The 71,496-nt window shown below is 45.5% G+C and overlaps 2 protein-coding genes and 1 non-coding gene across 6 annotated transcripts in view; 1 reads left to right on the top strand and 2 right to left on the bottom strand.

Moving 5' to 3' along the window:
- Positions 1-5,401: 5,401 nt before the first annotated feature.
- On the bottom strand, positions 5,402-58,123 carry TULP3 (tubby like protein 3). The gene is made up of 11 exons (XM_025401157.1): positions 58,008-58,123; positions 37,710-37,761; positions 24,554-24,713; positions 22,740-22,877; positions 16,814-16,911; positions 15,910-16,113; positions 12,979-13,091; positions 11,639-11,753; positions 8,726-8,824; positions 8,173-8,344; positions 5,402-7,110 (listed from the first exon to the last, which is right to left on the bottom strand). The coding sequence occupies exons 1-11, from the start codon at positions 58,046-58,048 to the stop codon at positions 6,977-6,979; spliced, it is 1,326 nt and encodes a 441-aa protein (XP_025256942.1). The 5' UTR covers positions 58,049-58,123; the 3' UTR covers positions 5,402-6,976.
- On the top strand, positions 32,280-32,387 carry LOC112635638. Its single transcript, XR_003121982.1, has one exon. It is a non-coding gene; the product is annotated as a U6 spliceosomal RNA (small nuclear RNA).
- A 1,402-nt stretch (positions 58,124-59,525) lies between the features above and the next one.
- RHNO1 (RAD9-HUS1-RAD1 interacting nuclear orphan 1) overlaps positions 59,526-71,496 on the bottom strand; it is a 14,319-nt gene continuing 2,348 nt past the window's right edge. The window contains exons 2-3 of one of the 4 annotated variants that reach the window (XM_025401162.1): positions 63,528-63,737; positions 59,526-61,126 (exon numbers count right to left, since the gene is read on the bottom strand). In XM_025401162.1, the coding sequence (XP_025256947.1) occupies positions 60,572-61,126; positions 63,528-63,653 (681 nt within the window). In that variant the 5' untranslated portion in view covers positions 63,654-63,737 and the 3' untranslated portion in view covers positions 59,526-60,571. Of the gene's footprint in view, positions 61,127-63,485; positions 63,859-71,496 lie in introns of all 4 variants that reach the window. The other 3 variants (XM_025401159.1, XM_025401161.1, XM_025401160.1) reach the window with 3 other exon arrangements.

Below are 71,496 nucleotides of genomic sequence, written 5' to 3' on the forward strand. Positions count from 1 at the left end.
CAAACTACAGAAGAAAGAGAACTGCTGGATAATTCTTCTTGAAACATTTGAGATTCACGACAAGGGGCAGAATCTAGGTAGAAAGTGCTTAACTAGATGTTAAGCCCTGTGGCTTGAGCCCCAATATTAAACCAAAGAGGTATAGTAAAAGCTGGTGATAGACCAGGAGAAAGCCTGCCCCCTCCTGTGCCCCCAGCTTTACCCCCGTGTGGCTTAGGTCATGGCCAAAGCCATGTAGGGGCAGTGTCGAAGGAGCTCAGGACTGATGGACCAAAAGACAAGGCACATCCAGAAAGAATTTTGGAGGCCCATTTCGTATTTGAAATACTTCAAAAATTTCCATCAACATCAGGGCTAATATTTGCATAGGCTGTTACTTCAAGTAAAAACACAGATGGGTACAAGGTGAGGAAAGGGAGGTAGGATCAGTGCTGGGCTAGCACTGGTGTGTGAAGTAACCTGGTTAAACCATGCTGTGCTTCTGTTCTGTCCTATTGTCTCTGGAAAACCATCTAAATTTGCTTTATAAACATGTATAAGCCATTCTGTATAAGTGCATGGCTAAGAAGATCATTGTTCTGTTAAGTTTTTTCTTTTTACTTTTTTTTTTTTTGAGACGGAGTCTTGCTCTGTCGCCCAAGCTGGAGTGCAGTGGCGCGATCTCAGCTCACTGCAAGCTCCATCTCCCCGGTTCACGCCATTCTCCTGCCTCAATCTCCCCAGTAGCTGGGACTACAGGCACCCGCCACCACACCCGGCTAATTTTTTTTTTTTTTGTATTTTTAGTAGAGACGGGGTTTCACCGTGTTAGCCAGGATGGTCTCGATCTCCTGACCTCGTGATCCACCCACCTCGGCCTCCCAAAGTGCTGGGATTACAGGCGTGAGCCACTACACCCGGCCCTGTTTGTTTTTTCTTAGAGACAGGGTTTCACGCCAGGCTAGAGTGCAGTGGTACAATCTCGGCTCACTGTGGCCTCCTAGGCTCAAGCCATCCTCCCACCTCAGCCTCCGGAGTAGCTGAGACTACAGGCTCATGCCACAGTGCTTGACTGATTTATTTTTGCAGAGATGGGGTCTCCCTATGTTGCCCAGGCTGGTCTGGGAACTCCTGGGCTCAAGCGATCCTCCCACCTTAGCCTTCCAAAATGCTGAGATTACTGTTGAGAGCCACCATTCCCAGCTCATTGTTTTATTTTGAAAGAACATTAATAAAAATGATGGCCGGGCACGATGGCTCACATCTGTAATCCCAGCACTTTGGGAAGCTGAGGTGGGAGGATTGCTTGAGCTCAGGAGTTCAACACCAGCCTGGGCAACATGATGAAACCCCATCTCTACAGAATACAGAAAAAAAAAAAAAATTAGCTGGGCGTGGTAGCTCACGCCCGTATCCCAGCAGCTCGGGAGACTGAAATGGGAGGATCACTTGAGCCTGAGAAGGTCAAGGCTGCAGTAAGATCATGCCACTGCCATCCAGCCTAGGTAACAGAGTGAGACCCTGCCTCAAATTAAAAAAAAAAAGATTGTATAGATATCTGCCACTAAGTGTTTATTCTGTGCCAGCCAGATCCTGGGCATTTTACCTGGAATACCTTAACTAGTTGCTTGCTTTCTTTCTTTCTTTCTTTTTTTTTTTTGAGACGGAGTTTCACTCTGTCACCCAGGCTGGAGTGCAGTGGCGCGATCTTGGTTCACTGCAAGTTCCGCCTCCCAGGTTCATGTCATTCTCCTGCCTCAGTCTCCTGAGTAGCTGGGACTACAGGTGTCTGCCACTACGCCTGGCTAATTTTTTGTATTTTTAGTAGAGCTGGGGTTTCACCATGTTAGCCAGGATGGTCTTGATCTCCTGACCTCGTGATCCGCCCGTCTCGGCCTCCCAAAGTGCTAGGATTACAGGCGTGAGCCACCAAGCCCGGCACCTTAACTAGTTTCTAAACTCCAGAAATATTAGTGTTCTCAGGCTTTCAGAAGAGAGCCATGGTATAACACGAGGTGCTTGGTAAATGCATGGTAATGTGGTCGGCTTGCTGTTTTCACTCAGGCCTGGTGACTTCCTCACCTGTGCGGGGTCTGCCCATTTTAACGCACTTGCAACATGCATTTCTGGACAGTAGGTGGCGCCATGGAACCACCTACAGTTCCCGTTTTGTGGCAGCCCGTTTTTAGTGGATGAGGGGAGTCTATCGGTTGATAAAAAAGACGGTGAGACTTTTAAAGCATATCCATTGCCAGTGATAACGAGGAGACGTAAGCAGGAAAGGAGGCAAAATGATCCAATATGCCAGTGGTCAGGAAACATGTCTCAGGAGGTGGCACAGAAACTGGCAAGTCCTTGGCATGCCTCTGCGTGGGCCAGGCTAAGAGAGCTGTGGACTGAAGAGAAGCAGGTGTTAGACGTGCAGACAATTCCCGGGCAGGAGCTGGAGGCTGAGGAAAAAGGCAGCTTGCGACATGCTGGAGTTTTCTCTAGGAGCAAGCTGTGTGTGTCTTGAGAGAATTGCTTCGTTACTATAACCACATTGACAAATGTCAAGTTGGCTAATAAATCGTACTTGGTAGAATAAAGAGGACATTTCTCAGTGCACGATCCTGTTTCTTCCACAATTCCAGTCTCCTCTCCATGGTGCCTTCTCTGAGGCCATCTGTGCTTTCCCGGAGCTCTGTGTCACCTCTCCTGCTAGTCATCCTTAGCCATCAACAGCATGAAGCTGTCCAGGGGTAACCAGTGAGTTCAGCTCAAAACAGGGGAATGCCAGAGTGTTGTCAGCATGAGTGGGGAGAAACATGTAATTCAAGAATGTAAAAAGGCACGTAGTTCAAAGCCTCTCAATCTATAAAGGAGGCAAATCATCGGCAGAAATAGGGTCAGAACCCGGGAAGATTTTGCCTTAGTCGAACCATCACTTTATTTCTGCACTTACAATGCTGGTCTCAAGGAATTGAATTGATGCTAGTTCATTTCTTCTATGATCTATTAAACTGATCAAAAAGAGCCTTTTGCAGGCCTGTTTTTAGACTTGTAATTGACACTTGCTGAAATCTTTCATCTCAGTGCCCACCAGTATGTCCCTGATCACTAGTGTACAAAACTGTGTCACAAAGAATCTATTTGGGCCAGGCATGGTAGCTCATACCTGTAATCCCAACACTCTGGGATGCCAAGGGGAGAGGATCGCTTGAGCCCAGGAGTTCAAGACCAATCTGGGCAACATGGTGAAACCCTGTCTCTACCAAAAACTTAAAAATTAGTTGTTGGTGGTGGACGTCTGTAGTCCCAGCTACTCAGGAGACTGAGGTGGGAAGATGGTTTGAGCCCAGGAGGCGGAGGTTGCAGTGAGCCAAGATCACACCACTGCACTCCAGCCTGGGAAACAGAGCCAGACCCTGTCTCAAAAAAACAGAAAAACTGGCCAGCCATGCATGCACCTTAGCCAAAGAGAATCATATGAAAAAGAAAACAATTCACATTGTGCATGTTGAAGACTTAAAAAAAAAAAAAAAAAAAAAAAAAAGGAAAAATCAAGCTGTAAGAATTGATTCCAGCTCTTGTCCTGATTTTTAGGCTCTTCTTGCTTCTTTACATGTGTTTATCACTGTGACACTGATAAGGGCCAGAAAGCCTAGGAAAGCTTTGTGGACACTTTTTTTTTTTTTTTGAGACGCAGTCACATACAGGCTGGAGTGCAGTGGCACAATCTTGGCTCACTACAGCCTCTGCCTTCTCAGTCCAAGTGATTCTCCTGCCTCAGCCTCCCAAGCAACTGAGATTACAGGCACCTGCCACCACACCCAGGTAATTTTGGTATTTTTAGTAGAGACAGGGTTTTGCCATGTTGGCCTGACTGATCTGAACTCCTGACCTCAAATGATCCTCCCACCTCGGCCTCCTTTAGTGCTGGGCATGAGACCACACCCAGCAATTTTTTTTCAACTTCTGAACATACAGCAGCTTTCAAATGTGAAGGCCGGGCACGGTGGCTTATGCCTCTAATTCTAGCACTTTGTAAGGCCAAGGTGGGAGGATCACTTCAGCCCAGGAGTTCGAGCCTGGAAAACATAGTGAAACCCTGTCTTTACTTTAAAACAAAAAATTAGCCAGTCTTGATGGCACATGCCTATTGTTCTAGCTACTCAGGAGGCTGAGGTGGGAGGATCCCTTGAGCTCAGGAAGTTGAGGCTGTGGTGGGCCAAGATCACACCACTGCACTCCAGCCTGGACAACGGGAATGAGACCCTGTCTCCAAAAAAAAAAAAAGGCCGGGGGCGGTGGCTCACGCCTGTAGTCCCAGCTACTCGGGAGGCTGAGGCAGGAGAGTTGCTTGAACCCAGGAGGCGGAGGTTGCAATGAGCCGAGATCGCCCCACTCCACTCCAGCCTGGCAACAGAGCCAGACTCCGTCTCAAAAAAAAAAAAAAAAAGGCTGGGTGCGGTGGCTCACACCTGTAATCCCAGCACTTTTGAAGGCCAAGGCGAGACCAGCCTGCAGCCTGGCCAACATGGTGAAACCTCTTCTCTACTTAAAATACAAAAATTTAACTGGGTGTAGTAGCGCACACCTGTAGTCCCAGCTACTCAGGAGGCTGAGGCAGGAGAATTGCTGAAATCTGGGAAGAGGAGGTTGCAGTGAGCTGAGATCGCCCCCACTGCACTCCAGCCTGGGTGACAAAGCAAGACTCCATCTCAAAAAACAAAAACAAGAAGTTAACACTCAAAGGCAAGCGATGGGGTCTGTTTCACTATTCGATGGTTCATTTGTGTTGCTGCTGAACCAGTAAGGAATGACAACAAATCCGGGAAGCTGACCCGGGCAGGCATCCAAAGAATATACACTCTACCCTCTGGCCCTGCTAAGCTCAGCTATTGGTCCCGTCTTCTGTCCAGACGCCCCTGGCCATCATGTGTAGTGTGTCTAGGTAGCCTCTGGAACACAGCCTTCTTAGTCTGCGGATTCCTGTTCTGCATCAGGATGACATGTTTGTTAGTCATCACCTGGTTTTAAAGAACTGATGTGTTCACTGTTACCAAAACTTTTTTTTTCTTGAGGCAAGGGACTCACTCTGTGGCCCAGGGTGGTGTGCAATGGTGTGATCTCTGCTCACTGCAACCCCAGCCTCCCGGGTTCAAGCGACTCTCATGCCTCAGCCTCTTGAGGAGCTGGGATTACAGCCGCACACCACCACACCTGGCTAATTTTGGTATTTTTAGTAGAGACAGGGTTTTGCCATGTTGGCCAGGCTGGTCTCCAACTCTTGGCCTCAGGTGATCTGCCTGCCTCGACCTCCCAAAGTGCTGGGATTATAGGTGTGAGCCACTGCACGTGGCCCAAGACGACAATTATGATTACGGAACATGACAGTGGGAACTTCCTGAGGCACAGGACTTGCAAAGGCAGTGACACATTTTTATATAAATTAACTTTTATTTCTATAGCATATAAAAGGTATAAATAGGACTTATGTAAAAACCAATCACCTGCACACACAAATTATGTGAAATTAGTTTATATATCTCTTTAAACCAGAGGGAGGAAGAGGAAGCAGGATGAGGTCCACCTGGCCCACCATAAGTCCTTCCCCAGATGCTGTCGTGTATTAATAGCTTCTGCGGTCAACCAGGGTAATCTGCCAGGCAGTGCCTCAGGATGGGGTCGGGGGGGTGGTGGTGACGAGGTGTGAGGCTTCTGGGCACGGCTGTGAGGGAGGCACTTGGTGGGAAACATGCCTGAGATGTCAACAGTCTCGTCCTCACCCAGAAGGTGGGACTTGTCGCGGGGGAAAAAAGCCAAGGGTCCCGCAGCTCCCAGCTGGCTCTCCTTCATGTGCTTATCTGATGTGGTGCAGGAAAAACAGGCAGGGGTGAGCGGTTTGTCCACGGAAGGGAAGTCTGAGGGAGCAGCCGCCATGGACGTCCCACCCAGTGCTGGCAGTTCTGTGCACAAGCGATGCAGCTCAGCGGTGCTGACAGTGGAGCTCACAGAGCTCCCGTATTCTCAAGGTTTGGATACATTCTGGGAGGGATGAACTGGTGTAAGAGTCACATAATACGTGGAGGGGTGTAATAATCCAAAAAATGTAGCAAAATACCTTCTATGCCTATGAACCTGGGTTGGGGGAGCCGCGAACAAAGTCCAAAGCTCTGCCACACGGGCCAGCAGTGCTCATGACTGCTGGCTGGTCTTCCCCAAAGCCTCTCCTGCCACCTTTTTTTTTTTTTTAAACTAAACTAAATGGTCAATACTGCCATCTCTCTTGATAATGACAAAATGTTTGCACCAGATGCCTGCAGTTGTGTGTCACTCCACACTAATGGATCCGTAGTGATACAGCTGTGGGAGGCACTCCTGGGTTGAAAATGAAGGCAATTATCAAATCACTGTCAGTCTTGACTGAGTCACCTCTAGAGTTTATGCTTTCGGCCTTAATTGAAATGAAGACAGTTATATACAATTCTCACATAATTGATCACAAATGCGATCATAGCCACTCTGACTAAGATTGGTGCTGGCCAATCTGCTGTGAGGGAATGAAGAGAGGAGAGGAACTTCAGTGTCAGTCCCTGATTCTACTGCAAGTTTCTAAGCACAGGAAATCCCACTCTAGCTTCAGGAGACGATACGTGACAAGAACATGACTGTGCTTTAAATCATCTCTCAACTATGCTAAGTTGTGATCCCTCACCAAGTCTATGAAACCTGGAAAAGGAGTAGAGTGCACGGGGTGTGTGTGTGTTTTATAAATTCAGGGATCATTCCAAAAGGGGCAAACTATTGCTTTCCGTGTGTGTGTTTTATAAATTCAGGGATCATTCCAAAAGGGGCAAACGATTGCTTTCGTGTGTGTGTTTTATAAATTCAGGGATCATTCCAAAAGGGGCAAACTATTGCTCTTCAAGTCCTGGGGCAGGGAGGGGAAGAGGAGGCCACTGTCCGCTCCTGAAAGCTCTGTGGGGAGAAAGGCCCCTGCCTGATTGTTCTGTCATTCACATGCCAGCTTACTGTCAAAGCTAGAAAGACCGATGCCAAAGGCCTGAACTGCGCAAAGTGGGTAGTTGTAGTCCAGTGTGAACACGTCATCTGCTACACGTCCAAACTGCATGACTATATAGTCAGCTAGAAACACAAGGAAATCAAGATGTTAGAATATAATGTGGTTGCACTAGGGGAAAACTTTCTTTTTCTTCCTTTTCTGAGTTGGGGTTTTGCTCTGTCGCCCAGGCTGGAGCCTAGTGGAATGACCACAGCTCACTGCAGCCTTGACCTCCCATCCCAGGCTCAAGTGATCCTCCCACCTCAGCCTCTTGAGTAGCTGGGACTACAGGCAAGCACCACCATGCCTGGCTAGTATTTCACTTTTTGTGAAGACAGGGTCTCAGTGTGTTGCTCAAGCTGGTCTCAAACACCTAGGCCAAAGTGATTCTCCTGCCTCGGCCTCCCAAAGTGCTGGGATTACTGGCCCAGTGAAAACCTATTTATGATATAGAAAGAATCCTCCAAATAGGCCAGTTAATCACCAGGTTTCTGTAGAATAGACAGCGGCTTGCTGGGAACGTCACAAGCTCCGTAGGCTAGAGGTGCCAGGAACCTTTATTGGGGTCATTTGCCTTTGTTTCCCAAACAACCTACTCGGTGACTTCTCTGATTTTTTTTTTTTTTTTTTTTGAGACGGAGTCTCGCTCTGTCGCCCAGGCTGGAGTGCAGTGACGCAATCTCGGCTCACTGCAGCCTCGACCTCCTGGCTCAAGTGATGCTCCCACCTCAGCCTCCCAGGTACCTTGGACTACAAGTACCTGCCACCAGGCCCAGCTAATTTTTTCTATTTTTTGTAGAGATGGGGTTTCACACCATGTTGCCCAGCCTAGTCTTAAGCTCCTGGTCTCAAGCGATCTGCCCACCTCAGCCTCACAAAGTGCTGAGATTACAGACGTGAGCCATGATGCCCAGCCAGCTTTTCTGATTTGCTATAGCATCTCTCTCACACTCCTCCCCCCTCCTCAACACAGTGATTCACAAGTTTTCTCCAAAACTGTAGTTTCATCTTTCCAAAGAAATCCTTTCTCTCCTCCATGATTACCTCCTGACTATCATTTCCTATTGCACACAGGGAATGTGCATTTCCCATCCTGTAAGAGCGTCTATCCTCCTCTTCCTACCCAACCCTTCCCGGAGGCTTACGGTCATTTTTGTGGACTATCTGGAAGTTCTTCACTGATGCCTGAGTGACCCGGCCACGAAAGTTGAGGACATAGGACTGAGTGTCACTGTTCCAGACGGGGGCCTTGTTGTGCAGTTCAATCAGATTTTCCATAGTTTTGTTCTGCCACCTTGAGAGCAAACTGTCATGGTTCTGTCCAAAGGGAAAATCATTACTTTGTAACTGACAACCCTACAACTCCACGAGATAGAAGGTAGAGGAGGATCCTTTCTCCATTTCAGAAAGGGTAAACCAGAAGCAAAGAATGAAAGCCAACAATGAAGACAGGTTTTAAAAATTATTCTACATTCTCCAGCATTTCTCTTTGAAGAAAACACGGTTTCAAGGCAACGACTCTGCAACTGCTCTTATCCTGAGGCTCTGGAGGGCAGCTCTCCTGAAGAAGGGTATGGAGCCATGCTCCAGTGTGGGGCTCTGGAAGCTCAATTTTTTTTTTTTTTTTGGTATTAACCTCTCTGTATTGTACTACTGTCTTTTAGAGTCTTTTGCTGATTTGAATATGTTCTTACTCACGTTTCGTGGCTGATATGGGATCTGCTTATGATTCAGTGTCATTCCAGGAATGATCACAGACATTTTCCTAGGACCTTTAAATCCAAGTACGTTCGTCTCCTGGAAGATAGGAAAACAAGGCAGAACTTGGAAACAGGAGAAAAATAGAGACCACATTCTTTTAAAACATGAGACTTTCTTGGGAACGTTAAGATGCTTACAATATCAGGTGTACCGGCCAGGGGCGGTGGCTCACGCCTGTAATCCCAGAACTTTGGGAGGCTGAGGTGGGCAGATCACCTGAGGTCAGGAGTTCCAGACCAGCCTGGCCAACATGGTGAAACCCTGTCTCTACTAAAAATACAAAAACTAGCCAGGCATGGTGGCGAGTGCCTGTAGTCCCAGCTACTAAGGAGGCTGACGCAGGAGAATTGCTTGAACCCAGGAGGCAGAGGCTGCAGTGAGCTGAGATCGCATCATTGCACTCCAGTCTGGGTGATAAGAGTGAGACTCTGCCAAAAAAATAAATAAATAAAAAATATAATAAATCATGTGTACCAAAAATAATTTTATTACTTTGCTATAAACAGAGAGTCAAAAACAGGAAAGTAATATATCTCTTTATATATATATAAATATATATATTATATATAAAATATATATAAATATATAATATATATAAAAATATATATATATTATATATAAAAATATATATATAAATATATATAAATATAACTCTTTTTTTTGTTGTTGTTTTGTTTTCTCAGACAGCGTCTTGCTCTGTTGCCCAGGCTGGAGTGCAGTGGTGCAATCCCGACTCACTGCAAGCTCTGTCTCCTGGGTTCATGCCATTCTCCTGCCTCAGCCTCCCGAGTAGATGGGACTACAGGCACCCGCCAGCACGCCCAGCTAATTTTGTATTTTTTTTTTTTTTAAGTCGAGACAGGGTTTCTCCATGTTGGTCAGGCTGGTCTCCAGTTCCCGACCTCAGGTGATCCGCCCATCTCAGCCTCCCAAAGTGCTGTGATTACAGGAGTGAGCCACCACGCCCGACCTCTTACTCTTGAGTCTTAAATGAGATTTGAGGTAACTGTGAACAAACTGCCCAACTTTGTCAGCACCAACACATATTTATTTCCCAGTGAGGGCATGGCACTAGATTACATACAGTGAGAATGAGTTGTGGTTAAATAAGGCCCGCACTAGATGTTAAAAATGCCTGTCAAGCCAAGCAGATTATTCTTATTTTATTTTGAGACGGAGTCTTGCTCTGTCACCCAGGCTGGAGTGCAACCTCTGCCTCCTGGGTTCAAGCGATTCTCCTGCCTCAGCCTCTTGAGTAGCTGGGATTACAGGTGCCTGCCACCACGCCTGGCTAATTTTTTTATATTTTTAGTAGAGACGGGGTTTTGCCATGTTGGCCAGGCTGGTCTCGACCTCCTGACTTCAGGTGATCCACGCGCATCAGCCTCCTGAAGCGTTGGGATTACAGGCATGAGACACCGCGCCTGGCCGATTATTATTATTTTTTAAATAGGATCTCATGCTGTCGCCCAGGCTGGAGTGCATGGCGTGATCACAGCTCACTGCAGCCTCGACCCTCCTAAGACTCAAGTGATCCTCTTGCCTCAGCGCCTCCAGTAGCTGGGACTCCAGCTACTGCCACCACGCCCAGCTAGTTTTTGTATTTTTAGTAGAGACAGGGTTTCACCATGTTGCCTAGTCTGGTCTCTCCCGGGCTCAAGTGATCTGCCCGCCTCAGCCTCCCAAAGTGCTGGGATTACAGGTGTGAGCCATCAAGCCCAGCCAAGCTAAGCAGATTATGTATGAAAGCTATAGAGGAAAGACACTTTACATCAAAGTGTTGAAGTCAAATGGTTCTCAGGCATGTAGATAAGATCTCATGGGATTAATTTCAACTTAAGAAAGTTGAGACTTTGGAATAAAAAAACCAGCTGAGATGGGTCAATTCCTTCTTGCTTTCTCTTACTCAACAACTCTTTGAATACCTACTGTGTGCCAGGCCATGTGCTAGTATGGATACAGCCATGAGTAAGAGTTCACAAGAATTTACAAACTGGTGGAGACAGTTCATGTTGAACAAATAATAACAAGTACATGTGGGTTACAAATGCCACAAGGACACAGACAAAGGAATGTCAACCACATCTAGTGGAGTACATCAGAAAAGACTTTGATAAAGGCAAAAGGCAAGAAAGAGGAAAAGGGAAGCCTCTCCAAGGAGGAAAGAGGAGTGTGGTTGGACAAAGGAACGACAGGAGGGCTGCTTCGCTAGAATGATGGGAAGCGGGGGTGAGCCAACAGAGGAGTCTGAAAGCAAATGCTGCCATGTTAGATCTTACCCAATGGGGAGTCACTAAAAGGTCTGAAGCAGCACAGGAGGCTCAACTAGAGCCTTGTTTTAGGAAGATTCATTTGGTAGCAGTAGAGAATGAGCTAGATAGTTCTCAGGTCTTTCCTGGGTGTGAAATAAAATGAAAAAGTACAATAAAACAAATAATAAGATGAAATTTAAAAAGAAGTGAACTATACATGCCAAAAAGAGGAAAAAAATAAGAAAAAGATTAAAAAGAGAAAAAAGAGAATGAACTAGATAGGAAAAGATTAAAAGCAAAAAAAGATCAGCTTTAATTTATTGTAACCTTTGGCCACTGGATAAGAAGTAAAGGTCTGAACTAAGTGGCAGCAGGAAAAAAGAAGAAGAAATAAGGGAAGAAATATTCCGAGAGTGAAAAATAATTGAACTTGGCGATTCAGATAACTAAAACTCAAATACATGGAGAAAGTGGTACAGTAACAGAAATCAGAAATAGAAACAAGCTTGGGAGGGGAGGTTCTTTGGCGACACTAGGTGAAAAGTGCCAGCAGGACATCAGGAGGGCAGGAAGTGGGCCTTGGGAAAGCAGCACTCACATAGGAGATGGCGGCCAGCTCCTGCCGGGCGTGGGCCGCTCCTACCAGACCCCGGCCCTTGATGGGGCAGATACCACGGTCGTAAACGGTAAACTTGGTCCCCATGAGGTTGGATCTGGAGTCAGGAGAAAAAGTCACCAAGATGATCTGTAATTTTTTTTCTTTTTTTTTGAGACGGAGTCTGGCTCTGTCTCCCAGGCTGCAGTGCAGTGGCGCGATCTCAGCTCACTGCAAGCTTCGCCTCCCGGGTTCCCGCCATTCTCCTGCCTCAGCCTCCCGAGTAGCTGGGACTATAGGCGCCGCCACCTCGCCCGGCTAGTTTTTTGTATTTCTTTTTAGTAGAGACGGGGTTTCACCGCGTTAGCCAGGATGGTCTCGATCTCCTGACCTCGTGATCCGCCCGTCTCGGCCTCCCAAAGTGCTGGGATTATAGGCTTGAGCCACCGCGCCCGGCCAATTTTTTTCCTTATACAAACACAATCTAAGATAAGGAAAATGGAAGCCTATTTTCCAAATGTCTAAATGTTCATCATCACTTTTTCAAAAATATCTCATTAAAGCAAGGAAGGAACTGAGATTTTCTTTTAACTTTTTATTTACTCGTTCATTCATCTGAGACAGGTTCTCGCTCTGTCACCCAGCTGGAGTGCAGTGGCAGGGATCATAGCTCACTGCAGCCTCAAACTCCCAGGCTCAAGCCATCCTCCCACCTTAACCTCCTGGGTAGCTGGGGCTACAGGCGAGCACTGCCATGCCTGGCTAATTTTAAAAATTTTTGAAGAGATGTCTCAATGTGTTGCCCAGACTGGTCTCAAACTCCTGGCCTCAAGTGATCCTCCAACCTCAGCCTCCCCAAATGCTGGGATTACAGGCCTAAGCAACCACACCACACTTATTTATTTTTCTGAGGCAGACTCTCATTCTGTTACCCAGGTTGGGGTTTAGTGGTGCTGTCTTGGCTCATGGCAACCTCTGCCTCCTCGATTCAAGCAATTCTCGTGCTTCAGCCTCCTGGGTAGCTGGAATTACAGGTACGCGCTACCACACCCGGCTGATTTTTGTATTTTTAGTAGAGAAGGGGTTTCTGCCATGTTGGCCAGGCTGGACTCTAACTCCTAACCTCAAGTGATCCACCCGCCTTGGCCTCTCAAAGTGCTGGGATTACAGGTGTGAGCCACTGTACCCAGCCTTTTTTTTTTTTCTTTTCTTTTTTTTTTTTTTTTTTTTTTTAAGATTACAACATCAATACATGCTAGTTGTAACCAAGATATGAACTGTTCTGCAACTATAGGAATAAGACTATCAGAAAGAATAGGACAGGGATCTAAGGTTGCTTTCACCTAAGCTTGCCGACATAACTTTCTCCTTCACGAGATAAATCAACTGGATCAACGGAGATGAGGTAGTTGGCTGTTTTGCTCTTTTTCCGCTTTCTAGCTGCAAGAAGAAATATCTGGGAAAAGAAAAAGTGTCAGTCAAAAATGAAGTCGAGAGAACCCACCTCGCCCCTGGGGCCATGGCTGTCCTACCTATTCATTCAGCCAGTGTTCAGCAAGTCCCCAGCATATGTCTAAGCTGTTAATCTTTGGGTCTTCATCCCTTTTTCTAACTCTCTTATCAGAATTCACTATCAGGCTGGGTGCAGTGGCTCACCCCTGTAATCCCAGCACTTTGGGAGGCTGAGGTGGGCGGATCACAGGGTCAGGAGATCGAGACCATCCTGGCTAACCCAGTGAAACCCTGTCTCTACTAAAAATACAAAAAATTAGCCGGGTGTGGTGGCGGGAGCCTGTAGTCCCAGCTACTCGGGAGGCTAAGGCAGGAGAATGGCATGAACCCAGGAGGCGGAGCTTGCAGTGAGCCCAGATCGTGCCACTGCACTCCAGCCTGGGCGACAGAGTGAGATTCTGTCTCAAAAAAAAAAAAAAAATTCACTAACAGGGTTTTCTTCCTGTACGGTTTTTCTAAATTCACTAGCTTGAGTCTCCATATAATTAGTTACAACTTCATCCCTAAAAACTTCCAGTTAAAAAAAAAATCTCCAAAGCTGGGCCAGGTGGCATGAGCCTATAATCCCAGCTGCTTGGGAGGCTGAGGTAGAGGGATCACTGGAGTCCAGGAGTTCAAGGCCAGCCTGGGCAACCCTGCAGAATCCAATAAATAAATAACAATAAATGTTCATCCAATGCCATGATTAAGAGTCTTTCCAACTTTAGGAGAGACAGGATCCTGAATACCTTCCCATTCTTTACTGTGATGGCTTTCTTCCTTTCTTTTTTCTTTTTTTTTTTTTTTTTTGAGGCAGGGTCTCACTCTGTCACCCAGGCTACAGCGCAGTGGCGCAATCACAGCTCATTGCAACCCCTGCCTCCCAAGTTCAAGTGATTTTCCTGCCTCAGCCTCCCAAGTAGCTGGAACTACAGGTGCATGCCACCACTCCTGGCTAATTTTTTTATTTTTTGCTAGAGACAGGGTCTCCCCATGTTGGCCAAGCTGGTCTCGAGCTCCTGTCCTCAAGGGATCCACCCGCCTCAGCCTCCCAAAGTGCTGGGATTATAGGCGTGAGCCACTGCACCTGGCCTGTGATAGCTTTCTTAATGCCATGGGGACACAGACAAAGGAATGTCAACCACACCTGGTGGAGCACATCAGGAAAGACTTTGATTAGGCAAAGGGCAAGAAGGGGCAAAAGGGAAGGCTCTCCAGGGAGGAAATACTCTTTTTTTTTTTTTGAGATGGAGTCTCGCTCTGTCGCCCAGGCTGGAGTGCTGTGGCCGGAGCTCAGCTCACTGCAAGCTCTGCCTCCTGGGTTTACGCCATTCTCCTGCCTCAGCCTCCCGAGTAGCTGGGACTACAGGTGCCCACCACCTTGCCTGGCTAGTTTTTTTTGTATTTTTTAGTAGAGACGGGGTTTCACCAGGTTAGCCAGGATGGTCTCAATCTCCTGACCCTGTGATCCGCCCGTCTTGGCCTCCCAAAGTGCTTGAGCCACCGCGCCCGGCCTCTTTTTTTCTATATTGCTGTTTTTTTTTTTTTTTTGAGATGGAGTCTCGCTCTGTCACCCAGGCTGGAGTGCAGTGGCCGGATCTCAGCTCACTGCAAGCTCCGCCTCCCGGGTTCACGCCATTCTCCTGCCTCAGCCTCCTGAGTAGCTGGGACCACAGGCGTACGCCACCTCACCCGGCTAGTTTTTTGTGTTTTTAGTAGAGACGGGGTTTCACCGGGTTAGCCAGGATGGTCTCGATCTCCTGACCTCGTGATCTGCCCGTCTCGGCCTCCCAAAGTGCTGGGATTACAGGCTTGAGCCACCGCGCCCAGCCTCTTTTTTTCTATATTGCTGTTGTTTTAAACCACTGTGACTTCCATGGCATGAATACCATCCTATGCAGGCATCCTTCCTAAACTCTACTAGACCAGGACCGTAACAGGGAAGCAGGAGAGTGGCAGAGCTAAGCAGGAAGACTTTAGAATTATGCAGAAACAGGTTTGAATTTGGCTCTGCCATCACTTAGTGCAATCTGGGGTAGGTAAGTCACTCCCTAAGCCCCAGTTAGTTACCTCATCTTTAAAACAGAGATGAGAAATCCTACCTAACAAGGTGGCTACAACGATCACAGGTGATCATACACATAAATATATATGCACATGGTTGGTCTGCTGTAAACACTCAATAAATGGTGGTTAGAACAATTAATACCTACTATCATTATCTCATTTCTAGGCTCTTAAAAGCATCTGTTAAGACCTGGTATTAATACAAAATTAATAAAGTTCATCAGCACATATTAAATTGGCTCAAATTTATAAAAGAAATTAGAATTTCTAGGGTGAGAAACAAGACATTTAACTTGTATGTCCTTCGTATTTCTAATTCATCCTATTCCCCAAAACTCGCTCTCCTTCCACAATGTCATGTTTTATCATTAAAAAAAAAAAAAAAAAAAAAGAACAGTAGCATCCAAAAACTAAATCATGGGAGACAGGTGAAAACTTACATTACAAAATACCTGTAAAATTACATTAAGAAATACCTGCCCATTTTCCCACATTGTGGACCAAGCTCTTATTTGTGGGAGGGTAGAGCTTGCTGCCTATTAGACCATGAGCTCTTCGCAGAAAAGGAGAACACAGCGTCTGGGGACTGAAAGATACAATCTACTTCTAACTGGCTTGGTCTAATACCAGAGTTAGTTCCCTAAGGCCCATCAACAATCTATTCCCACAACATTCTTCTCTCTCTCAAGAGTTTTCTTAGAAATCAATTCTCATACCTTCTGATTTTCTTCTTTTTCCAAGTACATATAGTAGGTGGGGAAGAGGCCCCGATCCATTCCCTTTTTATCCCGGATTATCCGACATCTTACTGTGACACCTTGAGGGGCAGGACTATACACAAAGTCCTCCAGGTCGTCTGTGTCTCCCAGGAGGTTATCAGCTGGTTGGGCTGTGGTAGCAGAACAGGAAGTGCCTGTATCCTGAAAGGACAGCCATACATGAGCAACAAGAGGCCAGGACTCAAAATCTGATTCTCTTTGAGAAGCACTTAGTGGACAAAGCAACTTAGAAATTTACCCCTGTGTCTTCAGTCTTCTGACAGAATAAGGAAAACTGAAAAGTTAAATAAGGATATGAATATTAAGAGTAATGAAGAGCTAAGTATGCAAATGGGACAAAGCCTCACAATAGCTGACCTGAGATAGAAAAAATTAGATCATAAGCTAAATTTGAGCTTAAACTTCTGAAGGAACCCTCATTCACTAATGGTATTTAAATACTGAAGATATGTTTGAGGGCTGGGAACGGTGGCTCACACCTGTAATCCCAGCACTTTGGGAGGCCGAGGCGGGTGGATCACAAGCTCAGGAGATGGAGACCATCCTAGCTAACACGGTGAAACCCCGTCTCTACTAAAAATACAAAAAATTAGCCGGGCGTGGTGGTGGCGCCTGTGGTCCCAGCTACTCAGGAGGCTGAGGCAGGAGAATGGCGTGAACCCGGGAGGCGGAGTTTGCAGCGAGCCGAGATCATGCCACTGCACTCCAGCCTGGGCGACAGAGTGAGACTGTCTCAAAAATAAATAAATACATACATACATACATACACACACACATACTGAAGATATGTTTGAGAAAGAGTCAAGTTAGCTCTAACGGAAGAAGTTTCAGAACTACATACAGTTGAATTCTGGCTGGATGCAGAATTTGGTCTTTCTAAACATGCTGACTGGGATCTTCCATCAGTCTCCTCATCGAAGTTCACACTTTCAGAGGTATCTAGCAGAAAAGGAAGAACTGTTAGCACTGCCAACACTGGTTTAAAAAAGGTCTTTGAAACAAAGATAGTTTTAATTTTTTTTGCTTAAAACCTTCCTAACTATTGTGACCCTAAACACAACTATTTTGTCCAAATACATAAAACAGGCAAATTCATAGAGACAGAAAGTAGAATAGAGGTTACTAGGGGCTGGGGGCAGGGGAGAATGAGGAATTATCTTGAATGGGTGTGAAGTCTCAGGGATGATGAAAAAGTTCTGGAGATGGATGGTAGTGGTGGTTGCACAACATTGCTAATGTAGTTAATGTCACTGAATCTCACACTTTAAAATGATTAAACTTGTAAATTTTAGTCAGGGCAGACTGGGTACGGTGGCTCACACCTGTAATCCCAGCACTTTGGGAGGCTGAGGTGGGCAGATGACGAGGTCAGGAGATTGAGACCATCCAGCTAACATGGTGAAGCCCCGTCTCTACTAAAAATACAAAAAATTAGCCGGGCATGGTGGTGGGCGCCTGTAGTCCCAGCTACTCGGGAGGCTGAGGCAGGAGAATCGCTTGAACCTGGGAGGCAGAGCTTGCAGTGAGCCGAGATTGCGCCACTGCACTCCAGCCTGGGCAACAGAGTGAGACTGTCTTAAAAAAAAAAAAAAAAAAAAAAAAATTAATTTAGGCAGGGCACAGTGGCTTACGCCTGTACTCCTAGCACTTTGGGAGGCTGAGGCAGAAGGACTGCTTGAGGCCACGAGTTTGAGATCTGTCTCTATAAAAAGTTTTTTTAAAAAACTTAGCCAGGCATGATGGTACCTGTGTGTCTGTAATCCTAGCTAGCTGAGGTGGGTAGATCACTTAAGCCCAGGATTTTGAGGCTAAAGTGAGCTATGCTTGTGCCACTGCACCCCAGCCGAGGCAACAGAATGACACCTGAACTCTTTAAAAAAAAAAAAAAGTGTACTTTTTGTATTTGGAAGGGAAGGGAAGGCTTCAGTAAAAACAGGAAAACTTGCTAGACATTCTAAAAAGAGCTGTAGCTCTAATAAATTATTATTATTATTATTATTATTAAGATGGAGTCTCGCTCTGTCGCTCAGGCTGGAATGCAGTGGCACGATCTCGGCTCACTGCAACCTTCATCTCCCGGGTTCAAGCGATTCTCTTGTCTCAGCCTCCCCGGTAGGTGGGATTACAGGTGTGCACCACCAAGCCCAGCTAATTTTTTTGTATTTTTAGTAGAGATGGGCCAGAGTTGGCCAGGCTGGTCTCAAACTCCTGACCTCAGGTGATCTGCCCGCCTCGGCCTCCCAAAGTGTTGAGATAATAGGTGCGAGCCACCATGCCAGGCCAACACTGGTAACTTTTATGTTACGATGCATGTTTTACCACAATTAAAAAAAAAAATCCAATGATGCATTGTTCTCTACAGCAGTTTTATTCCCCCCAGCATTTTCTTTTCTATTTTTTTCTGAGATGGAGTTTTGCTCTCATTGCCCAGGCTGGAGTGCAATGGCGCAATCTCGGCTCACCGCAACCTCCGCCTCCTGGGTTCAAGTGATTTTCCTGCCTCAGCCTTTTGAGTAGCTGGGATTACAGGCACCCGCCACCACATCTGGCTAATTTTGTATTTGTAGTAGAGACAGGGTTGCTCCATGTTGGTCAGGCTGGCCTCGAACTCCCAAACTCAGCCTCAGCCTCCCAAGTAGCTGGAATTACAGGTGCCCGCCACCACACCCGGCTAATTTTTTTTGTATTTTTAGTGGAGACGGGGTTTCACCATGTTGGCCAGGCTGGTCTCGAACTCCTGACGTCAGGTGATCTGCCCGCCTCTGCCTCCCAAAGTGCTGGGATTACAGGCGTAAGCCACCGTGCCTGGCCTATTGTGTACTTGAAATGGATGAGGTGTATGGTCTATAATTTATATCTCAAAAGAGCTGTTACTTAAAAAAATTATTTGCTTTGCAAAGGACATTTTTTCCTTCTGCTCTCTAAGATACTAACTTATTATTATTATTTTTCGAGACAGGGTTTCACTCTGCTGCCCAGGTGGGAGTGCAGTGGCCAAATCACGGCTGCTCACTGCAGCCTCAACTTCCTGGGCTCACGTGATCCTCCCACCTCAGCCTCCTGAGTACCTGGGACTACACCATGTCCAGGTAATTTTCTGTAGAGATGGGGTTTCACCAAGTTGCCCAGACTGATCTCAAACTCTTGGGCTCAAGCGATCCGCCCACCTCAGCTTCCCAAAGTGCTGAGATTACAGGCAGGAGCCACCACACCTGGTATCCCCCCTTTTTATTGGTAGCAAAAAGGCAGAAAACTCCTGAGATACCACTATCGTATGGATATCTTCACCTATTACTATGTTTTCAAATGCCATTTTTATACCAAGAACTCAGTTCACATGAATCTGTCTTGAGAGATCAAAGATCTCTCTGAAACTTTCAAGACAAGCAAATTGGACCCACTTATAGGGACATAATCTGCCAAACTGACACTTCTTAGAATTCAATCAAAACAGCATTTAATGGGTTTTATAGTCAATATGCAACCTGTTGAGACATGAAAAGGCATTAATTCATCTGGCACTGAAAGGCCACTTCTGAGAAAGGACACAGCCACTTCACAGAGCAGTGCAAAAGCAGACAATGTGGTATTTACAGTCAGGGATAAAGAACTAGACTAAGAATCAGAAAATCTAAATCTGCCACTTTTCAGCTAGTTGACTCAAGGTAAGTAATTTAGCTTTGGTTAAATAGAAAATCATTTTTGCTCTGACTCATTCTATCTGTCCAACCCACATCTTTTACTTTCTTTTGTTGTAAAAATAGTGGTAGTAAAATAATAGGAAAGTACCATGGTCACCTTCATGTTAAAGACAGGAGAACTGAGGCAGAGAAAAGTGAAGTTGTATGCTCTTCTTCCCAGCCAGAAGTGGCAGAACAGAAAATCAAAACCAAGCAAGCTGGCCCAAGAGCTGTGCTCAAATCCATGTCACCAAATTGCCTTTCCTACACCATGCACTCCGGTCACCTGGCCCCGTTTGCACAGACATCTCATGTTTTTACACCTAGCCTTTGCTCATGTGATTTCTTCTGCCCGTTTGCTTCCTAACTAGCAGTATGATCTATGACACATTACTTAGCCACTCTAATAACTTTTTTTTTTGATATGGAGTCTTGCTCTGTCGCCAGGCTGGAGTGCAGTGGCGCAATCTCTGCTCACTGCAACCTCTGACTCCCTGGTTCAAGCGATTCTCTTGCCTCAGCCTCCTGAGTAGCTGGGATTACAGGCATGTGCCACCATGCCCAGCTAATTTTTGTATTTTTAGTAGAGACAGGGTTTCACCATGTTGGCCAGGGTAGTCTCGATCTCCTGACCTCGTGATCCACCTGTCTTGGCCTCCTTTTTTTTTTTTTGAGACGGAGTCTCGCTCTGTCGCCCAGGCTGGAGTGCAGTGGCGCGATCTCAGCTCACTGAAAGCTCCGCCTCCCAGGTTCACACCATTCTCCTGCCTCAGCCTCCCAAGTAGCTGGGACTACAGGGCCCCACCACCATGCCCAGCTAAATTTTTGTATTTTTAGTAGAGACGGGGTTTCACTGTGTTAGCCAGGATGGTCTCGATCTCCTGACCTCGTGATCTGCCCGCCTCGGTCTCCCAAAGTGCTAGGATTACAGGCATAAGCCACAGCACCCAGCCCTATCTTTTTTTTTAATTAATTTTTATTTATTTATTTTTGAGACAGGGTCTCACTCTACACACAGGCAGCAACACAATCCTGGCTCACTGTAGTCTCAAACTCTGAGGCTTAAGCAATCCTCCCACCTCAGTCTCCCAAAGTGCTGGGGTTATAAGCATGAGCCGCTCCGCCCAACCCAATTTTTTTTTTTTAATTTTTAGAGACATGGTTTCATTCTGTCACCCAGGCTGGAGTGCTGTGGCATGATCATAGCTCACTGCATCCTCAATCAGCTGGGCTCGAGCAATCCTCCCAGCACAATCTCTTAAGTAGCTGCAACTACCATCACACTCAGCTAATTAAAAAAAAATTTTTGTTAGACACTGGGTCTTGCTATGTTGCCCTGCCTGGTCCTGAACACCTAACTTCAAGCAATCCTCCCACCTCAGCCTCTTTAAGTGTTGGGATTACAGGTATGAGCCACCAGGCCCAGCCTTCTATTACTCCCTAAAGTCCCAATTCCTGATGTGGTCTATTAGGTCCCACATAATTAGAGCCTACCTCCCTGTCCTGGCTCACCTCTCTACATCCCCCTTCCTACTCTATGACCACACACCCTGAGCTGCTGCCATTATGAACTGGCCAGCACTTCTTCCTGAATCAGGCACTAGCTCAAATATCACTGTTTCTGGGAAGGCTCCCAAGCCTCCAAGTGGAGTGAGGCATTGGGCTCTCTCAGCACCTTGATTTTCTAGCTCTAGCCTATTTAAGTGCATGAAGCTTCAATTAGAATAAGCACTCCATGAGGGCGAGAACCATGCTTACTCACGTATCCTAAGTACCTAGAATGTTGCCTGAGATATGGTATGTACTTTACTTTTTTTTTTTTGGTTGAGATAGGGTCCTGCTCTGTAACCAGGCTGAAGTACAGTGGCGCAATCTCAAGCTCAGTGCAACCTCTGCTGCCCAGGCTCAAGCCATCCTCCTGCCTCAGCCCCCCAAGTAGCTGGGATTACAGGTGTGCACCACTGCACCCAGCCAATTTTTTTTTTTTTTTTTTTTTTTTTTTGGCATTTTTTGTAGAGACAAGGTTTCTCCATGTTGCCCAGGCTGGTCTTGAACCCTTGGACTCAAGTGATCTGCCCGCCTCAGCCTCCCAAAGTGTTAGGATTATAGGCATGAGCCACCATGCCTGGACTCAAAACATACTTTCTTTTCCTTTCTTTTTTTTGAGAAGTTTCACTCTTGTTGCCCAGGCTGGAGTGCAATGGCGCAATCTTGGTTCACTGCAACCTCCGCCTCCGAAGTTCAAGTGATTCTCCTGCCTCAGCCTCCCGAGTAGCTGGGATTACAGGCACCCACCACCACGCTTGGCTAATTTTTTTATATTTTTAGTAGAGACGGGGTTTCACCATGTGCTGGTCTCAAACTCTTGACCTTCAGGTGATCCACCCACCTTGGCCTCCCAAAGTGCTGGGATTACAGGCGTGAGCCACTGTGCCTGGCCACAACATACTTTCTAAATAAGTGAATATACGAATTTGTTTAAACGTTCATTTATTATGCCATTCCGTGGTATATGAATCTCCTGATTCATATATCCCAGGATCTAGCAATGTTTGCCTAATGCAAAGAAGGTACCCAATAGATATTCATTATTGGGCTTCAGTTTTCTCATCTGAAAAGGGGATGCTTAATCCCTTCTCATTATAAAATTATTTTTCTAAAAAGGAAAGACTACAAGGGATCTTTGAAATGTATGGGAATATTTATGGAAATGAGAGCTCCAACTAGAAGAAAGGCTATCAATCATCACCAACTATGAAACAGAGGTGGAGTAGAAGGCTGAGTGACAAGTCTGTCAGAAGGAGACGGTGGGAACCGAAAATAGTCAAAAAGAGAGAAACAGTCATCTATGGTAGCTAGTAGTTTAGATTTAATTATCTTCTTTTTCTCAGGCAATAGTATAAATACTACCATTGCTGACAATTACCAACATTCAGATGTAAAAGATGCTTAATACTGTCACCCCCGTGAGGCCCTAAGCCGTGAGTAATTTGGAGTCATGTGGATTGTTAACCACAATGAAAAGAAAGGAAAAGGTGACAAATGAGTAAGAAGACAAATTGCCTTCAAATCTGTACCAGTCCTCACCATGCTTCTGGAGACTCTCCTGGAGTCCTGGCTTGGAAGCGGTGTCCACGGCGTTTTCAGCATCTTCCAAAGCAGGGGAGCTTACTGACGGAGTGCAAACCTCATCTGGTTTCAGGACAGCAGCTGGACCATCAATACCTAGGGGACAAAATAAAATGAATTTTAAAAAAGGAGCAAAGTATTATTCACTATTTAGTTGGGTGGATTTGGCATATGTGATCAGAATTAAGAACTACCGAATCACTTTATCTCCCCTCCTTTCTTAACATCCATAAGAACATGTGTTAAGAGAGTAGGTCAGAACTGGTGTTTTTTTTCTGAGACAGGATCTCACTCTGTCGCCCAGGCTGGAGAGCAGTGGTGTAATCACAGCTCACTGTAGCCTCGACTTCCTAGGCTCAAACGATCCTCCCACTTCAGTCCCCCAAGTAGCTGGGACTACAGGTGTGTGCTACTACGCCTGGCTAACTTTTAAATTTTTTGTAGAGATGGAGTTTTGTTACGTTGCCCAGGCTAGTTTCAAACACCTGGCCTTAAGCGATCCACCTGCCTGGTCTCCCAAAGTGCTGGGATCAGAGGCATAAGCCACCATGCCCAGCCTTGTGTTCATTTTATTAACATGCTCTGTTACTAAAGTAATATGTACTTGTACTTTAGTAACTGAAGTTATATGTACTTCAGAAACTTAAGATGAGACCAAGAAAACAAAGTAGGTCCTCCATAGTACAGATCCTGTCCAAGCCAATAGCTCAGGTGGCTTGATTTAGAGGAACTTACAATCTTTTTTTTTTTTTTTTTTTTTTTTTCAGACAGAGTCTCGCTTTGTCGCCCAGGCTGGAGTGCAGTGGCCGGATCTCAGCTCACTGCAAGCTCCGCCTCCCGGGTTCACGCCATTCTCCTGCCTCAGCCTCCCGAGTAGCTGGGACTACAGGCGCCCGCCACCTCGCCCGGCTAGTTTTTTGTATTTTTTTAGTAGAGACGGGGTTTCACCGTGTCAGCCAGGATGGTCTCGATCTCCTGACCTCGTGATCCGCCCGTCTCGGCCTCCCAAAGTGCTGGGATTACAGGCTTGAGCCACCGCGCCCGGCCGGAACTTACAATCTTATTCCTCCTCCACCCCTCACCATCTCAGATGGTCCTTTGAACTATCTATTGGAAGAATGGATGCTCTCTACCTATTCCTGGCTTCATGATTCACCTCTGCCATGATTTAACAATCAAAAACTCCTCAAATAGGTCATTCTAAACTATTCATCTGGCATCTAGAAAACAACAGTTCTTGCCGGGCACGGTGGCTCAAGCCTGTAATCCCAGCACTTTGGGAGGCCGAGGCAGGTGGATCACCTGGGTCAGGAGTTCTAGACAAGCCTGGCCAACATGGTAAAACCCCGTCTCTACTAAAAATACAAAAAAATTAGCCAGGCGTGGTGGCAGGCACCTGTAAACCCAGCTACTCAGGAGGTTGAGGCAGGAGAATCACTTGAACCCAGGAGAAGGAGGTTGGCAGTGAGCCAAGATCTTGCCTTTGCACTCCAGCCTGGGCAACAAAAGCAAAACTCCATCTCAAAAAAAAAAAAAAAGAAAAAAGAAAAGAAAACAACAGTTCTAAAATGGACACAAACCTTAAGGCATCTTGCACTGATTATACTGCTTTTATTCTCCTCAAAGACCCCAAATGTGTTTATAAAGATTTGTGAAGGTACCTAGTAATGGTGCTAATAATATTGTCCCTTTGGTCCATCTGAGAATCCTCCTGCCTGCTAGGTTTGTGAAAACTGTACCCCAGCAGGAAGTGATGCTGCCTAAATACACACCATGTAAGATGACATTGCTGTGGGGAGTATGACAGTTCACCAAGGGAGTCTGCTCATCACTGGCCCTTGGCTTCGCCCGCCGTAGCCTGGCTTCTGGATTGGGCTGCACCATAAACGGCTCAAGGCGCTTTTTCCTCTGCCTCTTCTCAAGTAGTAGTCTCTGGGAAAAAAGCGATATGATAGCCAGCAAGTAGAGTTTTGACATGACCTAGCCACTTCCAACATTTAGTTTGTTTTTCACTGATCCTCACAAAACATCTTGTAAATTATTATTTCCCTGTTTAAGAAATGGGAAAACTGAGGCACAGAGAGGAGTAAGGATTCAATCATTTCATTTAACAAATACTTTTGAACACCTAACACCTATAAAGATCTATTTAAAATCAGATGATGCATTTTTTTTCTTTTTTTTGAGACAGAGTCTCACTTGGTTGCCCAGGCTGAGTGCAGTGGCACTATCACAGCTCACTGCAGCCTCGACCTCCAAGGTGCGCCCAATCCTTCTGGCTCACCCTCCTGAATAGCTGGGACTACAGGTGTGTGCTACCGCGCCCAGCTAATTTTTGTATTTTTGTAGAGACAGGATTTCCCCATATTGCCCAGGCTGGTCTCAAACTCCTGAGCTCAAGCAGTCTGGTGCCTTGGCCTCCCAAAGTGTTGGGATTACAGGCGTGAGCCACTGCACCTGCCCCACACAATGCATTTCCAACCAAGTCTACTAAAGATGTATGGGAATCATCACAGCATTATCACAATGTGATTACAAGCTCAAAACATACAAACACACATGCACAGGGGAAAGATGGAGGAACACAGCAAGGGTGGTTTCTTCAGGTGGTAGACTATGGCATGATTATTTTCTCTTTTCTAGTCTTTTTTTTTTTCCCAAAGTTTTCTCACTTTTGTAAATGGAAGAAAAAAACTTTATTATTCTCTAAAACTCAAATTATTTCCACGTTCTAATTAGTCAAAGAGCAGTAAGTTTGGCATTCTTGTTTATCTTATATAATTAGAAATCAAATTTGGATCAAGGGTGAGAAGAAAAAAATGGCAGTTGGAACATACCAAATTCAAAGCAGTCAACTCTGAATAAAAGCAAGATAAAGACGATGGTAGCAAGAAAAGTCAGGAAAAATGGATGACAGGCCCTGAGAATAAAAAACCAATGAAATGGAGAGTACTAGCACATAATACTAGTACCTTTTGGCAAATAAGGGCTTATATAGCAATTATTATGTATCTGGGATAACTCAGAATAGGAAAAATGTTAAGCCCCATGCTAAAAAATAAAGACATGATTAAAAAACAAAGATATTATAACCCACTTACTACTGTTTTTCAGGCAAAATAAACCATCTGTTTACTTTTTTCCATTGATACTGTTTCTAAAAAGTGCCTCCAGGAAGAAGAGTCACTCCAAGGGGTGAGACTATCAAAAAAGGAAGTGTGTTTTTCCTGAACTGGCCTGATGAGAGCACACTGATTAATTCAATAGCTCGTGTATAGAGGGAAAAGACTGGGGAGTTAAGATAACGTGCCAATACGGAATATACCATCAAGAATGAATAGGTGTTATAGCAAGGACTAACCTATGTTTGGAGATTATTTTGAGATTTCATGAACTACCATGAATAGAAGGGCCTTAACCCAGGAACACTAAATACACAGGAGGCTATGATGACTTCCGCCAAATGGAATTGGCCAGTAAGATTCTTCTAGCAACCGGGAGCGGTGGCTCATGCCTGTAATCCCAGCACTTTGGGAGGCGGAGTCAGGTGGATCACTTGAGGTCAGGAGTTCGAGACCAGCCTGGCCAACATGGTGAAACCCCGTCTCTACTAAAAATACAAAAATTGGCCTGCATCTTGGTGCACGCCTGTAATCCCAGTTACTCAGGAGGCTCAGGCAGGAGAATCACTTAAACCCAGGAGGTGGAGGTTGTGGTGAGCTGAGATCGTGCCACTACACTCCAGCCTGGGCAACAGAGCGAGACTCTGTCTCAAAAAAATTCTTCTAGCAACCAAGAAGTCTTGTATAATGGATACAAAGTATCACGCACAGTGGCTCACACCTGTAATCCCAATACTTTGGGAGGCCGAGGGGGGCGGATCACCTGAGGTGGGGAGTTCGAAGCCAGTCTGACCAACATGGAGAAACCCCGTCTCTCCTAAAAACACAAAAATTAGCCGGGCGTGGTGGCGCATGCCTGTAATCCCAGCTACTTGGAGGCTGAGGCTGGAGAATTGCCTGAGCCTGGGAGGCGGAGGTTGCGGTGAGCTGAGACTGTGCCACTGTACTCCAGCCTGTGCAACGATAGCGAAACTCCATCTCAAACAACAACAACAACAACAAGAAAAACCAGTAACTTGCCTGAAAAGATGGTAAATATTAAGTACTGAAATCATAAGAAACTGCCATATCTTATCTATATGGCCACAGCTATTTTGTCTCACACACACAGTCTGTGAAATGATCGATGAAACAAAAACGCATACTGTGGGCTGGGCGCGGTGGCTCACGCCTGTGATCCCAGCAGTTTGGGAGGTCGAGGTGGGCGCATTACCTGAGGTCAGAAATGTGAGACCAGCCAGGTCAACATGGTGAAACCCCGTCTCTACTAAAAAATAAAATTAGCCAGGAGTGGTGGCAGGCACCTGTAATTCCAGCTACTTGGGAGGCTGAGGCAGGAGAATCACTTGAACCCGGGAGGTGGAAGTTGCGTTAAGCTGAGATTGCTCCACTGCACTCCAAGACGAGCAACAGAGCAAGACTCCATCTCAAAAAAAAAAAAAAAAAGGGCTGGGTACAGCAGCTTACACCCATAATCCCAGCATTTTGGGAGGCCGAGGCGGGTGGATCACCTGAGGTCAGGAGTTTGGGACCAGTCTAGCTAGCCAACATGGTGAAACCTCATCTCCACTAAAAATATAAAACACTGGCCAGGTGTGGTGGCAGGCGCCTGTAATCCTAGCTACTCGGGAGGCTGAGGCAGGAGAATCGCTTGAACCCGGGAGGCAGAGGTTGCCGTGAGCCGAGATTGCACCACTGTACTCCAGCCTGGGCAACAGAGTGAGACTGTCTCAAAAAAAAAAAAAGAAACCAAACCAAATGTTGTAGCTATTTTATTTTACTTTTTGAGACAGAGTTTCATTCTTGTTGCCCAGGCTGGAGTGCAACGGTGCGACCTCGGCTCACTGCAGTCTCTGCCTCCTCCTGGGTTCAAGCAATTCTCCTGACTCAGCCTCTGGAGTAGCTGGGATTACAGGCGCCGCCACCACACCCAGCTAATTTTTTGTATTTTTAGTAGAGAGAGGTTCACATGTAAGGAAAATATTTTATATAGAAAACGAGTTTTCTGCTTGTGGTCTAGAAAAGGGAGGCCAAAGAGCTAGAATTTGATAGGGTTATCCAGTTTGTCCAAGAAAGAGAAACATCTTTTTTTTTTTTTTTTTAAAACAGAGTCTCGCTCTGTTGCCCAGGCTGGACAGTGCAGTGGTGCGATCTCGGCTCATCGCAACCTCTGCCTCTCGGGTTCATGCAATTTTCCTGCCTCAGCCTCCCGAGTAGCTGGGATTACAGGTGCACCCCACCATGCCCAGCTAATTTTTATACTTTTAGTAGAGATGGGGTTTCACCATGTTGGCCAGGCTGGTCTTGAACTCCTGACCTCATTCCCTCTGATTCCTTGCTCACCAATAAGCCTTCTAATTTGAAGTTTAACTCCTTAGGTATCGTTTCCCCAGGAAAAGACTATCATGAACAGTAGAGATGAATACACACTGAAAAAGTAGACCTCCCTTTGTAAATTAATAACTTGGGGTTCTGGTTTTAAAACTTACTGGTATGGGTTTAACTAGTGTGAATTTGTGCCAAAGGACCTGGTTATATCCAGGTTCACTGACAAACTAAGCTCTCAGACTTGTAAAGGGGAGACTAGACCCCTGACCACAGGTTCCACCAAGGTATCTGGGGAAGCCTCTCTCTATCTACTTAAAGACTGATCGAACTCATTTAGACCAATGACTTAAGAAAAAAACAACTGTAGACTCAAACTGTAATCAGGGCCACAGCTACTATACCTCAGTATTGAATAGATCTTACTACTGTCCAAGTTTATAAATAAGAAAAATACCATTAAACAGATATGTGCAAGCTGCCATCTTGGTGAAAACTGTCATGCAGTTTGGATGGGGGAGGAGAGAAGTGCTACTAGGGTTTGAATGTAACAATGTCAATTCCTATTTCATTTATATTTTACTTCCCTGAAAACTTAAGAGTGCTTTAAATGAGGCTACATCAACGAGTAAGGACTCATTACCAAGACAGGGTAAGTCAGGGAGCCAGGAAGAAAGCCAAAGTTGATGGTTAGATGCCCTAAATGGAATTAAAACACACTGCCTTCATGATTTTAAGTGTCGTATAAACTAAAATTTAATCACCTTTAAATTTCCTAATTATCTTGGGAATTGAACAGTAAAAGAATCTATCTTCCCAAGAATTTAGTGGTATGTCTTACTATTGCCTGGGGCCAAAATATTGAATGGTGATGTCAAAATAAACAATAAGAAACTAAAGGAGATTAGATTGGAGGAAATTTCCATGAAATTACTTTATCCAATAAAATAATAAAGCTCTGGCCGGTGCAGTGGCTCATGCCTGTAATCCCAGCACTTCGGGAGGCTGAGGTGGGCGGATCACTTGAGGTCAGGAGTTCAAGACCAGCCTGGCCAACATACCGGAAACCCCGTCTCTACTAAAAATGCAAAAAGTAGCTGGACACGGTGGCGCAAGCCTGTAAACCTAGCTACTTGGGAGGCTGAGGCAGGAGAATTGCTTGAACCCAGGAGGCAGAGGTTGCAGTGAGCCAAGATCACGCCACTGCACTCCAGCCTGAGCAACAGAGCAAGACTCCATCTCAAAAATAAATAAAGCTTCATTTAAATTAATGATAGTTTAACTAATTCTCAATTTTCCTAGAGAAGGAGTCACCCTAGAGGTAATGGGCTGAGGTTACACTATGACAGTTTTCCAACAGACCAAACAACCACAGAGTACAACCAGTAAGTAACATCAGACTGGTTGTCTGCGGTCTATCAGTTTGTTTTAAAATAACTAATCTCAGCCAGGCATGGTGGCTCATGCCTGTAATCCCAGCACTTTAGGAGGCTGAGGCAGGCAGATCACGAGGTCAAAAGATTGAGACCATTCTGGCCAGCATGGTGAAATCCCTTCTCTACTAAAAATACAAAAAATTAGCTGGGCATGGTGACGTGCACCTGTAGTCCCAGCTACTCAAGAGGCTGAGGCATAAGAATCACTTGAACCCAGGAGGCAGAGGTTGCAGTGAGCCAAGATCATGTCATTACACTGCAGCCTGGGCAACAGAGCAAGAGTCTTGCAAAAAAAAGAAAGAAAGAAAGAGAAAGAGAGAGAAAGACAGAAAGAAAGAGAGACAGAGAGAGAGGAAGGAAGGAAGGCAGGAAGGAAGGCAGGAAGGAAGGAAGGCAGGAAGGCAGGAAGGCAGGAAGGCAGGAAGGAAGGAAGGAAGGAAGGAAGGAAGGAAGGAAGGAAGATCCATTCTGCAGCTAGCTAAGGTGCCCACATACCCTGAAAATAAGAGTATCTTGCCAGGTATGGTGGCTCACACCTGTAATCCCAGTACTTTGGGAGACCAAGGTGGGTGGATCACTTGAGGCCAGGAGTTCAAGACCAGCCTGGCCAACATGGTGAAACTCCATCTCTAAGAAAAATATAAAAATTAGCCAGGCGTGGTGGCGCACTCCTGTAATCCCAGCTACTCTGGAGGCTGAGGCACAAGAATCGTGTGAATCTGGGAGGCAGAAGTTGCAGTGAGCCAAGATTGCACCACTACACTCCAACCTGGGCGACAGAGCAAGACTTCTTCTCAAAAACAGAAAAGAGTATCCTAGTGAAACTGGTAAAAATAAAAGCAAGATATACTCAACAGGAAAGTATTTCAATAAACGGTGTTGGGATAGCTGGATATCCACATGCTAAAGAATGAAGCTGAATCTCTGTTTCACACTAGACACAGCAATTAATTCAAACATACAGTTAGATAGAAGGAATATGTTCTAGTGTTCCATAGCACAAGAGGGTGACTATAGTTAAGAATAGTTTATTGGCTGGGGGTGGTGGCTCACGCCTGTAATCCCAACACTTTGGGAGGCTGAGGCGAGCAGATCACCTGAGGTTGGGAGTTCGAGACCAGCCTAACCAATATGGAGAAAACCCATCTCTACTACAAATACAAAATTAGCCAGGTGTGGTGGTGCATGCCTGTAATCCCAGCTACTCAGGAGGCTGAGGCAGGAGAATCGCTTGAACCTGGGAGGCACAGGTTGCAGTGAGGTGAGATTGCACCATTGTACTCCAGCCTGGGGGACAAGAGCAAAACTCCATCTCAAAAAAATAATAATAATAATAATTTATTGTATATTTCAAAATAGCTAAAATATTTGAAATGTTCCCAACACAAAGAAATGGTAAGTGTTTGAGGTGATGGATACCTTAAACAACGTGATCATTACAATAACCCTAACCCTAACCCCATAAATATGTACAATTATTATATATCAGTTTTAAAAATAAACCACAGAGGCTGAGCACAGGGGCTCACACCTGTAATCCCAGCACTTTGGGAGGCAGAGGCAGGCGGATCATGAGGTTAGGAGTTCGAGACCAGCCTGACCAACATGGTATAACCCAGTCTCTACTGAAAATACAAAAATTAGCCAGGCATGGTGGCACACACCTGTAATCCCAGCTACTCAGGAGGCTGAGGCAGGAGAATTCCTTGAACCCAGGAGGCAGAGGTTGCAGTGAGCTGAGATCATGCCACTACACTCCAGCCTGGGGGATAGAGCAAGACTGCATCTCAGAAAAAAATAAATAAATAAACCACAGAAAGCGTAAAAGCTAAAACTATAAAACTTGACCAGGCATGATGGCTCATGCCTATAATCCTAGCACTTTGGGAGGCAGGGAAGGAGGATCACGAGGTCACAACTTTGAGATCAGCCTGGGCAACACTGCAAGATCCCATCTCAAAATACAGGAAAAGAAAAAAGAAAAATTAGCCAAGTGTGGTAGTGCATGCCTGCAGTCTCAGGTACTTGGGAGGCTGACGTGGGAGAATCACTTGAGCCCAGGAGGTCAAGACTTCAGTAAGCTATGACCGTATCACTGCACTCCAGCCTGGGTGACAGAGCAAGACCCTATCTCGAAAAAATAAAAAATGAAAGGCCACCACACACACACACACACAAAACTCAACATAATTAGTCATTAGGGTAATGCAAATCAAAACTACAATAAGATACCACTTCACACCCACTAAAATGGCTCCAAATCACAGACAGACAATAACAAGTGTTGGTAAGAATGTGGAAAAACTGGCTGGGCACAGTGACTCAGGCCTGTAATCCCAGCACTTTTTGAGGCAGGCAGGCGGATTACTTGAGGTCAGGAGATCGAGACCAGCCTGGCCAACATGGCGAAACCCTGTCTCTACTAAAAATACAAAAAATAGCTGGGCGTGGTGGCGGGCACCTGTAATCCCAGCTTCTTGGGAGGCTGAAGTACAAGAATCGCTTGAACCCGGGAGGCGGAGATGGCAGTGAGCCAAGACTGTGCCACTGCACTCCAGCCTAGGCAACAGAGTGAGACTCTGTCTCAAGAAAAAAAAAAAGATTGTGGAAAAACCGTGCTTGCTTTGGCTGCTCATATAGTGAAAACTGGAATGATACAGAGGAGATTAGCATGGCCCCTACACAAGAACGACACATAAACTCATGAAGATTTCATATTAAAACTGAAAAACAGTGAAAACACGGAAAGCTTCATACACTGCTAGTGGGAATGTAAAATGGTTCAGCCTTTTGGAAGACAGTCTGATAGTTCCTTAAAATGTTAAACAGAGTTACAGTATGACCCAGCACTTCTACTCTTAGATATATAACCAAGAGAAATGAGAACATGTGCACACAAAAACTTGTTTGCAGATATCCAGAATAGCCTTATTTATAATAGGCAAAAAGTGGAGACAACCCAAATGTCCGTCAACTGACGAACGGATAAACAAAATGTGGTATACCCATATAATAAAATGTTATTTGGCGATAAAAAGGAATGAAGTACTGGCACATTTACAACATGGGTGAACTTTATGCTAAGTCAAAGCAGCCAGACACAAAAGACCACATACTGTATGATTCCATTTATAAGATCTAAAAATCATTTGTATACTTTACCTACGTGTATATTTATGGTATGTGAATTTTATCTTAATAGAGCTGTTTAAAATCTATATAGGAGAAGAATAGCCACATGTAAATGATCTGGAGATGTAGAATCTTTAAACATTAAATTAAAAGATTATAGTATCAGGAAAACATGACAGATATGAAACAAACAGTAACCAGATCAATAATACTGTAAACTAGATGATAAAAGAATGAGTTGGCTGGGCACTGTGGCTCACGCCTGTAATCCCAGCACTTTGGGAGACCAAGGCGGGCAGATCACAAGGTCAAGAGATCAAGATCATCCTGGCCAACATGGTGAAACCCCATCTCTACTAAATACACAAAAATTAGCTGGGCGTGGTGGCATGTGCCTTAGTCCCAGCTACTCAGGAGGCCGAGGCAGGAGGATCGCTTGAACCCAGGAGGCGGAGGTTGCAGTGAGCCGAGATGGCGCCACTGCACTTCAGCCTGGTGGCAGAGGGAGACTCTGTCTCCAAAAAAAAAAAAAAAAAGGAATGAGTTAAGGGAAGGGAAAGAAGAAGATCTACCCTGTGTCTCTAGCACTAAGGCAGGGAGAATGTCCTGGGCACATGCAAATCTCCTTCCTTGGGTAGGTATATCCCTTCAGAAGAGGCGAATTAATCATACTATCATATTTTAATGTGTCACTATAAATATCATTTTATAAATCTACCTGCTCTGATTTCAAATATACCAAGCCACGTTCTGATTGCAAACTTCCCACAGATATTTCTACTGGGAATGTAAAGACCAGCTAATTCTCGAATATGGTTCACTAGAAAGTAATTCTCAGATTCAGATTCATCACTTATGAGACGGGCTAATATGAACCAATCCTCAGGAGACAGATTAACTTTGGTTGTTTTTAGCTGTTTCTTTTTTTTTTTTTTTTGAGAAGGAGTCTCGCTCTGTCGCCCAGGCTGGAGTGCAGTGGCCAGATCTCGGCTCACTGCAAGCTCCGCCTCCCGGGTTTACACCATTCTCCTGCCTCAGCCTCCCGAGTAGCTGGGACTACAGGTGCCCGCCACCTCGCCCGGCTAGTTTTTTTGTATTTTTTAGTAGAGACGGGGTTTCACCGTGTTAGCCAGGATGGTCTTGATCTCCTGACCTTGTGATCCGCCCATCTCGGCCTCCCAAAGTGCTGGGATTACAGGCTTGAGCCACCGTGCCCGGCCGTTTTTAGCTGCTTCTTATCCTATAAAGCTCACAACCAGTCACACTCAACCAAAGGGACACTGCCATAGCAGAATTCCTGAGTCTAATCTAATGTACATCTGGGCAGGGCTTCCCCAGCCTCTCCCACCTCCATTGAGGGTAACTGCTAGGACGTGCCACCATCACTGATGGGTGTGCACTGTATCCCTTGGGCAGGTTGGCCTACTCTGGACTGTGAGGCTTCCACCAAGATACTGCCCGCCTGGGATGCCTGGGCTGAGTTGTAGCCTGCGCTTCCTCAATACGCCTCCATCTTGGCTCTAACTTAGACACTCTGAAGATTCTTTCTAACATTCTATTATTTTATCCAGTCTAACTTCACTCTACAGATGAAACGGCTGAGGCCAACTGACTTTAAGAACTTTACCTAAAATCACACAGCTGAATAATGGCAGAGCCAGAACTAGAACCAAAGCCTTCTGATTCCCAGCCCAATGTTTTCTTCGTTATGTGGTGCTGCCTTTGTTGTTATACACCATTTGAATGCTCAGCTTGCATTTGTGGAAATTCCCTTACCCCCTACTGAGTAACTTCCTTCTCAAGTACCTGTTGGCATTTCATGGCTCTAACAATATTCTCATACACTTTTTTTTTTTTTTTTTTTTTTTTGAGACGGAGTCTCGCTCTGTCGCCCAGGCTGGAGTGCAGTGGCCGGATCTCAGCTCACTGCAAGCTCTGCCTCCCGGGTTCACACCATTCTCCTGCCTCAGCCTCCCGAGCAGCTGGGACCACAGGTGCCGCCACCGCACCCAGCTAGTTTTTTGTATTTTTAGTAGACAGGGTTTCACCGTGTTAGCCAGGATGGTCTCGATCTCCCGACCTCGTGCTCCGCCCGTCTTGGCCTCCCAAAGTGCTGGGATTACAGGCTTGAGCCACCGCGCCTGGCCTTTTTTTTTTTTTTTTTTTTTTAAAAGAGATGTAGGGTGGTGTCTTGCTGTGTTGCCCAGACTGAACGAAAACACTTGAGGTCAAGGGATCCTTCTTCCTCAGCCTCCCAGGCAGCTGGAACTACAGATGCACACTACCATGCCAGCTTCTCATACATTATTTAACACCAAAATTTATACATCTTATCCAAAGATATATTTTTTTTTAATTTCAAAAAATTCCTTTGATACTACCAGGCATGTGAAAAAAAAATCCTATAAAATTTTATGTCTCTAAATTCACTGACTCAAAAAAAAAAAAAAAAAAAAAAGGCCGGGCACGGTGGCTCATGCCTGTAATCCCAGCACTTTGGGAGGCCAAGGCGGGCAGATCATGGGGTCAGGAGATCCAGACCATCCTGGCTAACACAGTGAAACCCCATCTCTAGTAAAAATACAAAAAAAAATAAAATAAAATAAATTAGCCGGGCCTGGTGGTGGGTGCCTGTGGTCCCAGCTACTCGGGAGGCTAAGACAGGAGAGTGGCGTGAACCCGGGAGGCGGAGCTGGCAGTGAGCCAAGACTGCGCCACTGCACTTCAGCCTGGGCAACAGAGCAAGACTCTGTCTCAAAAAAATAAATACAAAATAAAAAATAAAAAATTCACTGACTACCTCTGGAAGATATATATTAAAAGTCAGTGGCAGCCACTGACAAAGAACTGAGCCAAGCAGACAGAGATGTTTTCATCAAATATCTATCTTATATTATTTGAATTCTTATGTTTTTATTACCTGTGTAAAAACATAATTTAAAAAAACTGTGCTATAAAAAGGCTTACAAAAGTTACAACATTTATACCACATGTAGTATTTTCAATGAAAAGAATACAATTACAAACTACTAGGGCCACCTTTAAAAAAAAACTCAGAAAATGTATCTATATACAAAATTTAAAGACTAATGTCTCAGAACATGATTGATAGATGAACCACAGATGTTACCTAATGTTAACAAAGTAGGTAAAATTGGGCCTTACGATACTAGGATGCCTAAGAATAAAAATGAGTAAAAATAAATCAAAGATCTACATTTTTGTGTCCACTTCTCCCTAAATACAATTTGCTCTGCAACGGAATGAAGAAAATAAAGGGCTCATCACAATTACTGTGATCTCTGCGGGCAGAGGGATAAGTCTGTATGTATATGTGTGTGTGTAACAGAATTTTCTCCACAATCACAGTAATTTAGTTGTTGCTTAGTTTTCAGTAATTCCACCTCTAAAATAATTTATTAGGCTAGAAGTCCCATTATTAGTTCCACCAACCACATAAAGAAGAGAAGACAAAACTTTAGAGACTTTTAGTCACCTACTGAATCCAGACATCTTGACTGTTAACGATCCTAGCTACAGAATTTGCTGAATTCGAATAGATTCATAGAAAAAAGCGAATATAAATACAATGTATGTTGGGTATAGGTTCTAAGCTATCTGAACATGATGATCACAGCATGTAACAACACAAAACCGTTCATTTATTCCTTCCTTTGTTCAAATACTTAATGAAAGATTACTACATGTCCAGCACTGTGCTGAGAACTTCTGATATAATGTTTATCCAAAACATGCTTGGCTCCTGCTCTCACAGAGCTTAGTGTAATGGAGAAAACAAACTAAATGTGCCAGCAGCTCTGTGAAGAAAATTATCCTCTTTGCGAAGGAGATTTTTTGTTTGTTTTGAGATGGAATCTTGCTCTGTCACCAGGCTGCAGTGGCGTGATCTCGGCTCACTGCAAGCTCTGCCCCCTGGGTTCACACCATTCTCCTGCCTCAGCCTCCCGAGTAGCTGGGACTACAGGCGCCTGCCACCATGCCCAGCTAATTTTTTGTATTTTTTAGTATAGACGGTTTTACCATGTTGGCCAGGATGGTCTCGATATCCTGACCTCGTGATCCACCTGCCTCAGCCTCCCAAAGAGCTGGGATTACGGGCGTGAGCCACCGCGCCTGGCCATGCGATGGAGATTTTAAAGCAGCAGTAGCAAGTTCGGATCTGCATTTTAGCATAAGAACACCATCTAGGCCGGGCGCGGTGGCTCAAGCCTGTAATCCCAGCACTTTGGGAGGCCGAGACGGGCGGATCACGAGGTCAGGAGATCGAGACCATCCTGGCTAACACGGTGAAAACCCGTCTCTATTAAGAAATACAAAAAACTAGCCGGGCGAGGTGGCGGGCGCCTGTAGTCTCAGCTACTCGGGAGGCTGAGGCCGGAGAATGGCGTGAACCCGGGAGGCGGAGCTTGCAGTGAGCTGAGATCCGGCCACTGCACTCCAGCCTGGGCGACAGCGAGACTCCGTCTCAAAAAAAAAAAAAAAAAAAAAAAAAAAAAAAAAAAAAAAAAAAAGAACACCATCTTGTGAAATTATAGTGTGAGTGAAATTACATTGTAGAGAGGTACTTAAGGTAGCAGAACCAAATTACTACATAGAAATACAATGTTAACATTCTTTTAATTCCTCAGAAAGAAAAGCACCAAGGAATTTCTGGTGATTGTAAATCCAAGGCCAGTCTTGTTGCTGACATCCTCAAAGCACTTTGGTCTTGCCATAGCCCAGAGCCTTGGTTCAGCAACCACTAACTCCAGACACTGCTTCATAGGTAACCACCCGAGCCTTCTCCTTCCCAGTCTTCTTTCCATAGCCCTGCCAAGGATTCACAGCCAAGACCACCAGCATCACGGCCAGTACAGTTGGCCACCTATTTCAAAAGAGGAGACTCTGCTCACCTGATAATCCAGTTTAGCCTGTCGCATCTTCATCATTTCTTCATGGAAGACACTGTTTTCCAAAAAAAATAAAGCAAGAAAGCAAGTATATAAAGAGAAAACTCCTTGTCAATTTCATCTCTTTATGCATGTACTCTTTTGGGTTATTTGGAACCAATCGATTCTGCCTTACAGAAGGCATCAGCTTCTAGAGGCTACCTGCACTGACTGCAGGAGGACTTCCCACCCTTAACACCACACTTACTCCAGAGGACCTCAGGAGACTGAAATACTCCAAGGACAAGAAAAAGATGCAAACACAGACCCCATGCATGCAGGGATTTCCTTTTGTTTTAAACAATGTCTTGAGTACGCGTTATGCTCTGAACACAGTGGTAAGCATTTTACATGGTATTATTTTGTTTATTTTTTAAAACAACCCTATGAACTAGATACCATTATTTTTTACACTTTGAAGATGAAGGAAGACTTGAAGAGTCATGTGTAAGGCTACACAGCAGAAACAGACCCCAATTCTGGTCTCCTTCTGGCATCTAAATTACATCTGAAAAATCAAACATATTTATTTGTTTTTTGGAGTTAGTTCTACGACAGGGAAAATTACACTGTGTATAGCATCTTATTAGAGCCTACTGAATTCCTGAAGATCTGGGCATTTAATTTAACTTACTCAAGTCTGCCATTAATAACACTTATTATGCCAGTCATCGAAGGAGACGACTGTAAGTATGGATGAACAGGTGACATTTATTGCCACCGGGAGACAGATCTGCTTGAAGGCAGAAAGAAACAACAAAAATGGAATAAAACCAGTCTTCAGCTGATAAACCAAGCCCTTCTGAACATTTAAAAACACTCTTTGGGCCGGGCACAGTGGCTCACACCTGTAATCCCAGCACTTTGGGAGGTCTAGGTGGGTGGATCACAAGGTCAGGAGTTCAAGACTAGCCTGGCCAACGTGGTGAAACCCTGTCTCTACTAAGGATACAAAAAATTAGCCAGGTGTGGTGGCCATGCCTGTAATCCCAGCTATTCGGGAGACTGAGGCAGGAGAATCGTTTGAACCCGGGAGGCGGAGGAACAGCGAGATCACACCACTGCACTCCAGCCTGGGTGACAGGGCGAGACTATGGCTCAAAACAAACAAACGGGGGGAAAAAAAAAAACTCTCTCTGAAGGCTTTTCTATTGTTGACAATTTCCTAATTTAAGACTTTTATTTTGTGATTCAGCATTCTTGGAAAGTGTGAAGTATGAAATTAGGCAGAAATGGTTCTCAATTATTTGGATGATAAATGTTTACTGGGAACTTAGTGCCAGAAAAACTGGAACTACAAGGTGCTATTTAAGAAGACAAATTCCATTACCACAAAGAGAAACATGGTTTTTGCTACATGTGGGGCAAATATACCAAAGCATTTATGTATGGCTTAATGGTGTGCCACTATATTCCTACATTTTAGAAGGTTCTATGCATCTTACTAATGCATAGCAACTTGGAATTTGCATGCTGTCACAAAGACTCTTCCTCTTCATTCACTTGTGAGGCAGGTTTAACAACCCGCACACACAGACGTGGAGGTGCTTTCTGATTTTCTGACATGCCTCTCTATTTATTAATTCACTCATGATCTTTATGTTTAAAAAACAAACAAACAAAAAATACTGGGTGGTCAATAAATCATCTCTTTTCTCCCAGCTCCAAAGAGGAACAAATAAACAAAAATGTCAGACACAACAGCCTCTGGCCTTGACTTTGTGCCCCTCATGTTTCACCTAGATATGTTCCTACGTTTTCTGTTTTCTTTTCTTTTTTTTTTTTTTTTGAGACGGAGTCTCACTCTGTCGCCCAGGCTGAAGTGCAGTGGCCGGATCTCGGCTCACTGCAAGCTCCGCCTCCCGGGTTCACGCCATTCTCCTGCCTCAGCCTCCCGAGTAGCTGGGACTACAGGTCGGCACCTCGCCCAGCTAGTTTTTTTGTATTTTTTAGTAGAGACGGGGTTTCACCGTGTTCACCAGGATGGTCTCGATCTCCTGACCTCATGATCCGCCCATCTCGGCCTCCCAAAGTGCTGGGATTACAGGCGTGAGCCACCGCACCCAGCTGTTTTCTTTAATGATTTTTATCAGCAGTCACATATTTTTAAACCCCAAATTTAAAAATCCTTCATTAATATAGTGTGACCAAAAAAAAAAAAAGATAAAACAAAAACAAAACTAGAGTGCTAGAATATTACAGGTATTCAGTGTGTATAAGTATAAATTTTTTTTTTTTAGACAGTCTTGCTCTGCCACCCAAGCTGGAGTGCAGTGGCTTGAACTCATCTCACTGCAACCTCTACCTCCTGGGTTCAAGCCATTCTCGTGCCTCAGCCTCCTGAATAGCTAGAACTACAGGGGTGCACCATCATGCCCCGCTAATTTTTGTAATTTTTTTTTTTTTTTTGGAGACAGAGTCTCACTCTGTTGCCCAGGCTGGAGTGCAGTGGCGCGATCTTGGCTTACTGCAACCTCCACCTCCCAGGTTCAAGCGATTCTCCTGCCTCAAACTTCCGAGTAGCTGGGACTATAGGTGCACGTCACTACACCCGGCTAATTTTTTGTATTTTTAGTACAGACAGGGTTTCACTGTGTTAGCCAGGATTGTCTTGATCTCCTGACCTCGACCTCGTGATCTGCCCACCTCAGCCTCCCCAAGTACTGGGATTACAGGTGTGAGCCACTGTGCCTGGCCAATTTTTGTATTTTTAGTAGAGATGGGGTTTTGCCATGTTGGCCAGGCTGGTCTTGAATTCCTGACCTCAAGTGATCTGCCCACCTCGGCTTCCCAAAGTGCTGGGATTACAGGCGTCAGCCATTGCGCCTGGCCATGTATCAGTATAAATTTTTTAAAGTTCTGCATAAAATGACATTATATAGCAAAAGGAGAATTTGGAGAAAAAAGTCCACTGTTATAGACTAGTATTTTCATTTTTTAAAATTTATTATTTATTTATTTACTTATTTTGAGATGAAGGGTTCACTCTTGTTGTCCAGGCTGGAGTACAATGACGTGATTTCGGCTCACTGCAACCTCCGCTTCCCAGATTCAAGCGATTCTCCTGCCTCAGCCTCCTGAGCAGCTGGGATTACAAGCGCCCGCCACCATGCCCGGCTAATTTTTTATTTTTAGTAGAGACAGGGCTTCATCATTTTGGCCAGGCTGGTCTCAAACTCCTGACCTCAGGTGATCCACCTGCTTTGGCCTCCCGAAGTGCTGGGATTATAGCCATTTTCTTTTTTAATTAAAAATAAATTAGGCCGGGCACGATGGTTCACACCTATAATTCCAGCACTTTGGGAGGCCGAGGCAGGTGGATTGCCTGAGCTCAGGGGTTTGAGACCAGCCTGGTCAACACGGTGAAACCCCGTCTCTACTAAAATACAAAAAATTAGCTGGGAGTGGCGTCATGCACCTGTAATCCCAGCTACTCAGGAGACTGAGGCAGGAGAATCACTTGAACCCGGGAGGCGGAGGATGCAGTGAGCTGAGATCACGCCACTGCACCACTCCAGCCTGGGTGACAGTGTGGGACTCCGTCTCAAAAAAAAAAAAAAAAAAAAAGAGCCAGTGGCTCATGCCTGTATTCCCAGCACTTCTGGTGGCCAAGGCCGGCAGATTACAAGGTCAGGAGTTCAAGAGCAGTCTGGCCAACATGGTGAAACCCCATCTCTACTAAAAATACAAAAAATTAGCCGGGTATGGTGGTTTGCACCTGTAATCCCAGGTACTCAAGAAGCTGAGGCAGGAGAATCGCGTGAACCCAGGGGGCAGAGGTTGCAGTGAACCAAGATGGCGCCACTGCACTCCTGCCTGGGCAACAATGCAAGACTCTCTCTCAAACACACACAAAAAAAATTTTTTTTTTTTTTGACAGGGTCTGGCTCTGTTGCCCGGGGTAGAGTGCAGTGGCATGATCTTGGCTCACTGAAATCTCCACCATGAACTAGTATTTCCAAACAGCTGCTGCTACAAATCTGCACTCTGTTCTCAACGCTAAACCAAAGGTGTGATGACTTCTGGTATGGGGGAAAAACGAATCATTCCCCACCCATGCTAAAACCTCTTCAAAGATGTTAAGTTCTGGCATACGACTAAAGTTTTCAAATGTTTCTCATAAGGCCTCAAATAGTGAAAAAAAACAGGTATGTCTTTGACAGTACATCTAGACACCACTTGATTCCTTTCATCAAGCCTGGGCAAGTTGAACAGACAATCTGAATAAATAGGGTACAATCAAAGCATTTTGACCTGAACAGAAGAGACAATAAATACATGTTAAGTAACTGTAACATTTGTAAGTCTCCTATATATCAAAAGTCACATTTTCCCTGAGTTCTAAGTTTAAATAAATTATAACTTAAAAAGTTATACCTTTAGTTAAATTATAACCTATAAAGATATTTTATAACACCTGGTGCAGTGGCTCACGCCTGTAATCCCAACACTTTGGGAGGCTGCAGCGGGTGGATCACGAGGTCAAGAGATCAAGACCATCCTGGCCAACATGGTGAAACCCCATCTCTACTAAAAATACAAAAATTAGCTGGGCATGATGGTGTGTGCCTGTAGTCCCAGCTGCTCAGGAGGCTGAGGCAAGAGAATTGCTTGAACCTGGGAGGTGGAGGTTGCAGTGAGCCGAGATCATGCCACTGCCCTCCAGCCTGGTGACAGAGCGAGACTCTGTCTCAAAAAAAAAAAAAAAAGATATTTTATAGACTTATATTCAATCTGAACTAAAATTTCTAGTCTAATCTGGAATATCATCTTAATAATTAATTTACATTTTTCTGACTTAATTTTTTTTTTTTTTTTGAGACAGAGTCTCAGTCTGTCATCGAGGCTGGAGCACGATCTCAGCTCACTGCAACCTCCACCTCCCGGGTTCAAGCGATTCTCCTGCATCAGCGTCCCAAGTAGCTGGGATTACAGGTGCCTGCCATATTTTTAGTGGAGAAGGGGTTTTGCCATGTTGGCCATGTTGGTCTTCAACTCCTGACTTCAGGTGCAGGTGATCCGCCCATCTTGGCCTCCCAAAGTGCTGGGATACAGGCATGAGCTGCCACGCCCGGCCTGTGTTAATATTCTCTTTCCTTCATTTTAACTTAGTTATTGAATAGCAAGCCTAACCACAAGCAAGCCTGGTTAATAAATCAACACAAAACAGAAAGAATTCCTACAGGAAAAAAAAAAAGTGGAGTAACTCTTTTTCCTCCCATTTTTCTCAAAGAAAATTTCCTATTTGCTTGGTACAAACAGGAGAAACCCTCAACACACATCTTGAAGACACACAGAAACACTCAAGTGTGGTAGATGAGAATGCCCACAGAACACCATTCTCTTGGACAATTTTCCACTTACCAACCAGTAAAGGCTAAACTGAAGATACCTGCTGGGCATGGTGCCAGGAGCCTGTGGTCCCAGCTACTCAGGAGGCTGAGGTAGGAGGAGCACTTGAGCCCAAGAGTTCAAGGGTGCAGTGAGCTGTGACTGTGACCCTGCACAGCAGCCTGAGCAACAGAGCGAGACTCCATCTCAGATAAATATAGGTAAGATAGACAGATAAAATAAAAATTAGCTGAAGAGAACTACAAGGCCTTACAACACGGCACAGTGTACACAAAGAGAATTTTCTGGCAGTATGTCCCATCTCACTCACCTTTATTTATGGACACCAAAAAAACCTAGACTAGGAAAGAGACATTAGTAGGAAAACTGACAAAATTCAAATAAGGCCTGTGAATTAGTTAACAGTATTGATTGTATATTAATTTCCTGATTTTGATAATGTGGCCAGAGTTATGTAAGATGTTAACATTAGGCCAGGCACAGTGGCTCACGCTTGTAATCCCAGCACTTTGGGAGGCCAAGGCGGGCGGATCACGAGGTCAGAAGTTCGAGACCAGCCTGGCCAACGCGGTGAAACCCCGTCTCTACTAAAGATAGAAAAATCAGCTGGGCGTGGTGGCAGGCACCTGTAATCCCAGCTACTCAGGAGGTTGAGGCTGGAGAATCGCTTGAACCCGGGAGGCAGAGGTTGCAGTGAGCCGAGATTACGCCACTGCACTCCAGCCTGGGCAACAGAACTAGGGTCCGTCTCAAAAAAAAAAAAAAAGAAGAAGAAGAAGAAGAAGATGATGTTAACATTAGGGGAAACTTGGTGAAAGGTATAGAGGGATTCTCTAATATTTTTATAAATTTTATGTAAGTCTAAAAAGATTTTTTAAAGTCGGGTATAAAAAATATTAGTGATGAATCTACGTGAAGGGCATAGGTTTATGGACTGTGCTTTCTTGCGACTTTTCAGCAAATTTCAATTTTTTCTTTTCTTTTTCTTTTTTTTTTTTTGAGATAGAGTCTCGCTCTCATTGCCCAGGCTGCAGTGCAGTGGCGTCATCTTGGCTCACCGCAACCTCTGCCTCCTGGGTTCAAGCGATTCTCCTGCCTCAGTCTCCCGAGTAGCTGGGATTACAGGCATGCACCACCATGCCTGGCTAATTTTGTATTTTCAGGAGAGACAGGGTTTCTCCCTGTGGGTCAGGCTGGACTTGAACTCCCGACCTCAGGTGATCCACCTGCCTCGGCCTCCCAAAGTGCTGGGATTACAGGCATGGGCCACTGTGCCTGGCCAAATTTTTTCAAAATAAAAAGAGAAAAAAATAAAATATACATTTCGGTAACTTTTGTTCATTGTCGTGGACTGACTACCTTTAAAAAGCCCACTGCTACCAGGCGCAGTGGCTCATGCCTGTAATTCCAGAACTTTGGGAGGCTGACGTGGGCAGATCACTTGAGGTCAGGAGTTCGAAACCAGCCTGACCAACACGGTGAAACCCCATCTCTACTAAAAATACAAAAATTAGCCAGGCATGGTGGCCCACGCCTGTAATCCCAGCTACTTGGGAGGCTGAGGCAGGACCATCACTTGAAGCCAGGAGGCGGAGGTTGCAGTGAGCTGGGATCATGCCATTACACTCCAGCCCGGGCAACAGCGCGAGACTCCGTCTCAAAAAAAAAAAAAATATTCCCATTGCCCTTTAATCTACCACCTAAATTACGCTCACACAGTATTTCTAGGGAATGAAGATGGCATGAACAATGAAGAAATTTGCTAAAGATAAGTAACAGAGAAACTTCGAGCATACTTTAAAACATTCTCCATTGCTAGTCTAGTGCTATACCCAACAGACCATGCTGCCAAGTACTTTGAAGCACTGAATAATGTTACTAATGACCCTCAAGAATCTATGATTATTCGGCACTCTCAACGTTCCTGTCAACTTCTCTCAGCCTGTTAAGAGTAAATTTTTCGAGTTGCCAGTAACACAAAATCCATTGCCACTAAACAATCAGAGTGTTTCTTGTGGCTTCCTACACTGTGCCAGATAAGGATGCTGTAATCAGCACTCAACTGCAATTTGGCCACTGATGCAGGAGGCTAAACAGGCTCCTTCTGTGGTACTGGAGAGAGTAAACACGATCCTTGCCAGGAAAGCAGCAGGATAAGACTTGCAAAAGTAAAGGCTGTGAGCAGCCCATTGCTTTTCCTGAAAGTAACTTGAATGAAGGCTTCCTTTACTGACCACAGTATTGCTTCGGAACATCACAAATTATTACTTTTATTTATTTATTTATTTATTTATTTATTTATTTATTTAGAGACAGAGTCTCGCTCTGTCGCCCAGGCTGGAGTGCAGTGGCGCGATCTCGGCTCACTGCAAGCTCCGCCTCCCGGGTTCATGCCATTCTCCTGACTCAGCCTCCTGAATAGCTGGGACTACAGGCTCCCGCCACCACGCCCAGCTAATTTTTTTGTATTTTTAGTAGACACGGGGTTTCACCGTGGTCTCAATCTCCTGACCTTGTGATCCACCTGCCTCGGCCTCCCAAAGTGCTGGGATTACAGGCATGAGACACTGTGCCTGGCCTATTTTTTAGACTTAGAAATTAGATATAGTTATCTTCTTTCATTAATGCAATAAATGCCAGTGTGCAGTGATAAAGAGGACAACTTGGCAATTTATTTTAGAGAAATTCATAATTGTAAATATTTAGTAATTAGCTGCTGCATGAAGTTAAAATAATTTACAAAAATTTAGTTCAACTCAACCTATTAGAAATAAATGTAGTATGTGTGAGACTAGGAATTACTCCAAAGGTATTACACAGGAAAGATAAAGGAAATAAAAGGTTTACCTCAAGAAAACAACTACAAAAAATAATTTATTATTCTTAAATCTAGTTATGCATGCTTATTTGAAGATTGACTAACATCCTCTAGAAGAAAAACTGTAGGTATGATTATGACTTTTACTTAAATTTACTACTTAAAAATCAGCAAGTTGGACTTCATCAAAATGAAAAACTTTTGTTCGGCAAAGATACTGTTAGGAAAATTAGAAGGCAAGCCACAAACTAGGGAAAATATTTGTGAAACATATATCTAACAAAAAATTTATATTTAGAATATAAAGAACTCTTACAGATTTATTAAGACAAACAACCTAATTAAAAATTGGATCTAGGCAAGGTAGCTCATGCCTGTAATCCCAGCACTTTGGGAGGCTGAGACGGGCAGATAACTTGAGGCCAGGAGTTGGAGACCAGCTGGGCCAACACGGTGAAATCCCGTCTCTACTAAAAATACAAAAAATAAGCTGGGCATGGTACAAAAAATAAGCCAGGCGTGGTTGTGCGTGCCTGTATTCCCAGCTACTCAAGAGGCTGAGGCAGGAGAATCACTTGAATCCGGGAGGCGGAGGTTGCAGTGAGCTGAGATCACGCCACTGCACTCCAGCCTGAGCAACAGCGTGAGACTCTGTCTCAAAAAATAAAATAAAACAAAATAAAAATTGGGCAAAAAGCCTAAGCAATATAAGGAGGCCCTGTCTCCACAAAAAAAAAAAAAAAAAAAAATCTAATTAGCCAGGTGTAGTGGAGTGCTCTGGCGGTCCCAGCTCCTCGGGGAGAATGAAGCAGGAGGATTGCTTGAGCCAGGAAGGTCAAGGTAAGTGTGTATTGAAACCACAACACGGCCAGGCACAGTGGCTCACGCCTGTAATCCCAGCACTTTAGGAGATAGGAGGATCGCTTGAGCCTAGGAGCTCAAGACCAGCCTGGGCAACACGGTGAAACCGTCTCTACAAAAAAAAAATTATCTTGGCTTGGTTGCGCATGCCTGAGTCCCAGCTACTTGGGAGGCTGAGGTGGGAGGATTGCTTGAGCCCAGAAGGTTGAGCTATCATCACGCCACCACATCTAGCCCAGGGTGAGAGAGCAAGACACTCTAAAAAAATATATAAATAAATAAAAATAAAATAACTGTAAGTAGAAAAAAAAAAGTATCTGCAAGGTCTACAGGAATAGAAGAATTCCAGAAGGATATACACAAACTATTAACAATAGTTACCTCAAAGGTAGGGTGTTAAAAAAAAAAAGTATTGGCCGGGCGCGGTGGCTCAAGCCTGTAATCCCAGCACTTTGGGAGGCCGAGACGGGCGGATCACAAGGTCAGGAGATCGAGACCATCCTGGCTAACACGGCGAAACCCCGTCTCTACTAAAAAAATAGAAAAAATTAGCCAGGCGAGGTGGCGGCGCCTGTGGTCCCAGCTACTCGGGAGGCTGAGGCAGGAGAATAGCGTGAACCCAGGAGGCGGAGCTTGCAGTGAGCTGAGATCTGGCCACTGCACTCCAGCCTGGGCGACAGAGCGAGACTCCGTCTCAAAAAAAAAAAAAAAAAAAAAAAAAAAAGTATTATTCAAAACAGATGTTTTTGAGTTTAAAATGAGTACTTTATTAATTATCCCGGGCCATCAGCTGACAAGGGTAGCAGAACAGGAAAGCTTGCCATCTCCCTTAGGTTTTACTTCTGTAATTTCACAGACCCAGTCACCAGTCGTTATTCCCTTTCAGTTTATGGACATTTAAATTTTGCACTAATAATCTGTTATTGACATACTGATGTTTATACAGGTTACTATAGGCAACATCTCCAATCCAAGTGCTTCTAACAGCCTAAGAAAGTGCTTTTATGCTCTAAATGAAATTGGGGAGAAAGGAGGAAAGTACAGTCCAGAGACCATCTACAGAACAAAGTATCTTTAGAATCCAAGTTTTTTTGCTTTTGTTTTTGAGACAGAGTCTCGTTCTGTCACTAGGCTGGAGTACAGTGACGCGATCTCGGCTCACTACAACCTCTTCCTCCCAGGTTCAAGAAATTCCCCTGCCTCAGCCTCCCCTGTAGCTGGGTTCACAGGCGTGAGCCGCCATACCTAGCTAATTTTTTTTTTTTTTTTTTTTTTGTATTTTTAGCAGAGATGGGGTTTCAACACGTTAGCCAGGCTAGTCTTGAACTCCTGACCTGAGATGATGTGCCCACCTCAACCTCCCAAAGTGCTGGGATTATAGATGTGAGCTACCACGCCCGTCTCCAAGTTTTTTTGTGGGTTTTTTTTTTTTTTTTTTGAGACAGAGTCTCGTTCTGTCGCCCAGGCTGGAGTGCAGTGGCGCGATCTCAGCTCACTGCAAGCTCCACCTCCCAGGTTCATGCCATTCTCCTGCCTCAGCCTCTCAAGTAACTGGGACTACAGACGCCCGCCACCATGCCTGGCTAATTTTTTGTATTTTTAGTAGAGATGGGGTTTCACTGTGTTAGCCAGGATGGTCTCGATCTCCTGACCTCGTGATCCACCTGCCTCAGACTCCCAAAGTGCTGGGATTACAGGCGTGAGCCACCGCGCCTGGCCCCCGTCTCGAAGTTTTATCTTGAAAATTAAATTATGGGACTTATTCCATAAGGTGACAGGTTCCATTTTAATATAAAAACAACCTCACTGCTGTCTTAAATAATATTCATAGTATGAATAACTACGACCTTACAGGAAAAAATACTTTTATGATTTAGCACAGGGGCTGCAAACTATAGTCTGTGGGCCAAAGCTGGCCTGCCGTCAGTTTTTATACTGCCTGCGAGCTAAGAATGAATTTCGCTATCTTTTTTTTTTTTAACATTGTCTTGCTCTTGTTGCCCAGGCTACAGTGCAATGGCACGATCTCAGCTCACCACAACCTCCGCCACCCAGGTTCAAGCGATTCTCCTGCCTCAGCCTCCGGAATAGCTGGGATTACAAGCATGTGCCACCATGCCCGGCTAATTTTGTATTTTTAGTAGATACATGGTTTCTCCATGTTGGTCAGACTGGTCTCGAACTCCTGACCTCAGATGACCCACCCACATCAGCCTCTCAAAGTGCTGGGATTACAGACGAGAGCCACTGTGCCAAGCCTACGATTTTTGCATTTTTAAAAGGTTAAAAATATCTGAAGAATACTACTTTGAGACATGTAAACATTATATTAAATTCAAATTCCAACCAGATGCAGTGACTCATGCCTGTCATCTCAGCACTTTGGGAGGCCTAAGTGGGCAGCCTGCTTGAGGCCAGGAGTTTGAGACCAGCCTGGGCAACATAGTGAGAACCCCGTCTCTACAAAAAATTTAAAAATTAGCCAGGCGTGGTGGTGCACACCTGTAATCCCAGCTACTCAGGAGGCTGAGGCAGAAGGATTGCTTAAACCCAGGAGTTCAAGGCTGTTGTGGGCTACGATTGCACCACGGCACTCTGCCTGGGCAACACAGTGAGAACCTGTCCCCTGAGCCCAAAAAGAAATTATCACTGTGCAGGAAGTAATGAATAAAAAGAAAAAAAATCTTCAAATTCCAGTGTCTATAAAGTCTTATTGAAACAGACACATTCATTCACTTACCTATTATCTATGGCTGTTTTTGTGCTACAACAGGAAAACTGAGTAATGAGTAACTGGGACAGAGACTGTATGGCCTACAAAACCAAAAACATTTGGTTAAGACCTTCACAGAAAAGGACCACTGGTCAGGGATGATGGTGCATGCCTACAGTCCCCGCTGCTAGGGAGGCTGAGGCGGGAAGATGGCTTAAGTCCAGGAGTTCAAGACCAGCTTGGGCAACAAAGCAAGACCCCTATCTGAAAAAAAAAAATTAAAAAGAAAAGGTCTGCTGACCCCTGGCTTGGCCTATATTAGTTCAAACTAATCGTAAGTCCCCATTTAGAGACGTGTGCAGTGTGGTTACAGCACAGTTCCCAGTACAACTTAACCTAGTAAAGCCTCAAATTTCCTAATTTACAAAGTGAGAACAATGACACTTAACTCAGAAGGTTATCGTGAAGATTAAATGAAACTTGGCTCATAGTAAGCACTCAAACTTCAACTGCTATTATATCTTTTTTTTTTTTTTTTTTTTGAGATCAAGTTTCTGCTCTTGTTGCCCAGGCTGGAACGCAATGGCGCGATCTTGGCTCACTACAACCTCCGCCTCCCATATTCAAGCAATTCTCGTGCCTCAGCCTCTCAAGTAACTGGGATCACAGGCATGCGCCACCACACCCAGCTAATTTTGTATCTTTTGTAGAGACAGGGTTTCACCATGCTGCCCAGGCTGATCTCGAACTCCTAACCTCAGGTGATCTGCCCGCCTTGGCCTCCCAAAGTGCTGGGATTACAGGCATAAGCCATGGCACCCAGCCTAGATTTTTTTTTTTTTTTTTCTTTTAAGAGATAGGGTCTCGGGCCAGGCAGAGTGTCTCATGCCTGTCCAGCATTTTGGGAGGCCAAGGTGTGAGAATCACTTGAGGCCCAAGTTCAAGACTAGCCTGGGCAATATAGGAGACCCTATCTCTTGAAAGAGAGAACAAACGAACATGACGGACCAACAGACAGACAGGGGGTCTCACTATGTTGCCCAGGCTGGTCTTGAGCTACTGGCCTCAAGTGATCTCCTTCCTCCTGCCTCAGTCTCCGTAAGTGCTAGGATTATAGGCTTGAACCACCGTGCCTAGGAAGATTTTTGTTTTACGATACTTCTTAACACTACAAATGAATGTATTACCTTAATCTTCACTTCAGTGAGAAGCTAATGATTTCATTCTAACACTTTATCACCTTTCAAAAGCTTCTGCATAATCTTTCGAATGCTGGAAACCCACACATTTCTAAGAATGTCCCCTGTATTTAAAAAATCTTTAGGCTGGGTGTGGTGGCTCACACCTATAATCCCAGTACTTTAGGAGGCCGAGGCAGGTGCATCACCTGAGGTCAGGAGTTCGAGACCAGCCTGGCCAACATGGCAAAACCCCATCCTTACTAAAAACACAAAAATTAGCCAGGCGTGGTGGTGGGCACCTGTAATCCCAGCTACTCAGGAGGCTGAGGCAGGGAGAATTGCTTGAACCCGGGAGGTGGAGGTTGCCATGAGCCGAAATCCTGCCACTGCACTCCAGTCTGGACAACACAGCAAGATTCCAAAAAAAATATTTAAAAGTTCAAAACTGTATTGTTATGGAAACATTGTTAAAATGTGTTGTCACTCTGCTAGTTGCACTTAAGTACAGTTCCACTTAGTGAATACTTAATACTGCCTGCCAGGAATTATATTAAATATATATTATCTAATTTTCACAATAACCTTGACAAAGCAGGCACTATAATATCATTTTACAGAGAGATACAAAACTCATAGATGATCTAAATGAATTTGGCGAGAAAGGAGGTGAACTCCTTTCATAGAAGTTTCGTATCTCTCTGTAAAATGAGATTATAGTACCTACCTTGTAGATTTATTGAAGTTTCTTCCTGCAAAGCTAAATAGCAATAATTTTATTTTTCCAGGAGCATATTTGAAAAATATTTCTTGCGTTCTTGTTATAGCCTTATTTTCTACACATCACAGGAAGGCAATTTTGAACTTACAACTATAGCTTATATTCTAAAGGTCAAACAGTTGATCAATGAAAGAGCCAGAATTCAATCACAAGTTTCACTCCCAGTCTACCTGAATGTGTTAAATCGCACGATTGAACACGTGTATTAAAATGGTCAGCAGAGGCAGGAATTTCATTCTCTGGTATTTCAATATGTTCATTAAAAATGCCAGCTGACTTGCTGTTTTTAGGTAGAACTTTCAAGCCAGTGAATGGATTTTAAAGCAGTCCTGGGGAGGAGTGCCCTGAATAATGACATTTAGGTCAACCATACTGCATATACAACGGTGATCCCATAAGATGATAACACTACATTTTCAGCCAGGCACAGTGGCTCACGCCTGTAATCCCAGCACTTTGGGAGGCCAAGGCGGGTGGATCACTTGAGGTCAGGAGTTCAAGACCAGTTTGACCAACATGGTAAAACCCCGTTTCTACTAAAAATACAAAATTAGCTGAGCATGCTGGTACACGTCTGTAATCCCAACTACTTGGGAGGCTGAGGCAGGAGAATCGCTTGAGCCTGGGAGACAGAGATTGCAGTGAGCCAAGGTCGCGCCACCGCATTCCAGCCTGAGCAACAAGGGTGAAACTCCATCTCAAAAAAAAAAAGAAAAAAAAAATATTTTCACGTATCTTTGCTGTGTTTAGATATGTTTAGATACACTAACACTTACCACTGTGTTCCAATTGCCTACAATGTTCAGTACAGTAACAGGCTGTGTAGTTTTGCAGCCTAGGAGCAACAGACTGTACCACAGGGCCTCGGTAGGTAGTAGGATATCCCATCAAGGTTTGTGTGCACTCTATGATGTTCACACAGCACACGTTTCTCAGAACGCATCCCCACCACTAAGTGGCAAATAACTGTATAGAGTGAAAGACTCATCAGATTTCATCATGTTCAAACTGATAACCATTTCAGATAATTGTGGAAAGAGCTATTAACAAAGTATGTTTCCTAACTCAGTTGACAAATAGGTTCACCTTGTCCAAATCCTAAATGTCACTATTGGAAAGCCATATTTTTACACATACTGACACACCAAGAACACATCTGGCTGGAACAAAATATTGCTTCTGAGAAGACACATAAAGGTCATACGAGAACTGTCAGAAAAGAATTCCTTTGGCATCTATCCTTCCTTGTCTAGGGAGAAATGGTAGTATTCTAGGCTCAGCTGTCTTCTACTTGAAAGATGACCACAATCTGGAGCTACCTTAACTGAAGCCAGGGAATGAACATCCATTTCCTAGGAGGCCCATTTAGCAGAGACACAATCAGAGCAGGGAGAATTGCTTGGGGAGAGGAAGGCAATGAGAAGGAAAGGCTGGCCACTGATTTGAGCATTCACAGAGCCCCGAAGAATGCAGCAGGGAAAACTATTTTAGAGTAAACCCCTCCTGATTTTGCATGTACCACATAGCAAAAGCAAAAAGCATTCTTTCGAGTGAACTAAACAGAAAGGCTATTTAAGATGTATGATTTAATCCAAAGGTTAAAAGAATGCATTTATTACTTGTGATTCAAACAGACATTACTCAGAACTTAAGTTCATTCTAACTCTTGCCCAATTCTCCCTTCTCAGGGGTTACATTTTCTTTCTTCGGCAATGTTTTTTATTTTCACTATTTCTTATTTTTATTTCATTTTATTTTATTTTTCAAACGGAGTTTCACTCTTGTCACCCAGGCTGGAGTGAAGTGGCATGATCTCGGCTCACCGCAACCTCCGCCTCCCAGGTTCAAGCAATTCTCCTACCTCAACCTCCCAAGTAACTGGGATTATAGCTGCACACCACCAAGCCCAGCTAATTTTTCTATTTTTAGTAGAGATGGGGTTTTGCCATGTTGGCCAGGCTGGTCTCAAACTCTCAGGTGATCCACCCACCTTAGCCTCCCAAAGTGCTGGGATTACTCGTGTGAGCCACTGCACCCAGCTATAATCAGTATATTATTATCAATTACATGCACAAAGGGCATCCAGAATATTTGGAATCAACCTTATGATAATGTGTGAGAAAAGAGGAGGAGACGAGAAGCCAAAGCCCAAATTTTACTTCTGATGACATCATTTTACTCATCACATAATCTTAGGTATAACATAACCTTTCTAAACCTTAATTTCCGCATCTACAAAATGCAGATGACACCTGCACTTTGTTTCCTTCAGAGTTATAAAGCTCAAAAGAGATCAAATATGTGAAAGCACAATGAAGTCTGCAAAGAACACAAATATGTTAGCCATTATTATTGAGCTTTTTTTTTGAGACAGAATCTCACTCTGTCATCCAGGCTGGAGTGCAGTGGTGCGATCTCAGCTCACTGCAACCTCCGCCTTCCAGGTTCAAGCAATTCTTCTGCCTCAGCCTCCAGAGTAGCTGGGACTATACGCGCACGCCACCATAACCAGCTAATTTTTGTATTTTTAGTAAAGACAGGGTTTTGCCATGTTGGTTGGGCTGGTCTCGAACTCCTGACCTCATGATCTGCTCCCCCCACCCCCTTGCCTCCCAAAGCACTGGGATTACAGGCATGAGCCACCGCACCTGGCCTATTATGGAGCTTTTTATCTTGACAGATCTCTTTTGTGTGTGTGTGTGTGTGTGTGTGTGTGTGTGTATTTGTGTTGTTGCTGTTTTTGAGACGGACTCTTGCTCTGTCACCCAGGCTGGAGTGCACTTGCGCGATCTTGGCTCACTGCAACCTCCATCTCCCGTGTTCAAACAATTCTCTTGCCTCAGCTCGTGAGTAGCTGAGATTACAGGTGCCTACCACCATGCCCAGCTAAGTTTTGTATTTTTAGTAGAGGTGAGGTTTCTCCATGTTGGCCAGGCTGGTTTTGAACTCCTGACCTCAAGTGATCCCCCATCTCAGCCTCCCAAAGTGCTGGGATTACAAGCGTGAGCCACCACGCCCAGCCTACTGTTCATATTTCTAAAGAGAAATCATGGCATATGGACAAACCACCGACTGGAACTTCTTAGATGACTCCAGCTCACAAGGTCACACCACAGTGGGAAGCAAGCCTTCAATTCTCTATCACTTACAAAAGGCCAGATAAGGCTTAAGTTCCAGCACCAGCCAACCCCTGTCATCTCCAGGAAATCTATATTATAAAATGTCTAGCCTCAACAAAGGTCCTGAATGTTGTTTCAAATTTCACTGCCAATTTTCACTAAGTATTTCTGATACAAGAAAAACAGGCCAAGCCTGGTGGCTCACACTTATAATCCCAGCACTTTGGGAGGGTGAGGCAAGAGGATCACTTGAGACCAGGAGTTCAAAACCAGCCTGGGCAACATAGTGAGACCTTGTCTCTACAAAAAAAATAAAAATAAAAATAAAAATAAAAATTTGTAGTTAATAATTTTTCTATTTTGTTGAAAATAAATCTGCCTCATGATAAAAGAGTTACATAATTCCAAGAAAAAAAAAAACACAGAAAACCTAAAAGTTGGTTGTTATCCTTACACTGAAAGGCAGCAATACAGAAAATTCTATCAATGTATCTCATCAAAAACATTAAACAGCCAGGCGGGGGGGGGAGCTCATGCCTGTAATCCCAGCACTTTGAGAGGCGGAGGCAGGCGAATCACCTGAGGTCAGGAGTTCAAGACCAGCCTGACCAAATTGGAGAAACCTTGTCTCTACTAAAAATACAAAAATTAGCCGGGCATGGTGTCGCACGCCTGTAATCCCAGCTACTCAGGAGGCTGAGGCAGGAGAATCGCTTGAACACAGGAGGCAAGTGAGCCAAGATCGCGCCATTGCACTTCAGCCTGGGTGACAAGAGCGAAACTCCATTTGAAAAAAAAAAACACAACACATTATTACACACAACCTGAAGCCAAAAAAGAGAAAAAAGCAAGAGACTCCCTCTTAGTAACAAATGAGTTAAGCAGTGATAGAAGTTGCATTAACATTACAGGAGGGCAGGAGAAACACTTGGTGACTCACACATTCCCCTTTGATGTCAATTTTACAATTTAGGGCCAAGTGCAGTGGCTCAGGCCTGTAATCCCAGCAGTTTTGGAGGCCGAGGCAGGCAGATCACCTGAGCTCACTTCGACACCAGCCTGGGCAACATGGCAAAACCTCATCTCTACAAAAAATACATGAAATTAGCCAGGCGGTGCCACGCACCTGTGGTCCCAGCTACTAGGGATGCTGAGGTGGGAGGATCACTTAATCCAGGGGAGCAGAAGTTGAAGTGAGTTGAGATCGCCCACCACATCCCAGCCTGGGCGACAGAGTGAGACCCTGTCTCAAAAAAATAAATACATAAAAATAAAATTAAATGAAAATAAAATAAAATAAAATTTAAAAAGCTAGTTTCTTTCGGAAGAAAAAGGCTGGGCACAGTGGCTCACGCCTGTAATCCCAGCACTCTGGGAGGCCTGAGTGGGCAGATCACGAGGTCAAGAAATTGAGACCATCCTGGCCAACACGGTGAAGCCCCGTCTCTACTAAAAATAGAAAAATTAGCTGGGTGTGGTGGCGCGTGCCTGTAGTCCCAGCCACTCGGGAGGCTGAGGCAGGAGAATCGCTTAAACCCGGGAAGCAGAGGTTGCAGTCAGCAGAGACTGCACCACTGCACTACAGCCTGGCGACAGAGCGAGATTCCGTCTCAAAAAAAAAAAAAAAAAAAAAAAAAAGGAGGGAAAAACCTCCTGGTTCCAATTTCAAAGCCAATCCCCCACCCTCCCCCCTTTTTTTTCCCCAAAAATCTGAGTCATATCAAACATCTGGTACCCATGAAATTTACTACTTTAAATTCATAGAATTAAAACTGAGCACCCACAACTGAACAAATATTTTCTGAGTTCAACCAGAGATGCTGAAGACTAACTTTACCTCCCCTAGCACTTACACCTGCAAATGTAGTTTTCTTCCTCGACTTGGAAAAAAAAAGCACAGTGAACAAATTTCAGAGTGCAGCTATCACCTCAATAGAACCTGATGAAAAAGGAAAATAGGTGTTCTTTATCCCCAACAATTTTGGGACAACTTTTAAAAATGGTTTTAAATTGTTTAAATATCTACTAGTGTAAATATCAAACTAAATCCTTACACGTCAAATTATTTTGTTTGTTTTTGAGACGGAGTCTCGCTCCATTGCCCAAGCGGGAGTGCAGTGGCGCGATCTCGGCTCACTGCAGGCTCTGCCTCCCAGGTTCACACCATTCTCCTGCCTCAGCCTCCCGAGTAGCTGGGACTACAGGCGCCCACCACCTCGCCCGGATAATTTTCCATGCATTTTTAGTAGAGCCGGGGTTTCACCGTGTTAGCCAGGACGGTCTCGATCTCCTGACCTCGTGATCCGGCCACCTCGGCCTCCCGAAGTGCTGGGATTACAGGCGTGAGCCACCGCGCCCGGCCAAATCATTTTTTTTTTTTTTTTTAAGGAGACAGGATCTCGCTGTGTTGTCCAGGCTAGCAAGCTCAGCGGCCCATCACAGGAGTTTGGAACTCCCGGGCTGAAGGAATCCTCCCTCCTCACGCTGGAATTACAGGTGCACGCCACCGTGTCCGGCCAAAGTGTTTTTTTTTTTTTTTAGAGATGGTGGTCTCACTATGTTGTCCAAGCTGGCCTCGAACTCCTGAGACCAAGCGATCCTCCTGCCTTGGCCTCCCAAAGTGCTGGGAATAACAGGCGTGTTCCACCGCGCCCGGCCCCAAATCTTTGTCTTGGTAATGGAATAAAAAGCGGAGTATACAGTTGGCGGGTAGGACTTAAATCCTCAGATGACGCCAACGTTTCTCACCAAGGATTTCAAACGGCTCCCCATTAACTTCTCATTAACCTAGCGAACAAGAAAGTGACACGCTGAGATTTTGGATCCTTTTTTTTTCCCAAACTCTGCCCCTGGCAGAGAAAGAGGCGCACAAACAAGGGGTGTGGCCCACTGGCAAATCAGTCAGACCGTCCCGAATCAGGGACAAACACGGGAAAGCAGAGAGGAAAAAGAAGTTTCGCGTTTCCGCTCCTGGGACTCTGCTCCAGAATTCGGCGTTACCCCGTCCGAAGCGGCGGCGTCAGAACAAGTCACTAAACATCACCCGCACCGCCTCCCGGGAGGGGCTGGGTCCCGTCTCCGCGGAGACACGGCCGGGCCGTGCGAGCACAGCGGGGCCACCCCGTCTCCCCACAGGGAGACCCAAGGCCCAGAGGGGCCCAGGGAGCCCGACACGAAAACTCCTAAAGTTCCTGAGCAGGGACCTGAACCAAAGGTCTCTGCCACGGCGCGGGCTGTAGGGCCGCCGCTCCGCTTGAGAAAGGGGTCCCCACACCGGAGCAGGGAGAGGGGTTCGCCTCCCGCCGCCGAACCCATCCCTGCCTGGGTCGCCGAGTCCCGTGTCCCGCCCTCTCCCCGCAGGGCTCCCGGAGAGGACCTCCGCCTTCTCGCTTCGCCCCTCCGCCTCGCTCAGGAGGAGACCTGCCACGGCCCTGTCTGACCTGTCGCCGCTGGGACCGAGCCGGCAGCACGAAGCCTCCATGCCCGCCGCCGAGGACGCCCCCAACACGTACACACTCTTCTCTGCGGTCGCCAGAGTGGCTCGGCTGGCACGCCGCCGCGTCCCGCCTCCTGGCAACCGCGTTCCACCCCGTCGCCGCCGCCGATTGGTCCGTGTGCTCGTGGCTCCCGTCTCATTGGCTACTGCCGGGGCAACACTGCGGGAGGGTTGCTAAGGGGCGGGAGGCGAGCGGGAGTTAAACGCGCCTGCGCGGGGGTGGGGGTGGTGCGAGTCAGGGCTTGGTCCTCTGGAGCGCCACGCGCGTCCGGGACTGAAGGGCAAGAGTTTGTTTTTGCCTGGGCCTCGTCCGCCGCGCGGCCAGCGGGCGAGTTCGGTCAGAGGAGTCGCCCATACCCCACCAACCGCCACGCACGCACCGGCTCCCCGCACCCCCGCCATTTTTACCGAGCCCACCCGGAGCGCTTCCCTAGGTCTGCCCTGTGAGGATGTACAGACCTCTGTCACTTCCCATTCTGGCCCCTGCCCTCATACCAGAGGCCTTCGTGGACCCGCTCTGGTACCCTCTCCACTCCGCCAGTCACTCCCAGTGAAACGCATCTTCCATAGGCTGGCCTTGACCTTCAACTGCACACAACTCCTTAAGCTTCCCATACTCCAGCCCAAGCTTGACCTGCTCTACAGACTCCCCTAAAGCACACGAGGGAATCCAGAGACTCTTTTTTTGAGACAGGGTCTCACTGTCTCGCCCAGACTGCAGTGCAGTGGCCCAATCTCAGCTCACCGCAACCTTCGCCTCCCAGGCTCAGGGGATTCTCCTGCCTCAGCCTCTGAGTACCTGGGATTACAGGCACGGGCCACTACCGCCTGGCTATTTTTCGTATTTTTAGTAGAGAGAGGGTTTCACCATGTTGGCCAGACTGGTCTCTTTACTCCTGACCTCAAATGATCCACCTGCCTCTGCCTCCCAAAGTGCTGGGATGACAGGCATGGGCCCGTCCTGGAGACTCAGTTTCCATCTACCTTTCTACAGCCTGTGGGCCTTCCTCAAACATCCATAGCCCACAGTGAAAGCCTCTGTCTAAAAGTGTACTCTGTCTCCAATAAATCCCGTCCCCAAATGTCAGTCCCTTTCTCCCTACCGACATGCACATCATCCCTACAGAACATCCTAAGTCCTGACGAGTCTCTGCACAAATGGCTTTATGGCATTCTAAGGTCAAAGTTGTTTCCACATTGGTTTTGAACCTACAAGTTAGAACTTTAGGAAGCACACGCTGAGTGGACCGTTACACTGCCTGGGTCAGCCTGCACTCACTGTGTGACCCTGTGCATGGTTCATTCTCTGCGTCAAATTCCCATCTGTAAAATATGCAGAGTAATCCCTGCTTGATCTAGTTGGGGCTGGACCTGACACAGTAGGTCCAGCTGAATGAATGCTGGATGAATGGGGTTTAATGAGATGTACTTATCTGAGTAAAAGGCCATCTGAGACATTCGGTTGACTAGGGAAGTCCTTCTGCATTAATTACAATAAGTAATATTCATTGAAAACTTTCCTTATTTATTTATACACAGTTGAACAGTTACTCTAAGAAATCATTTTCCCACCCTATTTAATATTGATAGATTTCTTCAGTTAGAAACAAAAACTCAAAACATAGGCAATCCTAAAGAACTCATCTACATCCCCTTTATCTTCCCTGATCTCATATAGTCCCTAAAACAGGGCTTGCTGCCCTTTCTTCTTCTTGCCTTTTCAGCAGATGAGTCAAGGTTGTAGAGGTGGCAGTCAACCACAGAGTCACAGAGTTTGATTTTTTTCCATCCATCAGCTCATAGAAGCTGCCATTGAGCCTGACAAGAGCTGGTACTCAAAAATGCAGAATGAATTGGTTTGAATGAGGTGATTAAAGGATTAATGAGTAGTGGTTAAGGAGACAAAGACCTTTAGTGGATGGGGTAATATTGCTGTATTACTGACAGAAGCAGGATTCTCTAAAAAAACTTTCTGTAGCCATTTACTTACATACATTTTAAAGAGTTACTACAAGATATTTTAAACATTTAAACAGTTAATACAAGAAAAATATAAAGTGAATAGTTCATGACACTAAACTCAACTGTTCATGACACAAAGTATCTTAGAAAACAAATCTCGGCTGGGCGCGGTGGCTCACGCCTGTAATCTCAGCACTTTGGAAGGTCCAGGTCAGCAGATGAATTGAGGTCAGGATTTTGAGACCAGCCTGGCCAACATGGAGAAACCTCATCTCTACTAAAAATACAAAAAAATTAGCCAGGCATGGTGGCAGGTGCCTGTAATCCCAGCTACTGGGGAGGCTGAGGCAGGAGCATCGCTTGAACCCAGGAAGTGGAGGTTGCAGTGAGATGCGATCACACCACTGCACTCCAGCCTGGACAACAGAGCGATATTACATCTCAAAATACAAAACAAAATAAAACAAACAAAAAAAACCCTGGGAATTGAATTCCTTTATGACTCCAAAAAACATGTCTCTTTTCTATTGAGATTGCTGATGGCAGTCAGCTTTTCACAAGGAATTGGCTTCTGCTCAGCTTCCCTCTCTCCCTGAGGTAAGCAAGCAGGTGCTGTCGTCTCCTCCACGTGACCTTTATTCCATACTTGTCTTCGGGGGTGTCTTCAACCAGAACAGGTCCAGGCTCTGGGCTATCAGGAGTGCCAGTGTGAAGAGAGCAGCTTGGAAGGCTATTTTCCTTCTGATCCCGGGGAATGAGTTCTTCCTTCACAGACGATGACTCTGGGGTCTGGATATCAGGTGGAATGAACACATAAGGTAAGCTCTGAAGTGCCTGTGCTGACATGTCCCCACAGCTTTGGGGACTGAGCACTGGAACTAAGGGTCTTCTGGAAACATCCTTTTCTGAGTCACTGGGGCACTCCCGGATTAAGGGGATCCCCAATGTCTCTGAATTGGAAGACTGCGGACTCTCAAAAGTTAGATGTGGAAACTTGGAGGTGGTAGATTTTCGACTTGAATGTCTCGCCCGGTTTTGGTGGTGGTGTTTCCGGTAGGCTGGGAACAAGCTTCCTGCTGTTGTATCAAAATCAGGTGATACCTTTAAAAAAAAAAAAAAAAAGTGAGGTGAGCCTAACTCAGTACTAACCTAAGAGAGGAAACTATATCTGATGACCAGACTCTTAAATCGGGGTCTAATGTAATAATGAACACAAAACTAAAATAGCTGTCTAATGGGATAATAACAGGATGCTTTCGGCAAATTATTCCATCTCTCTGGCCTTCAGCTTCCTTGTGTGTAGGAAAGGGGATGATGTCTCTTTCCCTTCATCACACCACAGGGATATAACTTTTTTTCCCCCGGGATGGAGTCTCAATCTGACATCTAGACTGGAGTGCAGTGGCATAATCTCAGCTCACTGCAACTTCTGCCTCCCAGGTTCAAGCGATTCTCCTGCTTCAGCTTCCTGAGTAGCTAGGACTACAGGCGCCTGCCACCACGCCCAGCTATGTGTGTGTGTGTATATATATATATATATATATATATATATTTTTTTTTTTTTGAGACAGAGTTTCGCTCTTGTCACCCAGGCTGGAGTGCAATGGCACTCTGCTCTGCTCACTGCAACTTCTGCCTCCCTGATGCAAGCAATTCTCCTGCCTCAGCTTCCCGTGTAGCTGGGATTACAGGCACGCACCACCATGCCCAGCTACTTTTTGTATTTTTAGTAGAGACGGAATTTTACCATTTTGAGCAGGTTGACCTTGAACTCCTGACCTCAAGTGATCCACCTGCCTTGGCCTCCCAAAGTGCTGGGATTACAGGCATGAGCCACGGCACCCAGCCAATTTTTGTATTTTTAGTAGAGTCAGGTTTTTGCCATGTTGGTCAGACTGGTCTCAAACTCCTGACCTCAAGTGATCCACCCGCCTCAGCCTCCCAAAGTGCTGGGATTACAGGCGTGAGCCACAATGACTGGCCTAGATATAACTTATCTTTAAACTTTATGAGGGTAGAGACCAGCGGTCTTGTTCTTGATTCCCAGCACCTAGCAGAATGCCTGGAACAAAGAAGGCCCTCAGTAAATAATGCAAAGCCAACTCCAAGCACAGGGGGGAGGAACTAGCAGAGGACCTGGCATATAATGACTGTTCAATAAATGTTCATTCCTACTCTCATCCACAGGATTCTGATGTTTAGGTTTCTTCCACAGTCCTGTAGCAGGTATTATGGTTCTTCCAAGCAGTCCTGAATAAGTTACATGTATTAAATACTCCCAAGCCAAGCTTATGTTTTTGTCTGGCCCTTTTACTACACTACTTTCCCGTTGTATAGTAGCTATATTCTCTTCCCAGGGCTTCTGCTTTTTTTTTTTTTATTTTTTTTTTGAGACAGGGTCTCACGCTGTTGCCCAGGCTGGAGTGCAGTGGCAAATCTTGGCTCACTACAGCCTTGACCTCTAGGCTCAAGAGATCTGCCCACCTCAGCCTCCCAAGTAGTTGGGACTACAGGTACACACCACCAAGCCCAGCTAATTTTTCTATTAATATTTTTTAGTAAAGATGGGGTTTCGCCATGTTGCCTAGGCTGGTCTCGAACTCCTGGGCTCAAGCAATCCTCCTGTCTTGGCCTCCCAAAGTGCTAGGATTACAAACATGAGCCACTACACCTGGCCTCTCTTCCCAGGGCTTTTAAGCGGTCAAAATATGACATATGCTATTCTTATGGGATTTTTATTTTTCAAGGCTCAATCAGTTAAACAATAAACAGAGTATCTAGCTAGATATGCCACCTTTCACATGAGGTTTGGGGAACAATCTCATTTTTAACTTGTTCTGCCATTGATCTGGCATTCTCACCCAGCTAATGGGTAAAAAACTTTTACACTGAACTCTTTCAGAGGAAAATAGGGGAAGAGAAAGACTCCAGTTCCCACTAACCCATTTCTCAGTTTGAACTGAGAAAAGAAGATGTACCAGGGAAGATGGCTGGCCACAGACAGAAAGAATACATTAACTCCTTGCCCCTGCCCCCATGAATCTTATTCTTGAGGCCCTGGTTCAAGGGGAAGAAGAGTCAGCATTCTGGAAAACCTAACAGAGTAAAAGTCAAAGTAGGCCAGGCATGGTAGCTCACGCCTGTAATCTCAGCACTTTGGGAGGCCGAGGCACGCAGATCACGAGATCAGGAGATCGAGACCATCCTGGCTAACACAGTGAAACTCCATCTCCACTGAAAATACAAAAAAATTAGCCGGGCGTGGTGGCAGGCACCTGTAGTCCCAGCCACTCGGGAGGCTGAGGCAGGAGAATGGCATGAATCCGGGAGGTGGAGCTTGCAGTGAGCCGAGATCGCACCACTGTGCTTCAGCCTGGGCGACAGAGCAAGACTCTGTCTCAAAAAAAAAAGAAAGAAAAAGAAAAAAAAAAAAGTCAAAGTAATAATCCCATGGGCCTACCCAGGAAGTGATGGTGCTGTGGTCAATGGGCTTGCTGGGCACCTGTCGAGTGTGAGTGATGGGAAGCTGTGTAGATGCACAGCTGTGTTTGGGGCCCTCCAGTGGTTGATGGTGAAACAGCAGCTGGGCTTTCTGGGAAGGCTGGCGGCGTTTTTTTCTGGGAGGCATCAACCGGTGAATGAGGAACAGTTAGTAACCACATGATGCTGTTAGCCTTCGGGTTGGGTGATAGGCTCCAATTCCAACCCATGCCTGTAGAGAAGAAACAAAAGCTGAGAACAAAGAATTCAGATGATTCCCTAGCTCCTCCTGATCCTCTGCCAGCCAATTCTACCATAAACCTCAAGGCTGTGGGGAGCACAGCCTCCTATACCTACAACCATCAAGCAAAACACAATATTCATATTCAACATTCATCTAACGAACATTTATTATGTGCTAAGTGTCATGCTGGGTGCTGGGAATTTAAAGATGAATAACCATTTATTCAACAATCATTTACTGAGTGCCAAGCATTTGTAGTGATACAGAGGTCATCCCTGTTTCAAGGAGCTGAAAGTCTAGCAAAGGGAAACAGACATTTACAACACAGTATGAGAATACGATATGGTTCCATTCATTCCAAAGGAGGCTTTCTGGAAAGGAAGATACCTGACCTAGGTATGAAAGGCATAGAAGAAACAAAAAGCAAGGAGGGCACTCCAACCTGAGGAAGAGTGTACACAAAGGCACGGAGAGGAGGAGTATTGTGAATTCTGGGAATTACAAACTCAATGTATCTGGACACAGAGTATGAAAAGAAAAGTGGCAGGAACTGAGGATAAACATGGTGTCAGGCTGAGGTAAAAAACAAAACAAAACAAAACAAAAAAACAGGTGACACGGCTGGGGGAGGGGGCTCACGCCTGTAATCCCAGCACTTTGGGAAGCCGAGGCAGGCAGATCACCTGAGGCTGGGAGTTCGAGACCAGGCTGGCCAACATGGTGAAACCTCGTCTCTACTCAATATACAAAAGTTAGGCTGGGAGTGGTGGCTCATGCCTATAATCCCAGCACTTTGGGAGGCTGAGGCGGGCTGATCACTTTACGCCAGGAGTTCAAGGCCAGCCTGGCCAACATGGCAAAATCCCACCTCTACTAAAAATACAAAGCTTAGCTGGGCGTGGTGGCACATGCCTATAGTCCCAGCTACTCAGGAGGCTGAGGATCATTTGAACCCAGGAGCTGGAGGTTGCAATGAGCTGAGATTGTGCAACTGCACTCTGACCTGGGCAGCAGAGCTAGACTCTGTCACAAACAAACAAACAAATAAAAAAGATGTATTTTAAAAATAAAAAAGGAGGCCGGGCGCAGTGGCTCACGCCTGTAATCCCAGCACTTTGGGAGGCCAAGGCGGGCGGATCACGAGGTCAGGAGATCGAGACCACCCTGGCTAACACGGTGAAACCCCGTCTCTACTAAAAAATACAAAAAATTAGCTGGGCGTGGTGGCGGGCGCTGTAGTCCCAGCTATTCGGGAGGCTGAGGCAGGAGAATGGCGTGAACCCAGGAGGCGGAGCTTGCAGTGACCCGAGATTGCGCCACTGCACTCCAGTCTGGGTGACAGAGCGAGACTCCGTCCCCCCCCCACAAAAAAAAAACAAATAAAAATTAAAAAGGGTGTAGTGGTGCACGCCCGTAATCCCAGCTACATGGGAAACTGAGGTAGGAGAATCGCTTGAACCTGGGAGGTGGAGGTTGCAGTGAGCCGAGATTGCACCACTGCACTCCAGCCTAGGAGACAAAGCGACTCATCTCCAAAACAAACAAACAAACAAAAAACAGGTGATACCATATGAGTTTAGACTTTAAGCAGAAGAAGAATTTGAGCCCACCTGGCTTGTAAAATTTTTTTCACTGCAGATAATGTCAAATATGCACTAAAGTGGACTGAATAACATAATGGGCCCTGTGTACCGATCATCCAGCTCCAGTAACTATCGGTTAGCCAGGCTAACCGTGACCCATCTACACCCCAGCCACTTCTTCTATCCCTGGATTATTTTGAAGAAAATGTATTCGGCCAGGCACAGTGGCTCATGCCTGTAATCCCAGCACTTTAGAAGGCCAAGGTGAGTGGATCACCTGAGGTCAGGAGTTCGAGACCAGCCTGACCACGTGGAGAAACCTTGTCTCTAAGAAAAATACAAAATTAGCTGGGCGTAGTGGCGCATGCCTGTAATCCCAGCTACTTGGAGGCTGAGGCAGGAGAATCGCTTGAACCCGGGAAGCAGAGGTTGCGGTGAGCAGAGATCACGCCACTGCACTCCAGCCTGGGCAACAAGAGTGAAACTCCATCTCAAAAAAAAAAAAAGAAAAAGAAAAAGAAAAAGAAAATATATTCTATGATTCCCATTAATACGACTAAATAAATACATAAATGCTTTAACATTAACAAATATCCAGCCAGCTAGTGTTCCCATTTTCTTTTTTTCTTTTTTTTCGAGACAACATGATCATGGCTCACTATAGCCTTAACCTCCCAGGCTCAGGCGATCCTCCCACCTCAGCCTCCCAAGTAGCTAGGATTATAGCACGTGCCACAACGCTGGCTAATTTTCATATTTTTGTAGAAATAGGGTTTTGTTGTGTTGCCCAGGCTAGTCCTGAATTCCTGAGCTCAAGCGATCTGCCCACCTCAGCTTTCCAAAGTACTGGGATTACAGGTGTGAGCCACCACACCCCAGGTTTTCTATGTCTTTTTTTTCTTTTCTTTTTTTTTTTTTTTTTTTGAGACAGGGCCTCGCTCTGTCACCCAGGCTGGAGTGCAGTGGTGTGATCATGGATCATTGCAGCCTCGACCTCTAAAGCCTAAGCCATCCTCCCACATCAATTTCCTGAGTAGCTGGAACTACAAGTGGGCACATTGCACCTGGCTAACTTTTTTAAAAACATTTTTTGTAGAGATGAGATCTCACTGTGTTGCCTAGGCTGGTCTCAAACTCCTGGGCTCAACCAATCCATCCCTCCTCAGCCTTCCAAAATGCTGGGATTACTAGCAATTCTTCAGATAGGCCTTCCCTAACAACTACGTCCAAAATAACAGGCAACTCAACCTCTTGACCTGTCTGATTTTTCTCTATACTTTTATCTTTTGAGACGGAGTCTCACTCTTTCGCCCAGGCTGGAGTGCAGTAGCTTGATCTTGGCTCACTGCAACCTCCACCTACCGGGTTCAAGCAATTCTCCAGCCTCAGCCTCCCCAGTAGCTGAGATTATAGTCACCTGCCACCATGCTCAGCTAATTTTTATATTTTAAGTAGAGATGAGGTTTCACCATTTTGGCCAGGCTGGTCTTGAACTCAGTTGAGACCTCAACTGATCTACCTGCCTTGGCCTCCCAAAGTGCTGGGATTACAAGCGTGAGTCACCATGCCTGGCCCCTCTGGTAGCCTTCTAACTGAGTTCTCTGCTTCCTTTCTCCACTCCCATCTCCAACCTGACTTTTCTCACAAGGTGCCTAGAGCATCTTTTTTTAAAGTTTTTTTTAATTATTATTTTTTGTAGAGACAGAGTCTTGCTTTGTTGCCCAGACTAGTCTCAAACGCCTAGGCTCAAGCAATCCTTCTGCCTCAGCCACCCAAAGTGTTGGGATTACAGGTATAAGCCACCACGCCTGGCCCAGATCAACTTTAATAAGGGCTTCTTTAGTGGAATGGTGGGACACAAGGTTGAATGCACTAGGTAGAGAGATGAAAGAGTTGCAGCTGTGCATGCTGGAAAGTCACACAACAGAGCAGGTTGCTTCTATGCATTCGTGATCCATTCAATCAACAACAAAAAATAACTTGCTTTGACTTATGTGACTAGGCAGTAGAGATACAGGTAAAGAAAAAAAAGGATGACGTTTCTATTCTTTTTTTTTTTTTGATGGAGTCTTGCTCTGTTACCCAGGCTAGAGTACAGTGACACAATCTTGGCTCACCACAACCTCCACCTCCTGGGTTCAAGCAATTCTTCTGCCTCAGCTTCATAAGTTGCTGGGACTACAGGCACACGCCACCATGCCCAGCTAATTTTTGTATTTTTAGTAGAGACGGGGTTTCACTATTTTGGCCAGGCTGGTCTCGAACTCCTGACCTTCTGATCTACCTGCCTCGGCCTCCCAAAGTGCTGGGATTATAGGCGTGAGCCACCATGCCCGGTCAAAGTTTCTATTCTTAAGGAACTAACATCTTATGGAAAACACAAAAAATATATATATCCATTTGTTCATTCATTCATTCGAAAAATATTTACTGAGCACCTACTGTGTGCTAGACACTGTTCCAGGTGCTGAAAATATATACCAGAGAATAACATGCCCTCTGCCCTTGTGGTGCTTACATTTACATTCTAATTGGAAAGGAATAAAAAGTATAGAGAGGCCGGGCACAGTGGCTCACGCCTGTAATACCAGCACTTTAGGGGGCTGACGGGGGCAGATTACTTGAAGTCAGGAGTTCAAGACCAATCTGCCCAACATGGTGAAACTCCGTCTCTACTAAAAATAGAAAAATTAGCCAGGCGTCATGGCACACACCTATAATCCCAGCTACTCGGGAGGCTGAGACAGGAGGATCGCTTGAACACGGGAGGCGGAGATTGCAGTGAGCGGAGATCACACCACTGCACTCCAGCCTGGGCAACAGAGCAAGATTCGTTCTGGAAAATAAATAAAAAGCTACCACAGGAATCCAGTGGAAAGATGCAGTGGTAGCAATGGCTATAAGGGAGGAGACCACCCCTCATATTGTCTTATGCCCAATTTCTGCCTCCAAAGAAAGAAAAAGTAAAAACTAAAAGGCAGAAATGAAATCCGCAGGCAGACAGCCCGGAGCCACACACTGGGCCTGGTAGTTAAAGATCGACCCCTGACCTAATTGGTTCTGTTATCTATAGATTACAGACATTGTATAGAAAAGCACTGTGAAAATCCCTATCTTGTTTTGTTCTATCTAATTACCGGTGCATGCAGCCCCCAGTCACTACCCTCTGCTTCCTCCATCGATCACGACCCTCTCACACGCACCCCCTTAGAGTTGTGAGCCCTTAAAAGGGACAGGAATTGCTCACTCAGGGAGCTCGGCTCTTGAGACAGGAGTCTTGCTGATGCCCCCGGTCGAATAAACCCCTTCCTTCTGTAACTCGGTGTCTGAGTTTTGTCTGCGGCTCGTCCTGCTACAGCTATAGTGTTGAAATTCATGACTTGCTGAAAGTCATCAGTACGTTGCTCAGCAATCCTGTTTCCTTGATCAACTCATTCTCCACAAAGATTATCTTAAAATTTCTCCAAGCTAGGTGCAGTAGCTTACGCCTGTAATCCCAGAACTTTAGGAGGCTGAGGTGGGAGGACTGCTTCAGGCCAGGAGTTCAAGACCAGCCTGGGCAACATAGTGAGACCTTGTCTCTACTAAAAATGTAAAAGAATAATTAGCTGGGCATGGTGGCATGCACCTGTAGTCCCAGCTACTTGGGAGGCTGAGGTGGGAGGATCACTTGAGCCCGGGAATTTGAAGATGTGATGAGCTATGATCATGCCACTGCACTCTAGCCTAGGTGACAGACAGACCCTAACTCAAAATAAATAAATAAATTAATAAAGTGGAAAATTTTTTTCTTTGTTCTGAAACAAAGTCTCACTCTGTTGCCCAGGCTGGAGTGCAGTGGCGCAATCTCGGCTCACTGAAACCTCCTCCTGGGTCCAAGCGATTCTCCTGCCTCAGCCTCCCAAGTAGCTGGGATTACAGGCTCCCTCACCACGCCCAACTAATTGTAGTATTTTTTAGTAGAGATGGGGTTTCACCATGTTGGCCAGGCTAGTCTTGAACTCCTGACCTCAGGTGATCTGCCCACCTCGGCCTCCCAAAGTGCTGGGATTACAAGCGTGAGCCACCACGCCCAGACTGAACATTTTTAATTTTTAAAATCATTTTTAGAGATGGGGTCCTGTTCTGTTGCTCAGGCTGGAGTACAGTGACACGATCATTGCTCACTGCAGCCTCAAACTCCTGGGCTCAATAGATCCTCTTGCCTCAGCCTCTCAAATAGCTGGGAATATAGACAAGTACCACCACACCTGATTAGTTTCTCATTTTATTTTTTGTAGAGATGGGGTCTTGCTATGTTGCCCAGACTGGTCTTGAACTCCTGGGCTCAAGTGATTCTCCTGCCTCAGCCTCCCGAAGTGCTAAGATTCCAGGTGTGAACCACCACACCCTGCCCACTTTCTTAGAGCTTCAGAATATCCCTTTTCTCTTAACAAATGACTTTACTTCCTACTTGACAAAGAATACAGAAGACATCAAAGGAAATACTTTCATTTTCCAGAAAGCAAACATAGAAACCTATGCATATCAGCGTTTAACTTCTGTTATAATTAGAGGTCAGTTCATTCTGCTATCAAAGTCCTTCCCCTCTGGTTGTGCTTTGGAGCTGTTCTCACTTGATATACTTTTCTCTGGCAAACTCATCTGCCTGTATTTCAGTACCCACCTAGAAGTAGATGACTTCAATATTTACATATTCATTTTAGAATTCCTTAAGTTTGGGACCCAAATATCCCACTTTCTACCTGAACGGCAACTAGATATTTCTTTTCTTTTTTTTTTTTTTTTTTTTTTGAGAGAGATTCTCACTCCCAGGCTGGAGTGCAGTGGCGCAATCTCGGCTCACTGCAAGCTCTGCCTCCCAGGTTCACGCCATTCTCCTGACTCAGCCTCCCAAGTAGCTAGGACTACAGGCGCCCACCACCACGCCTGGCTAATGTTTTGTATTTTTAGTGGAGATGGGGTTTCACCGTGTTAGCCAGGATGGTCTCGATCTCCTGACCTCATGATCCACCCGCCTCGGCCTCCCAAAGTGCTAGGATTACAGATGTAGGCCACCGCGCCCGGCTGCAACTAGATACTTCAAATGCACCTCAAATTCAACATGTGTAAGGCAGAGCACAGTGGCTCACACCTGTAATCCCAGCACTTTCAGAGGTCAGGGTGGGCGGATCGCTTGAGCTCATGAGTTTGAGACCAGCCTGGGAAACACAGTGAAACCCAAACTCTACAAAAAATACAAAAAATTAGGTGGGTGCGGTTGTGTGCACCTGTAGTTCCAGCTACTCAGGAGGCTGAGGTGGGCAGATCACTTGAGCCTGGGAGGTGGAGGTTGCGGCGAGCTGAGATCATGCCACTGAACTCCAGCCTGGGTGACAAGAGTCAGAACTCTTTCAAAAAAAGAAAAGAAAAAAAAAAAAAATTCAACAAGTTCAAAACTGAACTTGGCCAGGCACAGTGGCTCATGCCTGTAATGCCAACACTTTGGGAAGTGAAGGTGGGAGGATCACTTGAGCCCAGGAGTTCAAGATCAATCTGGGCAACAGAGTGAGACCCTGTCTCTACAAAAAATACAAAAATTAGGCCAGGCACGGCAGCCTACACCTATAAACCCAGCAGTTTGGGAGGCCGAGGCGGGTTGATCATGAGGTCAGGGGATCGAGACCATCCTGGCTAACATGGTGAAACCCCGTCTCTACTAAAAATACAAAAAAATTAGCCGGGCGTGGTGGCGGCACCTGTGGTCCCAGCTACTCGGGAGGCTGAGGCAGGAGAATGGCGTGAACCCGGGAGGCGGAGCTTGCAGTGAGCCGAGATCGCGCCACTGCACCCCAGCCTGGGCAACAGAGAGACTCAGTCTCGGGGGGCGGGGGGGGGGGGGGAATTAGCTGGGTGTAGTGACATGTGCCTGTAGTCCCAGCCATTCAGGAGGCTGAGGTGGAAGGATCACCTGAGCCCAGGAAGTTGAGGTTGTAGTGAGCCAAGGTCATGCCACTGAACTTCAGCCTGGAGGACAGAGTAAGACCCTGTCTCTAAAAAATAAAAAGATGAGTAAAAATAAATATATAAATTTTTTTTGAAAAAAAACTGAACTCATTCTGAGCATTGCTTTGTAGTAAAAAAACAAAAACTGAATTCATGATCATTCCCTTGACAACCCCACC

This window comes from Theropithecus gelada, chromosome 11 (genome assembly GCF_003255815.1).
Source record: "Theropithecus gelada isolate Dixy chromosome 11, Tgel_1.0, whole genome shotgun sequence".
Lineage (NCBI taxonomy): Eukaryota > Metazoa > Chordata > Mammalia > Primates > Cercopithecidae > Theropithecus > Theropithecus gelada.

Bases quoted from the DNA above. Each gene is read 5' to 3' on its own strand.
- TULP3 (XM_025401157.1), bottom strand. From the start codon at position 58,048: ATGGAGGCTTCGTGCTGCCGGCTCGGTCCCAGCGGCGACAG. The intron at 37,762-58,007 runs GTCAGACAGGGC...TTTGGAAAACAG, and splicing joins CTCGGTCCCAGCGGCGACAG to TGTCTTCCATGAAGAAATGA. The intron at 8,825-11,638 runs GTGAGTGCTGCT...CCTATCTTCCAG, and splicing joins AGCTGGCCGCCATCTCCTAT to GAGACGAACGTACTTGGATT.